The sequence below is a fragment of the Cyclopterus lumpus genome, chromosome 22, assembly GCF_009769545.1.
Source record: "Cyclopterus lumpus isolate fCycLum1 chromosome 22, fCycLum1.pri, whole genome shotgun sequence".
NCBI lineage: Eukaryota > Metazoa > Chordata > Actinopteri > Perciformes > Cyclopteridae > Cyclopterus > Cyclopterus lumpus.
In genome coordinates, this window is record NC_046987.1 from 14,327,828 (window position 1) to 14,380,830 (window position 53,003).

The 53,003-nt window shown below is 39.5% G+C and overlaps 1 protein-coding gene across 1 annotated transcript; it reads left to right on the forward strand.

Moving 5' to 3' along the window:
* The first annotated feature begins 19,094 nt into the window (after window positions 1-19,094).
* On the forward strand, window positions 19,095-43,629 carry LOC117725348 (uncharacterized protein C14orf132). The gene is made up of 2 exons (XM_034525461.1): window positions 19,095-19,418; window positions 41,303-43,629. The coding sequence occupies exons 1-2, from the start codon at window positions 19,392-19,394 to the stop codon at window positions 41,537-41,539; spliced, it is 264 nt and encodes an 87-aa protein (XP_034381352.1). The 5' UTR covers window positions 19,095-19,391; the 3' UTR covers window positions 41,540-43,629.
* The last annotated feature ends 9,374 nt before the right edge of the window (window positions 43,630-53,003 follow it).

Consider the following 53,003-nt stretch of genomic DNA (forward strand, 5'->3'; position numbering starts at 1 on the left):
ATACCAGTTCTGTATTTAGTCTACTTTGGGGAAAGTTTTAGCTTATTAAAACACATAATAACAGCATTCATTATGATATTGACATGTTATTAATATTTACGAGTGTAGTCCTCCTTTCTATAGGGTGCCCTTTATAAAGGGTTTATAAGTTGTAGCGACTTCATTGATGATCAAAATATTATATACTATTGCTTAATAGATCACATATAAGATCTATCCAGGTTGCCTGTATGTTTAATTATTTGTTCACCCCTAAGGTTGTTCTTAAATAGCTCAACTGAATTAAGGATTAGTTAATATTAAAGAATTGCGTTTAGTTAAAACCTATATGAACCCTTAATAAAAGGTGCTTTATAGATAATTATACTAATAACAAATCCGGAAGCTTTCAGCTCTTCATCCAGTTCATTCATAACAAAATATATGAGGGATCAAGAGATTGTTTTAAACTCACATTGGTGTATGCAGTATGATGCTTTTATAACAGTGAAAACCGGCTTAAATTGCCTAAAGAAAAAGACAGAATTCCACACTATAGTGCAGATCAAAATGGCAGTGGCTGATGTAAGCCATACTTGAAGAACGAGTAACACTTCTCCTACAAAGGGATGAATTACATAAGAAAGTGAATCATATTCTGACAGTAAGTACAGTGAGCATCCTGCATTGAATATGTCGAAACCCAAATCAAAAGATTTGTCTTGAAGTTTCTGTGCAGGGCAGCAAGAGGGATAACAAGACTTATATCCTCACCACAGTGAGCCACAGCACAGCATGCTCACCAGCCAAAGTTAAGGTAAAAAAAACCAGTACATTTTGATAACCTAATTTGAAAAACTTAAACTGTAAAGAAATAAAATTAGGCCTAAACAATAGATGCAACTGTAAAAATACACAACAAACAGACAAAATATGTATACATGGTCACAAACTAACAGTTTGAATGACATGTCAAACAACACTATATTGAGTTACAGCATGACTAATGATCGTGAATCACCTTTATCAGCGCTTGCAATAAAGGAATAAAGGAATCCTCTCGTCAGGTGGGTGAGCAGCAGCAGTCCAGTGCAGCTTTGGCACACAGTCATATTTTAATGGGGTCACAATCATCACAGTCGTTGTCTTTAAATTGGACTTGAGTACCTTCCTCTGTCAGGCTGAGAACACAGAGCTGGACTGTTGCTTTGTTTGACATTAAACGGCGGCGTAAGGACAGGCGGCGGATACAGCAGACAAAACAAGCATGCAGATGACTGCCAAGGAACAGGAGGGGATGTCTTCATTTGTAATGTCACAGCTCAAAAGACAGGTCTGTTCTACGGAGGAGGGAAGAGAGAAGGAAAGAGGACACACACTGCCCTCTGCTGATGAATACTGAGAGAGTCAAGATGCATTTCAAATGATCATTTTATTGCATTCCATATATATATATATATATATATTATTTTTTAGGATTGATCAATACACAGTTTAATCAATACAGTATAATAGTTATTCATCCAATACAGTGAAGGCTACACAATTAGTATACAATAAATGGAAAAGAAACGCCTTTTTTATTTAGAGCTAAAGTCATAAAAACTGCCATTTGCCATTGTGTTGTTTTTAGATTGTTTTTCATTTATAGACTGCTTGCATTAAATTGGAAAGTAAAGTGCTTGTGTTTCTGATATTTTGTCAGTAAATATGAGTTCATCCCCACATTTCACTGTGGTCTGTTCTAACATGCGACCCCACCAAAGACTGTCAGCTGGTGACATCTAGCTGAAGCAGGAGGTACAAAGAGTATCCAGGCAAACAGAAAGAAGATTATGACAAGACCCCAATACTGTGATATTTATTTCTGCTCGGGTTGTTGCCAGCTTATTTCACAGGTTATATATATTCTGTTAAGAGCTTTACAAGTGTGACTTTGCGACTGATCTGTATTCACTCTGTTGCAAATGGTGTCCCCTCCACACGGCCATTGACATTCAACAGGGTGATTTAAACAGACAGTGCTGTATTTAGGACACAATCTCATCTCTGACTCTGTATTCTACTATTATAGTTCAGGCAGGGATTTGAATTATTATTTTTTTAATCACACAACCAAACTTCAATGACAGCTCCTCTCCACTGGGATGTGGCATCATGCTGAGGACCCCCCCCCCCCCCCCCCCCCCCCCCCCCTCCCCTCCCCCCCAGTTGTCCATTGTCACGGGCGATCATGTCAAGACACCAGCTTACTCAACCCCCCCTGCTGAATTCATCTTGCAGGTAATCCGTTTTTTTTTTCATCCACAATCAGGAATCCAACCACTTAAAAAACATGCACAGAAACAAGACACAACGAGCTTGAAAATAACCTCTACTGCAACAGCTGATTATTCATTTAATTGATTGTGTGAGTCACACAATGTTGTCACAAAATGAAGGGGCAAAGACATGTAAAGCTAAGCCCTTAAACACACCGAAGTCTAACACACGTGTCCAAACATCATTTAACAGGCAATTCCCTATTTAATACCACATAATGCTTTGCAGGGTAACAATGAAAAGAGAGGCATGAAACATTAGTTTATGAGATTTAACATTACTGACAGTAAATATGTCTTCAATACAGACTTTGTAACACCAGACCAATTTCTTAAGGAGTCTACAAACTGACATGACCTTGGAATTGTCCCACCTGCTCTTTAAATGTCTGGTCCAACATGAAATACGACCTTTGGAGACGGTAATTTTCAAATGCCTGTTCCTTTGACTCCTTTGAGAGGAGACAATTATTCCATTAGCTTGGTGCCGAGGATGTGTCACCTTCTGGGGATGAACGGCTAATGTATTACATCTTCTTGTACACATGAATAATTCATAATCGTTAATTGCACTATTGCAGGACCTCATCCAACCCTCAAAAAGAAACCTTATTATTACACGTTTAATCTTGGAAATTTTTTAATAAAAAGCAGTTGTAAAACCTCACAGGCACAACAGAGCACAGTAGAGTCTGGGTCCCTTTAAAGATGTGATCATTTGTGAGATCTTTTCCATTTTGGAGACTTCTTTGAAAAAAGAAAGAGAGCAAAGCGCTGTTCAATTATGTTTTTTGTTTTAAAATCGCCACACATTTCGTGTCCATTAATCAGTTTGATGTTTTTTGAGTTTCTCTCGATGGTAATTGTCAAACTAGCAATGCGCTTGTTCTGGTTAATCTAGGCAAAACTTTGTTTCTCTACTAGATGATTAGAGGAGCATATCAACACGTTTATGAAGACAAATCATTTGTTTTGCTTTTCTGAGGCCTCAACCTGGATTTCATCTTCACAAACATTCCCATTTGCTATTTCCTGTTCCAAAAAGACATCGAGCTCTGTTTACAGCAGAAGGGTCCTCATGAGGACAGCTCAGAATCTGCTTCCACTAAAATAAAGTTGAGAGATGTGTCAGGATCTATGTTTTGTGTTTCCTGTTTTATTTTGAAGTCCTTGTCTCTTGTGTCCTCTGTTTCCCTGCACTTCCTGTCCCCGTGATTGTCTGCCATGTCCCTGATTGTTTCCTCCTGTCTTTCCCCTTTGTCAGTCCGTCCTGTTATGATCACCATAGATCACAGGGGTTGAGTTAGTCCATTGGATTTTTGCTGCAAGCAATAAAGTTGCCTTTTGTTCCCTATTTGTTGGCGTTTGGGTCCTATTCTTGCCGCTACTCCCGTGACAGGATGAGCTCAAGCGTTCAAGCTAATTCAAAAGGCAATAAAGTAGATATTTTACTGCAGATGCAATTTTTTACGTTTTGATTTTAAGATTTTATTTTCTACTTTGCTGATTTAAAAAAATAAAATCAGATTTTAAGATTTTCTTTTCTACTTTGCTGATTTAAAAAAAAGAAAATCAGATTTTAAGATTTTCTTTTCTACTTTGCTGATTTTTTTTTTTTAATTTAATTTAATTTTCTACGTTGCTGATTTTAAAAAAGAAAATCAGTTTAAAACGTTCAGAAAAAAGCCCAAAATTATGAGTCTGGATTATTTTAAATTCCAATGATGCCGGATACCAAATAGTGCTGATTAAATCAGTGACAATAAAAATAATATTGTGTGTAATGGTATAATTGCACTGATCTTTTAAGTTTACTGGATGTTGTTGAGAGATTAATCAGTTGACAAGGTGGCTGCACTTTGTAATGTGTTGGAGATTTTAAGAGGTTTGTTTTTGTCTGTTATTACGTAAACACCCTTTGTCCAATCAGCTAAATAAAGCGACCGTATTTGAAATGATAGCATGATGTATGAGCTCAGAATGACATTGTTTATCCTATAATGTGTCTCACACTGCACATCTTCCTTGCTTGAGGGAATGGCAGGGGATGTGTGTGTGTGTGCGTGTGTGTGTGTGTATATATAGACAGGGTCGTTGACCTTTTCAGAAAGCTATCATTTAATAAACCCCGACAGCCTTTTAGAGACCACTTACCATTCATCTGGTCTACAAGATTAGGCCTTCCAGTGAAACTACACAGTGATCGAATCATTGTCCCCAGACGGCACGGTGATAGCAAGAAAACACTAAATCAATATTTCAGTAGTAGGGATTCATATTTTGGGAAATTCTGGCAGCAACAGACTTAAATCTATCTGTTTTTTTACCTGGTTAACTATGCAGGGTTAGTTAAGCGTATGCCTCATAAGAAGTGGACTATATTCTGTATTTGACAAGGGGTGGGGTTCATTCTGGACAAGACACTCTGACAGGGCTATCGCACATGAGCTGTGTCCCATTTCAGAGCCTGTACCTCTACCTCCTCTACAAGTGAGACGACAGAGATCAAAACCACTGGGGAATTTAGACAGACCGCCACTTGCAAGTCATTCCACATTTAGGATACAAAGTTGCATTATGGTGAGTGTAGAGTCCACTACTGGGAGCTTGACTCATACGAGGAACTATTAAAGTTACTACAAGGAGTTTGTAACTGTTCATTAAACAGTCTCAATGGTAATACTGATGCTTATATATAATCTACATAAGCAAAGGAGAACATCAGCGAGAAGATGGGCCATTTCAACATTTTCATTTTGTAATGCTTGTCACTAGATATTTGAGATATCAGACAAAACACTTGGGGGACTCTATATGTTCACATGTTCACAGGCAAATGTTGGCAGCAAGTAGTACAATAGCTAATTAAAAGGTCCAAGCAGGAATTTGTGGTCAATTCTTTTTAGTTATGGCTGATACTGGGGCAAGATCAGCGAAGAGAAGAAAGAAAGAAGTTACCTAATAAGACAAATAAAAGCTAAACAAGGAACTGATGGGGCGAAAACAAGAGTCAACCAATGGTCGGTCCTTCAACAGATCGAGAGACTTGAAAGGCTTTAAAACTGTTCCTGAACTCCTCTGTTAGTGATCTTCTCTTTGTCTCTGTAGCGCAGCTGCTAAATTGAATGACCCACCTGGTATAAGAACTCTACATTTTACAGTGTAGATTGGCCAATGTAGATTTGAAAGTGTTTTGGCTGACTCTGCTTTTTGACCCGTTTTCAGATGAGTTCAGCTGGAGAGAGGCAGCTCGAGGCTCCAGCTGCAGCATGCAGGATATGGCCGGCAGGGACCCTCCAGAATCTGAGCTGCCGACAGCAAGCATCAACCGGTGGTGCCTTCACTCTTCACAAACTGCCCTCCGATGCCTACAGAGATGGAATTATTCTACTGTGATGAACGTGAGCGTAGGCACTTTTCATTGGATGCTGTCGACGACGACGACAACCCAGAGAGAGATGGCCGTGTGTGCGTTACTCTGCATGAAAGTGTTTCTCCTCCATGTGGCAGGTGTGTGCTGGAAGGAAACCTTCTTCATAATCCTGAAGATGAACTGGAAAAGACAACCAAGACCAGCAGGTGATTTTGGCTGTTAAGGTTTGAAACAAGGGTCTTCTTGCCATAATAAGGAAACAGTGCTGCAAAAAAATGAACACCAGTCCAACAGACTTCCAGCATTTGGAAAAAGAAACTGAGGTTCAGGAAGAAAAAAAAAATCCTCCAAAAATAGTCAAAGTACATTTCAGTGCAACACGACAAGACCGATTTAACATGACTAACCAACTTCCACTAAACACACACACGCACACAAACGTCTGCACATACACGCCAGTGAGACAGGTTCACTGTGAGTGCTTGGCCACATTCATCCGGTGACACGTTTCATGCACCGCTGCAGCCAACACGAGAAGTGCATACCAGAAACAGGTCGACAAGGATAAAACCAAGAGCACGCAACCGCTCCTTTCGTCTGAGCCAGCCTCTCACCCACCGGGCCTAATGTTTGTCATATTAAATATGAAGCAATTACACAGGCTTGCACAAGTCACATTGCTTCTCAATCTCGCTTTTGAGAGAGAAAATAAAATTCCTCTCCTCTCCCATGTTTTCCCCTGCTTGAAGGAATTCAATATTCAACAACATCTCCGGCTGTAATCAGACGTCCACACTCCCCACTTCTCCTCAGAGCGGCTTTTGCGGCACGTTGATAGCGAGATGAGGGATAAATTGATGAAGTTACATTTGGATGAATAAATTAGTGTTCCAGAATACATTTACATGTAGATGAGATTACAGCCCCGACATACAAGCTCATTACTGGCCTCTGCGGCTGCGCCCAGACGTCATCACCCAATTGCATCCTAACTCACTCAGCCGGGTCAATGCTGTGACTGTGAGAACAATACATACAGTAACAGGCTGATGGATGTGCTATATCAGAGGGAGGCAGCACGGAGGAAACACCAGCCACACATTATGAAAGCAGAGTTTTAGTTAGTCCATCAAAAGGACCCCGGGGTGCTGATAAATGTCTCAAAATTGAGGTTGAAGGATTCTTAATTAAATGCTAAACAGCACATGTTCTGCCCACAAACATCATCGGAAGAAAATCCTCTAACAATTCACACACTGACCCCTAAGCTCTTTCCTTCATTCGTCTATGAATGAAGCATTGGACCTTGGAGGGCCTTTTATGTCTACAAATAAACCATATTGTTTATATGCGATCATAAAGAAATATCAATCAGGGGTTGTAGTTTAATCTGGCTCTAGGTGCAACAAGGAGACTGTGTTAACACCAAACATCATCTAAAAATGTTTCCACAAACAGTAAAGTGCATGAATACTTCTATTCCACCACATTTCAGAGGGAATATTTTTACGAAAATCCATGAAAATAACGTTTTATCTCATTGTTTAGCCGTCTGGCAAACAACGTTGGTTCTAAACAACCGCTCTCATTGTTTTTGGACACAGGAAGCTGTTTCCAGCAAAAAAGCTCTAAAAACCCACATTACACAACCGGCTCGCCACTAAACAGCAATGAGACAGTCAGCGACTAGCTGGTGGAGAATTTACCAGGTGAAAAGCCAGATATTTCCTCCAGTAGTCGAGAGAGAGCAAAATAGCTCAAAAAGCAGTGAATATTGGACTTCAGGTTTCCAGGAAAAAAAAACTGCTAATGATGTGCCTAATGATGTGCTTGATGTGTAAGTAAGTGCAAGCTTCTAAATTAAAATGGTCAAATTAAATGACCACATTCAATTCTTTAGTCTTTGCCATTTGGCAGAGTCCTCCCGGACAACAACAGGAGGCTTGCAGGTGCACAGTATCAAAGCGACAGAGCTGAAATGGCCTGCAGCTTTAAGTGAAAGTGAGAAGCCAGGCACACACAGAAAGTGAAAAAAACAACAGTGCGGAAAGGTAAAGGTGGCCCTACAGGGAAATCTGCCCAAGAGGAGGCTCAAGAGGAGGATACGACCCCTGTCAACAGTGAACCGAGGATTCACACAGGCATGCACATGAGCACACACACACATTCAAGTTGCAGCATTAAAGAAAGCCTGACATCAACTGAAAACATGTTATTTTCCAGCTACCAAATAGGAATTATGACATGATAATGATGCATGGTGCTCAAAACAAAGCAAGACGCTATAGAGTTGACCCATGTACACACTTTCAAGGGCACAACCCCGGGAGTGGGCACATCAGCACCTGTCACTTCTTGTCTCCAGATGTTACATAGATGCCTTGTGACATTCTGCACGGCCAATATATCGCTCAGAACAAAGCCATAACCTCCTGCTTCCCCATTCAACCATGGTATATTCAGGCAGCAATCTGAATATGGTAAGCCTGAGGAGTGAATGGTTAAGTCGCGGGCATGCTGGTGGCAGTACAGCAGGGTATTGTGGATACGTGTCGGCAGGTACCCGTTATAGCTCTGAGAAATGTCTGCTCTTATGGTTTACAGCAGGAAATATGGACAAAGCCGCGCTGGCGAGTACCTCGTGGTTGCCTGCTGATGGACAGGCCGTGCTACTTGTATTAAATCCCAGAGGATAAGTGTGACTCGATGCTATAAACTGCCCTGTCTTGCTGGGGATAAGGACTTGTAGCAAGAGAAAGACAAAAAAACACTGTTTTTATCAACACTTTGTTGAGAGGAAAAAACAGAAGTAAGACTTGTTTTCTTTAAAAACACCCATTTTATCATTAGTTCAGAGCCGCAGTGGACATTTGATACATTTTTAGAAGGCAGCACACTTCTGATATTCATGTTAAAGAACATGAGTATTGAGTAACATTGAATGCTCTCTTTATATGTTATTGTGTCAATGTGATATATTGCATATATCTTTGTGGAAAAAAAGGTTATTATTTATCAATGCATGCATTCAACAATGTTACATTAAAGTTCCCAGGCTTTACTTTCTTCATTGTTTTTCAAGTTTTCTGTGCGACATCCCTCAAAAGTGTGGTGATGTTTTTATCCTTTTTTCCTTGAGAGAAAAAGTCCTGCAAATAGCTGATTGAGTTGGATTTAAAATGACCGTGTAATCATCGAGCATGGACACAAGTTATTCAACCCAGAAAGCAGCAGATTCTCAAGACTCATATCATCCCATTTATTGTAAACAGGAATAAGTCAGGTGAGCTAATTTCATCATATTTACGTTATGGTTCATGGATTCTTTAATCCTACTGTCACAATGATTTAGAGTGAAGCCAAATCCTTAGACTAAAGGGACAAAACTAGGTGGCATGAGAGCTTTTATTTATCTGGAGGCAATTGAATCAAAGGAAGTTAAGATAATGTAAGGTTTTTGATTAATGATGTGAGTCAGTAATTGCCTTTGTGGAGTTTTACTTTTACCTCATCTTCACTATATAAACTGTTAGATGGTAGATTTGCTTGTAGATTGTCTTAATCAAGCAAATCATTTCACTCCATCGATTGAAGGCATTAACTTTATTATTGTAACAAAGGTTTCACATGGGATTACAAGTATTTTGGAAATGATGATATACGCAGTATGATCTACTATTTACAGAAGTTTATATTAAATTAAACCATTAACCACTGAACACTGTGCTTTGACATTTATCTGCAGCCTCTAAAAATCTTTCTTTTATAAAACGACCTTGATTAGGTTGCAGAGAAATACAAGAAATTGATACCAAAATGGACCTCCAATCAAAAAATAGCACGCAACATTTAGCAGATTTGATCAGAGATATGAATCACTGTCCTTGAATGCAATTTGTGTTTCAGTAAGAGCTTTGACCTGGGTGTGTTGTGAGAGTGCTTTCCTACAGGTCACAAGGGAAGCTCATAACCGCGATGTTAGCAATGACATACCAAAGCAAGGCAAACTCAGCGGAGAGTAAAATCGTAATAATACATTGACAGCAGGCGGTCGAGGAGCTGCTGTCAGTCAGTCAGTCAGCGTCAGAGAACAAGTGTCCGCTTTGAATCACAGGCAGCGACACGACATGTTCTCAAACAAAGTCCCACAGATGCTATACAAACATTTTGTATTGCAAGACACATTCCTGACAAATGTATGAGTGGTTCACTCCAAACATCTCTATTTTCCCCACCATTTGTGGTTGTGTGTTTTTGTATTTGTGCTTTTGTCCAACAGTGTCGTCTAGCTTGGGTCCTAATGTTCTGTGAGAGTTTCCCCTGGCCGTCACTCTGTTGAATACTTAATTAGTCATACAGTGTCATAAACAAATCTTTGTGCAATAATCCGGTACCTTTATATTCTAAATTATATATCTGATTATATTATTCTGAGAGAAAGGTGTTAACCCTTGTGTGGTGTTCTAAACCACCTGCTTACATTTAAAAAAAAAAAAAAGCTATACAGTACAAACGTTATATGTCCTTGACGTGAGACATTTAGTACTTTTTAATTTTACTACCAACAAGCTAGTGTTTTTTTTTTGTTTTTTTTAATCACTACCTCTCACAGTAAGATTAATAATATACTGCTCTAAAATGGCACAATGAGCCATGTATGTGCATTTTACAACATGCTGGCATAAATGCAACACGGTCTTCATACACAGGTTATTAGTCCAAACAGCAAACAATACCAGGCATGGAAAAGGCACAGGTCCAAAAACCAGGAGACGGAGCAAAACGGTCCAAATACCAACATGTTTCACGAGGAAAGCAGGAAAGGGATGAACAAAAGGCAAAGAAAAGGAAGACAGAAAACCAGGGAGTATATCCACAAGAAGGAAAAATGGCTGTTCAGGAGTAGGTGAGTGATTGAGAGCTGGTGTGGACAATCATGGAGGTGGGGAAACACACAAGGGCAGAAACCAGAACAAAAGATTAGGTTAGAAACTCTGAATAAAACCAAATATAATGTGCACAAACATCAGGAAGTTATATTTTCGTTTTGATCTGATGGCATGAAGATCTCGAGAAGAGCTGAGACCACGTGTACCCTGATCAAATGTCATCTATTGTGTTTGCGGCTAATACCAAATGTGAAGTATTTACATGTTCAGTAAGTTCTGTATTGATTTGAAATGCCAATCATGTCCTCGGTCAATTTGACCTGCTTGGTGAGTAGCATTGATGGGTCCAAAAAGTCAGTACCACACAAGGGTAGTCATCTTTAGGGGGTGTAGTTTGTTGTATGTTTTTCTTTGATTAGATCAAAGAGTAGTGGGCTCTTTTACGGTGTTCCCAGACCCCTTTTTCAATGCCTTTACTGTATATTTCATAGGAGAGAAAACCTGTGAGAGAGAGGGGGGAGGCTGACATGCCACAATGATCCAATGCCAAATTCCCACGCGAGACATTCCAGCTACATGACATCTGAGCCACCTGAGCCTCCAAGGTGCCTCCGTGGTCCGATGCTACTCTCATTTCACACCAAAACATGTTCACGCAAGTACTAACATTCACAGATTGAGGGAATACCGTAAAGATCAGGATGGTTTGCCCTGCATTTGTTGCTTTAAAAGTCAAACATGTGCACAGAGCGGCCTTGTGCATCCAGATACGACAGACCTTCTGAACAGGCCGCGTCAGTGCATGCAACCAAACCTGTTGCAAAAACTTGTTTTCATAATTTGTTTTGGTCCACTTCGGTTTAAATGTATTATCACAAAATCAATCAGTGCCAGGAAGAGAAGGGAAATGACAAGAGGACATTTGAAAGTCAATTTTATTTAGAGTGGAGGGCGGGGGTGAGTTGAGCCTCGGGCCAAGATGAATATCACAGACAAACATTACCAACATTATTCAGGTGATCAAGGAAGAAGATTATGGCGAGTTCTTTCCATTTATGTAGGATGAGTGAGAGCCAGGTCCCAAAGAAATTATTAAATAAATTAGTTTTGCTGTGTCACATGCTTTTCCCGTGGGTGAAGACGTCATGAGCCTTATATTAAATGAAGGCAGATACCTTTGAGAGTGTATTAAATATTGCTCCAGTGGAGGAAAAAAAACTGATATTATCGGAATAGCACTAAAAAGATCAAAATCAAAAAGAAACCATTGGTCTAAAGGATGTGTTGATAGTTGTTCATATTGTGTGTGCTATCACTTTGACGATAAATATTGATCATAACCCGACATTTATTCATGATAAGTCACACTTTATTGATCCCCGGATCTCGCTGCATTGGACCCATTTAAACACTTTATTTTTTACAATTTAGCAGCATTCAAGTGCTCAAATTAGTATATTATTACATGGGAAGGGGGATTAATGAATATCAAGGGGTGTGATGAAAGGATGCAGGGAGTGAGACTTGTTCCTGTGGTTCCTCTAATAAAAGAGAGGAGAGGAAGCAGAGGAGGAGACATCTATGGAAGAGTGAATTAGAGTGAGGCACAGCCTTTGTTCCTGAACCTACATTATAATGAGTTAACGTGGTCAAAACCAGAGCACCCAAAGGAAACCCACCCAGATGTTGTGAAATCAGGCAAACTCACAGGGAAAGATTTCCCTCTCTATCCACTGAGCCACTGTGCTGCCCAAGGCAGTCATACCTGAGCTATGAATATAACGCACAGCAACATGTGAGTAGAAGCTTTAAAGTGTGGAATGATATATTTGCCACAGGCTGTTTCTTCAGATACTCTACACTCTTTGTTTATGATATAAATACCCATAGGCCTGTTAGTCACAACTACAGGGACCGGACAAATTATACTGCTACACGATCGCCAGCGAAGCGTGCTCGGCATCTTCAGGTCCTTCGTGATGAGGTAATGTTGACAGTTCGAGCACGTGGTAGCACTTTTATGTGCACCGATTGGTCCGCTACCTGTCACCTCAGGGTTTTACAACTCATCACACCCACAGTGTGGGACTGTCAAGTCATTCTCTGCCTACTTTTATCACTCAGCTACTGTTGGGCCAATAAAGGCTGAATCTTTGATAAGAGATATGATCATCGCCTTCAAGTGAATGCCAGTAACTCTGCTCAGAATGTGACAGAATAGGAACAGACGGACAGATCAGAAACCGAGCTGTAAGAATGAACGTTTTTAGTAAGAGAAAATTGATTTCATTTTCATGGATGCTCCAAACACTTTCAGACCAGCTTCTGTTGGGATAAATATGATATACACAACCCATAATTCCTATGTGTCCGTGTCCAGCTGTCATTATACATGTGGGACCATGGTTATACATGTGGACCTTGATGTTGCAGCAGCAAAAGGAGTGTTTCTGGCAGGACTGATGCAATGAGAGCTGAAGAGTGAATGGACAGAGGTCAAACCACTGTGCGGATTTCTCCTCCATCTCAAGTGAACGCACACACTTGCGCTCACAGTTAGCTGCTCCACCATCACTAAATCGAGTGCTATACAGCAGAATATGTACTGTAGCTATTAGCCCTTAGCGTCAACTTTTAATTACCTTGTAAAGTATGACGTTGGGAGAGATTTGTTCCCCCAAAAACATAAGAGGGGCTCCAGCAACTGAATTTATATCATAAAATGTTCCATTTAAAAACGCTATTGTGTTATGTTACATACACAAGTAACGATATCCTGGTCACAGATACATGTTGAAAGTTGGAGAATTACCTCCGGGAATCCGTTTAGTAAAAGTGGAGAAACTCTCTTGCTCTCATCAGGTGGAGATTGGCAGCTGGTTCTTTTGATGTGACTGGTAATCTCCCCCGTGCCTGAGCAGTTCCCTGGAAGCATTACAGCAAAACAAAGCAGCAGTGGCCCACAGGGAGCAAGGCTCATGGTGTTACGCAGATTAATGTTCTTTCAAAGTGGGAAAAGGGCACAAAGTGTCCGCTCTCTTGGGACTCTACATACGACCTGTGTATTTTTATTTGTGTCAACAAATATCACATACGTACCAAAACCAACAATGTACTATATGTATTTACTCCTTTTAATTCACATCTACAGTAGGAACCAAATGATTTGGAGCTGAGTGCCGCAGACGGGATTGGGAAGTGGGAAAGTATTGAGGAAAGAACTTACGCAATATTTGCTTCTGGTCTTTTAATTAGAATTTTAAACCAACAGGACTTTCAAACACTCGACCGGTTGTTTGTGTCCCAAAGTGTGATTGGGAAGTTATGTGCGAGCAACAAACTCCTCGTTTGGGTGTGTGGGCGGGTCCAAAAACATCGGATCAGAAGTCAACCTTTTCTTCCGTATTGTAGCTCCACTTCCTGAGGTTTTTTTATTCAAACCATGATCCTTTTCCAAAACCTAACCAACTACTTTCCTGTGAAGTCTGAAGAGGCTTTGAAAAACATGAAACAAAAATGAACATGAGTTGGTAGACATTTGAAGAGAAAGCACAAAAAAAAAGCCTTTTCTGAACATATTGGAATTATTGTAACATTTGTATGAAAAAAGAAAAAAGGCTGAATGCAATCTACATAGTAGCTTGAGGTAACATACAGCATGATACAGATACAGGAGAAATATGCTCTGACTTGTGAGTGCATGATGCAAACACACTCTCTTTCACTGTGGGCATTGAGAAATGTGCTTTATCACATCTGACCGGTCTATAACAGCCTCTGTCAGAGAGGACCATGGACCGTGATATGGTTGAAAAGCATTAATTTAGCCAGAGCAGATGTGGTGTGCAGATGCACAGATAAGCTTCTCCATTCATACGATTGGTTGATGAAAATCAAACAGACTTGGATGAGTGGAAACACAATGAAAAAAGGCATCATGATCATAGAAGACTCTGATCACATACAATTAAAAAACTAAGCAATTTATAAGCTATCAGTTCCTGACGGAAAGTCTGGAATATGACCTCTCATGTGAGAAATGCTGAGAGGAACGCGGTTTGGCAACGGCATCCCTGCTTTACTCATGGTCAAACACACACATGATGAATGTTGATATATTTAGCTGAGTATTAATTATGAATCCCCTGCCTTGTTGGCTATGCATTAGTTGAGGGGAGCAAACTAAGACATACTGTACGGTGAGTGCATACAGTACATGAAAAGTGTCTGTGTGTGTCGCATGATGTGTGCAGACGTGTGGGAGGAGCATGGATTCACTAACGTCTTCTGTGAGGGTGGTTGGTCTCATTATATATTGTTTCCCTCGTGGTTTTGGCTCAAAATCCCTTCATTTGATGCTTGATACGTTTCTTTTTGATTGATTACGCATAGATGTTCACCTGCAGTAATGCTATTCATAGGTTCTGACATGCAGCTGTCGCAGACAAAATTACAAAAGTCTCCCAAGATTAATCAAAGAGCATAACCGATCTTCCATGAATCCACGAGTACACATGCACACAGGGTATACATAAATACATAAAATCACAGAAATGGAAACACACATTCTGGGCAATGCAGGCCTGTGTGACAGACCACATCAGTCACACCATAGGCATTCATAAATGGTGAGCAGGGCAGCCTAGTAGGTGGCATGACATTATTCCAACTCATTGCCATCAACCTAGAATATTGTAACATGACAAGACCCAGTTTGATGCTTCTTAATAATCTATTTTTACCCCACTTAGACCTCTGTGAATCGGGGTCAGTGAATGCCCAGTGGCATGTCCATCACAAAATAAAAGAGGCTGCGGAACAGAGACGGAGAACCAAGAAGATACACATCAGATTAAACTGAATGCAATTTTCTTCCATTCAAAGCACAGATAAAGTTGATGTTGCAATATGTTGATTCATCCAGTCAACATGAACACAGATCTGATCAAATTAGCCCTAATTGGCAATGTGAACAGGTGAGACAAACCTGATCAACATTTATTCAGATCAAGTAGCTGATTTCATTTAATTTCAATACCCTAACATATCTTAATTAAGATAATTAGGTGCTTATAAGCTGTAACATCAGGTCATTCCCATCTCTCATTTGACACATTAAAGCAGTTTATGAAGCAGGGTCAAGACCCCCAAAATCAATCAAGGTTATGAGAATACCAGTTTGTATGGAGACCGAGACCAAAACCAAGACCAAATAATAAATAAAAGCATTACAAATGTGCACTTTATGTAGGAATGCTCTTGTGTTTCCTATGAGCAATCACAGTAATGGTGTTAAATAAATCAGACGATGCAATTACAAGTTAATGATATTTTCGCAGTTGTGATCTTGACCAGTCCTGAGATAATAACCATGATCCTCTTTGTCTGTGACTGAGACAAGACCCAGTAAATATGTGGTGGACTACCAGACAAGACATAACGGTCTCAAAAATCACATATTTATTTGTCATAACTATGACTCTAATACATCTCATATAAAATATTTCATGAACCAAAGAGTCTGGAAAGATACTTCCCATCATCTACGCATTAGGACCACTTGATTTTCCTTTAAGTACTGTTAAGTACTGAAAACTACAAGTTTGGCTCAATAATCAGGGTTCAAGTTATGATTTGAAGAAAACATAACTGTAACTCCAACATGCATTACACCAGTCTTGGATCATTAAATCAATCTAATTTATATGACTAATGTTGCCAGTAAACTCAATTCCCGAGATATTTCTGCAACTAATAATGCACAGCATCAGTGGGGAATATGAATATGTGCTGCTTTGCTAACTGAATCACTGAGTCACTGGAGTGTATCCACCATCTCACAATCCTCAAATTGACATAATATTATGGAGAATACAGCATTTGAATTCCTTGTCTGCTGAAACCTAAATGCCTGTTTTTCAGAGCACGGCTTATCAAAGTGTGTTGCTATCATTTTCACTGTGTGTAGCACATGATGACATTACAGCTCTACTGCAGCTTCCACACAGCCCGGTGGGGAAATACTTCAAGCCTTCAACAGCCGTACTTAATCTTGTTTTCAAATATGGGAAATGCACATGCCTATCTGTTGTTCCAATAAAAATTGAAAAAGCGTCACAAACTTTGCTTTCTAAGAGGTTCAGTTTACTTTCATTTCATTTCACACAACTTTCTGCTTTTGGCACTGATAGATACAGTCAATAAAACCCTATAAATAATGAAACATGCCACTCTCCATTTCACCCACACAACATATAAACATGTTTGTTAATCCTGTGAGTTTCCTGCTGGTGAAAAGGAGATCTATCCCTGTTTTTGAAGGCCTCAACAATTTCCCTATCGGACTGTCTTTAATCTGTTTGAGAAGCTGCAACGCAGCAGTAAGTTTATTGAGGTCGTGCGATGCATGATTTTAAATGGTGGGAACAACATTTTAATAAGTTCTTGGTTGAACAACATTGGACCTAAGGGCTAATTTATGCTAACTGATTGCTTAAAAACAAAGCATGCAACTGTGAAAGTATCACTCCCAGGAATTACTGTAATAACCCAGGAAGGAATTTACATAGTGTTTTCATTTAAAAATGGCAAGCCACTTAAAACATCACCCATAAAGATCAACACAAATGTACTGATCTACGAGAAACTAGACATTGCAATAAAGTAGTTCCGTGTGAGTGCCGTCTCTTTAATAACGTTCATGTGCAGGAGGGATTATTTACGCTCTATTAGACACGAATCCACTGCAATACAGAAGTTGATATAGAAACCGTAAAACTTCTTCTCAGAAGCTGGATGTGAGGCTGTGAACTGGAGTGAAGGGAAATCCCGCACACTGGACTGGATGTTGTGTGTATACGCCTGCTCAGCAAAAAAAGCCGACATGTGGATGGCATCTTAACTGCTGATCTAGGACATCTGCTTCATCCCCTCCATGACAGAGGTTATGGAAAACTATCAAAAACACAACATGGTATCAAGCTCAGGATGTTCACATAAGGCAGTGCCCATCAGTATTTCCCCCCTTACTCTAGGGACAATCACTTCAACTGTTTGTTTTTTTCTGAAAGGACATATCTTTGTTAATGTTTGAGAAAAAATCATTAAGTTTAAGATTAGAAGGGAACACATACTGTGTCTGTGATACTTGACCCAAACAAAATTGAAGTGCAAGCTGTCTGGACTCTTTGAAATGGCTTTGTATTTAGATTATGATGTTACTCATCCAAGGAATACATTTAAGCATTCACAGTGAAGGCCAGGTCACTATTAAATGAATCACTCTTCATACTGTAAGGGCTTGTTAATTGGCTTTTTGAAGAGACTTTCCAATGAATAATAGCAGCATCCTTTATTCTAGAGGCCTGTCTAGTTGAAGAATGTGTCATTAGTCATAGGTCAAAGGGTTTTCAAGCCTCTGGAAGGGCTCTGGAGAAAGAAAGCAAGTACACATGCTCGCAGCATTGACATCTGTTCATCTACAGATTCAATTAAACTTTTAATATCACAATCACACACCTGTTGGGTTCCTGGATCCTTTAGAGACACACTAGGTTTATTTCTGCATGTTACACTACATTAGTTTAGGTCAGGGACTGATGTTGGGTAATAAGCCCTTCTCTCTGTTAGTGTCATAAGTAAAGTAACCTGATATCAAGAGGCCTTTCTTTATACACCACCATATAACAATACCACACAAAAATATGTTACACTGGCAGAAGAAGTGTATTGTCAATAAGGAAGTTTGGGATTTTTCTTGTGATTTATTAGTCATTCGCAAGCAAGCAAAGAAACCCCCCAAAACAAACAAAGAAAAGAAACTGGCTTATTTGACCCCTTCAGGTGCATGCTGGCCCCGTACCTTAAACAAGAGGTGCCTAAAGGAAGGTGCTGTCCAGTTTTTGAAAAATAAATAAAAAATCTCTAAATAAAGTACGCAAAACAAAAAAATTAACAGTTATTACGCGGAGCAACCTTTTCTTACCGGGATAACAAAAATAAAAAAACAAAGAACCCATTTTTCAAGTTGCCACTCGATTTCCCAATAGAAAACCAACATTAGCCAGAAATTAAATATGTACATGCTCTATTAATATGACATGAACATAGATTAAAATCTTTTATAATCAGTTAAATTATACATTCTATTATTTTATATTTTAAATATTATAAATATATATACATTGATTGTTTTGTGTCAAAACAAGCCAGGTCATTTTCAAGAAGGGTATACTGAAAAGAAACTGATGCACTGTGACTTGAATGTAATGATAACACATTGAGGCACAAACTGGTTCCAGCCGCCAACCCAAGAGAAAGAGGCCCAGGTCAAAAGTACCCAAGTGTATACAGCTAGATGTACACCTCACATACATGAAGTGTCCATCCCAATAGGAAGATATTCATAATAATAATAACACAAACAGTGGTATGATGAGAGAGAGAGAGAGAGAGAGAGAGAGAGAGAGAGAGAGAGAGAGAGAGAGAGAGAGAGAGAGACAGTACATGTGACAGTCCAGCTCCAAAGCCGCCTCCTCTGCCTCCCTCGCCTGCAGCCACATCTCTTCATTTCTCCGTCTGCTCAGCTTCTCCTCCTGCTTCTCTGTTGGCCACATACATCTCTTCATTTCCTCCTCCTCCTCCTCCCTTCTCCCTTTTATTGTGACTCTTCATCTTCGACATGTTTCTCACGTGAGGTCCGCTAACTTGCAGAGAGCACTGTGGATGCCGAGTTGAGAAAGAAGAAGAAGGCTTAGTCGGGGAATAAGGAAAGAAACTACGCACGTTTGCATCTTTCATTGAGTGCCTTGGATTGAACGCAGCAGCAATATGGATCTGTCATTCATGGCTGCGCAGGTGAGATATCTTTCCTCCAACGTGCTCGTCCGAACTTTTTATTACATTTGTCCATTTATTTCATGGGCGTGGCCGGTCAACAAGTGCATGTGGCGATTTTGACAATTTGACATTTTCCATACGTCAGAACTCTAATAATCTAGACGTGTTGCTGCTTTAAAGGAAAATCCATTCCATATCGATAATGGGACTTCGTGGCGTCTTATTTCTCCCCCTACTGGATCATTCTAGTGGTCTTTTAGTAAATAGTTGATAGTCATCCTTTTTAAGTATATAGTATGGCTTTAGGAAGGTTATGTCCGACATGGACATGCTGTACTTTTGTGTGATTTTGTGTCAGAATCCAATGCAGGATCTCGTGACCAAAAAAACATTGTTAACACTTATAAGTTACTTATCATTATATTTAATTTTAATTTTGTTGTATTTTATTTACATTAGTTTGATTGCACCAATATGGCATAGTTGTGCTTTGCATATTAATAATTGTTTATATCAATTGATTTGGGCTTCATAAACATAACATGTGTTATTGAGCATCTGTTTTGGACATGTGGGTTGTTTCCATTAGAAGCTTCTATTGCAGTCTACTATTCCCTCCGCTCTCCCAGTGTCTGGCTGCGTATGGTTTGTCTGGTGTGCCATCTACTTTGCCATTTTATGCACAACTGCCATTGAGAAGGTTCAGAGAATTAATGGCTGTTCTGCAGGGCCAAATGCTCTCACATCTTTTTTAATCTGGTACCCCTAAATATAAAAAGCGCATTGCTATCCTTTAAGTCAAACGAGTGAAAACCTATGGTGAGTAATATAATACATATTCAATGTTACGATGGTGAAACGATGTCTTCCAGGACCTTTTGTGGTCTAGTGCTCTTAGAAACTTTGTTTGGGTGCACAGGAGCCAGGTGTAGTGACATGAACACAGTGATGGAGGCAGACCACTGTCAGCCTTTATGTGGGCAGTCACTTACTCATATGCACAACTGGGAACAGTGTTTTGAAACCACTCAGCTGGAGCCAGTGTAGTTTCTTCTGCACTGATGAGGATGCACAGCAGCGAGCTAAACAAACCGTCAGTAATGGTGGAAGACAAGGAGCTGACCTTTGATGTTTTGCACTCAAGCTATTGTGCAACGCTGAAAACCGTATTGTCCAACACATGTAATGATATAGGCATTACAAATAAACAAAAATAGATCAAATGTATTGTACAAAATTATTTGTTCAGTAATGGGGCAACTAAATTACCACTAGTGAAAGATCAATGCAACACGTGTAATTAATTTACATCGATTCATTAATATTTAATCTATAAAATGAAATTGTGAAAAGTGCTCAGAGCAGATGGTGACCAAACAAAAACTCCCCACTAATGCCCTACTTTGTTTTAACAAAAAATGACTTCAGCAATTACAAGAATAACTAAATGTGCCTGTAGTGAAACAGGCAGACTGAGCATATATATGTGTCTGTCTATGCACTTGGCACCGAATCAGCGTGTTTGATTCACGTGCACTGAAATGGAAGCATATCTGTGCCTTGAGACGTGTGAGCAGCAGATGTCAACAAGGTGTTCAGTGTGAATCGGCCGTCTTGGTGGCAGGTGACAACCATTTAGCAAGTCAGAACTCAAATGAGGTTTTGCTTCCAGTTCCCTATGACCCCATCACATCTTACTTATTTCTAGCTGCTCCTCCAGTTTTTTTTTTCCAGGACTCCATATCTCCTCTTCAAGAATGCATCTAAAAGCTAATGGCTAATTTGACTGAGGTGAAATGTATTCCAGTGCCCTGAGTCACTCGTAATGGTGACTGTGAATGAAGTCAGGCAAATGTCCCTGGAGATTTCAACATTGACTTCACAACGGAGGATCTTTTGGCCATTCATCTCAGCGTCGCTCTGTCGCCTGCAAATCACTTAGTCTCTAAAAGATGACGGATGCTGCCATAGCTGTTCTCTCCTAAAGACGGGGAACGTTTTAAAAGAAGTCTAACTCAGAGGACCTGGTTAGTGAGGATGAAGAATGAGGAGGTCAGAGGATGTACTGGTTGTTATTGTTGCACTCTATTTTAAGACAACACATTCAACTCTAGTTATATATCTTTCTGAATTTATTTTCCTTAAGAAACTAAGCTTGGCATTCAGCAAAAACACCCTTCAAGATAAGGACATGCATCTTGTGTGCACCACGATTGGCCATTCATTGTTCTGCTGCATTTGCCACTCGTTCTTTCTGCTTAAAATAATTTGGTACGATATCACAAAAGCATGCTTAATACCTCTCTGCACAACAATGTGTATGCTTTTGTATTTGGTGAATGATTTGCATTTGGCAGCAATGCCTGACTGGTTTGAATGAAAAAGAGCATACTTCATTAGGCTGAAAGTGGTGGCATCCTCAAGCATTGCAAAACATGGATTAATAGGTGACAATCACAGTGATGCTTTTGAATACTGAGCTGAGGGGCAATGAGGCAATTTGTTCTGTCTGTTTTTAAATAGCCTGAATTGAGGAATGCAGGAATAATTTCCCTCAGCTCCTTTGAAATGGATATTGAGATTTATTTTTTGAACTTTCACTCACTTAAACATTTGTTTTTCCAGACCAACTAGTGTGATTGTTAATCACACGGTGTACATCTTTGCACCTTGAGTAGGGTGTTGCTGTCGAAATGATTACAATGACAGATGTTAAGGCATAGGAAAATGAGGCGGGGTGTTCGCTGGTTACAAACTGATGTTGGGGTCAAGTTTGATGTGTTGAAGACTCCGGAGCCATCCTGGGCATCTTGCCAGTCTCAGAGATGCTTCAGCTGATCTGATCTGCCACACAGGGAAGCAGAAGCCTTACGGCTCTGTCTATCCAGTACACAGTGACCCCTGGCCTTTTACTCAGTTTTACATGTATTCACGTGCATGCACGTCACACCAAAAAAAAGATTGTATTATTGTGACATTTGATCCCCATGTGTAAGAAGAGAAAGGCACAGAAAGAAATGCCAACACAGAGCTCTGCACGTGTATTTACTTTACGTTACTTTCATGTCTGGACCGTTGACTCTTTAATGGGACACAATTGGTCTGTTTCCATACTATAGTCTCGCCGCAGAGGATTTGTCTTTTCATGACAGACCTTTTTCATCAGCATTTCTCATTACTCAATTACTTATTCAGTGAAGCTGTGGCTCTGAGTCATTCTACCTGATAGGGGTTGTCAATCTCAGTCGTCTTAGAAAGGACCGATGGAATGGAAAGGATGATGATGGAGCCGCAACACAAACACAGCCATCTGTATTTACCCACAGCACCAGGACCTGGAACAGACAGGAGAGGCAAATACGCTTCACATTGGTGCCATGATCGCACAATACAATAAGTACTAGGAAGTCATTTCAATCAGAGTAGATGATTTTAAAGTTAGTAGATGTGTTTAGCTGGATTGTACTGATGCAGTCTGCTCCACACTCTCATGCAGTCTACAAATGTAGGTTACAACCAGAATGTATTTGTCGTTTGCAATATCATTTTCAACGGCTACTTCGATTATAAGATCATAATAAAACAATTGGACCAAATGAACTGTCATATAAGTGACATGATCGTAGAAAGACTGGCTGACAGCGTGGCAAGAAGACTTGTTTGTGCACCACTGCCCCGCTGATAAGAAGCCAGATATGGAAATGCAAGTTTAATAGTTCACAGATGAGATTATTTTCCTATTAGACACGTTGCAAAATAGCAGCCGCCACAAGGCCTATATCAAGACCATCTTAGTGCTCAATTGCATAAAGAATTCAATTACATAATCATGTTATCTCACTGTGCCTTCTTCACAACCAGGCTCTCCTGTTTAAAGAATAAATCTCCTGGTCTCTAAGTGGAGGCTTATAATAATGGCAGACCATCCTTTTCATCTCTGGGAGTTCCTTTCCCCTCTGGTGTTCAGTTTGCCCTTTCAGCAATTGGTTTTATATTGTGAAAACCTGTGACAGCCCCGGTTCTCAGCTGCCTTCCTCTTTTATGACCCTTCAGTGTTGTAATCAGGTTGAAAAAACAACCGTTACCTTAAACCAATTCGTAAAAGCCGAATGCACAAGGATAATCAATGCTTTAAATAAATGGAAGCAGGCAAATCTGTCTTTGTTGGGTCTGTTTTCTATTTTTAGTAGCTTCCCAGGGAATAGCTGTTTGACGATTAAATGCCTTTTTATTTTAGTGTTGTTCATGCTTTATTTTTTAACCATTACATTTTATTCCTATATGTCGTTCAGATAAATCAAACTAAAATCTGCACAATAATGTTAAAAATCAACCCACAGTTAGTGTGAATTGTAGTTTTCTACATCTGTAATATGAATATGTGACTTCACACAGCCAGCAGGAGCGTTCAAAGACATAAATGGACTGCGAAAGGCCAGTATCTAATGTTAACAAGTAAACCCTTTTAATGAGGAGAATGTACTGAAGCCTTCAAGTGATGAAGATGTAAGCCTGCTTTTCACAGCAGGGGCAACTTCGTGGTTTACTCTCACTTGATGGATTTACTGCATTTAGAGAGAGAACACACACTGGAGGCAGGAGCATTTAGAACAAACACTACTTTGGTTGGAGGTTTGCTTTGGAAGACTGTTTTTTACGTCATCCTCCCTATAATCAAAACTAAAACTTAGTAGTGGAGAAAGTCGAGTTGAACAAACAGCCCCAAGTTCAATCTCTTCCTGTTGAAAGGAGAAATGGGAACGCTCTCATTGGAAACAATTGACTAACCACCAGGACGCTGCAGGTCTCTATTTCTGTGTTGAAGGAGGCGCCAAACAGCCTGTAAACAAATGGACTGTTTAACCCTCTCGCCCGGGCAGAGATTGTCCAACCATAACATACAACAGTAACTAGGCACAGCAGGACTATCAAGCTCTGGATTTCTCTGAAATATGAAGCAGACATGTGATAAGAACAAAACTGAAAATAAAGAAGGTTTGGATGATAGTTCATTTTATTATTTATTTATTTGTGTCTTGTTATTGGATTTGGAGAAGTTGACACTCCAAACAGCCAAACTCATTATCCGAGATAGCGTTACATTTGCCAAACAATGCCTCTTTTTTTATCTTTTAGTACAATATAATCTATGGAGCCAAGTGGATATTTATCATCTCTTCACAGGGTTATTGTTTTAAAATGAGTCCGTTGGAAACATTACAATGTCAGTCAGACACATTGTTTTCAGCCAACTCACTGAGTTAATGTAAGCATACACCAAGGGAAGGTAACCTTACGGACCTGGGAGCTGAACCAATGGCACACTAACGACAACTGTGCAGGAGAGTCTTTTGGAAATGTTTAAGTTCCCTCTCATCCGCATGTTTCACAGTCTTGTTACGGACTGTTTTTTAGGGAAGTTTAATTTATTTTTCATAAGGATGGCAGCATTCTGTATAGTGCTCATGTATAATTGCAATGTCGTAATTATGGGAGAAAAATGAAAATGTAGATGTGGCGTTGTAATTAAACTTAATGTACCATAATGATGAAATGCCACACATATTAAAAACGTTGAAAATGTCACCTCATATCAAAAGGTTGCCGACCCCTGGCTTAGAACGAGGGAAAAGGCCCCGCTAATGCCTCACAAGGAATAACAATCCTGTCCGGGGCTCTCAGAGATTTGGTCCGAGTACACTGGAGCACATATATTTAACACATTTTATGAGAGGATTAATGTTTTGATGGCAGACACATCAGGTGTTAGCTTAGCTTACTAGCTGTAGCCTTTTGTCCTTTCAGCCTGAAAAATGTAACAATCTCTGGCTGGAAATAAGAACCAAGCTTTTTTTGTCCGCATCTCTCTGAAATCAAACAACCCTATCTTCAAAAATAAATTCTTGAGGGGTGACGCTGCTGCCGTTTTCATTGTGTCGTGCAAGAACAAAGAACCTGACAGCCGTAACAACCGCAATTAAGGGCAAGGCTTACCGATATGCAGCTACCGGTTAGATTGGGGGCTACTTGACAGAATACAGGGATGAAGATAATGGGGCTCAGCTGCCACATTACTCTGTAGTAATGTCCCAGTGTCTTCATGCTATATTTGCTTACAACATGTTTGCACTGCAGACACACACTCTCCCATCTTTTTTGCACCTGAAATGAGTGATGGCATATTGAATGAAGTCCTGGGGAGAAAGAAAGGGAGACTTAATGGACTGTGACAGCCAAGTATGAAGTAATAACATCTTTCCCTGATAGACCCCCCCCTCCCCCAACTGCATGATGCTTCCCATATAACCGTGGCTCTGATTGTCAGCAAGTATGAATTATGTATTTTCATCTAATTTATTTTTAACTCATCCTGAGATCATTTCGAAGAAGCTTTATCCCTATATTGATATGTTGAGGAATTAAACTGAGCTATGTTTTAAGGTTAAACTTTGATGGATATTGACTCATCCTGTTCATCTTTTATTTTTACATTGAAGTGCACATACAATTCAGCTCACAAGTGGTTCTTTTAATGAAATGATGGGAGTTAAACAGTGTGCTGCTGCTTCGCTTTAGTGAAGGCTGGCACAAAGCTGAATGGCAGCAGCTGATTACACACCATCAAGGAGGAAGCAGAGACAAATGATCCCTGTTAAATATCACCACAGCTGCTGTAATTCATTGAGCTCATTATGCATGTTTTTAATCATTAGCATCCCTAGCATAAAGTAATAAAACCATATATGATCATGGGGTGAGTCTCCAGAACAGCTTTTTCAGTTTTCCAGAAGAAGTTTCATCCCTGGGTGCAATTTCAGTAAATAATCCCTGTAACTACAGAACAGAGAGTGGATAACTATTTCTTGTTGATTTGAACACAAATTCATCAGACATAATTTAAAGAGGGGCTTTCAGATTGTTTTGTTCTCGTGCAGTTTTTCCACAATTTATGTCAGTTTTCCCCATTCAGCTTTAAAACCTAGTGGTTTTAAACAATGCATCTGTAATAACACCAACAGCAAACCCTGCTTTTGATTTGATCCATTTCACTGGGTTTACCTTTGAGTCTGACCTTGGGCTTTGTTCAAAGAAAGCTCCCCTGAAACTAATGGCAATGTTCGGACAGGCCTTTTTTCTCCTTCCTTTCCTCTCACTCACTTGTTCAATTTGCAAAGAAGCTGAGGTTATATAACATAATGTACCTGCACTCCGCAAGAAATACTGTTGCCCTTAGAGGAACATCTTAAGTTCAAGGCAGACATTAAGGTTTCAATGACAGTGTCAGCATGGAGCCACAGCTCGTGAAACAATCCGACTATCTACACAGCATCTCTTTATCTTGGATTATGTAACACCGTTCCTATGAGGACTCGCTGTATTTCAGTCTCATAGCTAATTTGTATTCATCTGATTATTAGGCCACAAATGGACAAGTTTAAATTTCCCTGCTGATGAACTCCTCAAAACGTAAATTACACCTGTCCTCTGTGCTGAAGTCTAATGTGTTGCTGCCGATATTTTACACCATCTAATTTACAGTAGCTATTTCTGTCATACTTGCCTCGCGTAATGCTCCAAAGCTCTTAATATTTTTTATATGAAACAAAACTGACTGCTACCTTCTCATTTCGGGCGCATGCAACTTTAATAGCCAGATGATCAATCAGGCACTTACAGTCAGTTGTATTACGTATGGAAATCATTTGGAATGCCCACTGGTATGCATGAGTGGTGGAGAAGTACACTAACTTAGATTTTTCTTAAAATGTTGAATTTTTTATGGTGCTTACAAGGAGTTGTGAATCAATTCTCAGCTAGAGCTTGATGCTTCGGTGTGTTTTGAGCTAAATAGGCCTCACATAATATTTTCACCATAGTTTCAGTCCTACCAATGCACCAATCTTAGGTATGCATATGGTTGATTTTGTGTTTCACTGTTCTACCCCGAAGTTATTTACAAAACATTACTTTATGAGGGATTTGCCATAATTTCAGGCATTTTGTGAGTGAGTGAATGAGTATCGAGCTTCTCCCTGATGCAGCTTGTGGTCCAGCGCAACACTCTGGTGTGCAGTACATCCCATATGCAATTGGGCTTACGGCTACTCTGTACGCATTACACTACCCTCAGGGTCGATGTTGTGTGGGATGGGATTACCATTTGCCCACTCGAGTGTAAAAAAACAACAACATTGAAACACTTGATTCATTTAGAAGCAAATGATATTGTTTATTGCTGCAATTACTAATCAAAGACTGAACACATTGTAATTCGTGAATTTCACACCTGAGTCTTGGCTTTTATGTGATGCCAACAGCTTACACACAAACACACACATATGTACAGGCGATGCTCTGTCTCCTGACACCCACCTCATTTCTACCAGTGATATATTGCATATCCATCCCAGAGTGTGAAATACACAAGACATCTATTTATTTATAGCTGTGATTTGTGGACAGAAGGCCCTAAACAATGAATGCAGCGCCCTTGTGTGTTTGTGCATGTAAAGACATGTTATCATATGATCATATCATATATCTTTGCCAAGGAATAATCCACATATGATTTTGCTGTTGCGCACATGTGATTTGTTACGTCATCCATAAACTACCAAATACGTTCCTCCTTAATGCCTCACACTGTACATGCACACACATGCATAAATACACGGACACATACACAAACTGTGAAAATCAGATTAATTCAAGACTGAGAGCAAGCAGAGTTAGGGAGCACATGCTGAACTGTTACAGTATTTGAAAACACTAACTAGGCCAACATGGCACCCGCGTGACAAATTCATCATGCACCCCCTCCTCCTCCTCCTCCCACGGGAAAAATACATACAGCAACCATTCATAAATGCTGATGCCAACCTGCAGCGGTATATACAGTACTGTTGCAGCTACACCAGTGCAAGCTGTAAATTGCTAATTCCATTTTACAGCAGCTGATGAGAATATACACACTGAAGAAACAAAAGTGACGATTTTGGCATCAACAAAAACTATGCAAGGACATTTTCCTCTTCGTATCCTGAACATCTCTTATTTTTGCTTCAGATGTTCTTAGTCAGATTCAGGAAACTATCTTAATTGGACAAACAAAATGTCACCTGTTAATGAGGAGAGGCGCTGTGGTGAGATGTGGTCCTTATAAGGCTGTCTGTTCCCAAAGAGTAAAACAAATAAGAAATGAACATGCAGAGCTCCAATTTCTGTTTAGCAGACGACTGCTAAATAATATGTGCATGAATAACATAGTATGAGAGGAGGTCATGTGACAGATTTTAGAAGAGAGAGAACACTATAGTCTAACATAGGTTACGTTACACTGTTTGTGTGATGATATTGGACAGCGACCTGCGTAAAGACCCTGAGGCAGCTGTCAGAGTGAGAGAATTGTTCTAACCACTACTGAAATGTACAAGTGTATGTGCCGAAACAAGGCAATAAAAAGTATGCAATATGGTAAACAGAATAATATTAAGTTTGTCCTAGATCTTATTTAATTTCTTTATCATATTTAAACTTAAATTTAAATGTTGCTCATGACACATACAACAGTACATACTGTATGTACAGAGTGCAGTGAAAGAGTATTTAGACTGAATGAACTTTATCTATTTGTATGTAGGCTAAAGATAAATGGCCAGTAAAAAAGAACGTACACTGGCGTATTACAACTGAACCAAGAAGAGTTGACATGACTCACAGCCTGGTCTCACAGAAATCACGTGGTGGAGTCCTTAATGTGTTCAAATTCTGTGTCGGCTGCACAAAAACAGTGCCAGTGGTGAGTCAGGATCCTCTCTCTCCGTGGTGGACACACTTTAATTAAATTAAAAAGGCATCTACGTGACTATGCAAGGACAGAGCTAGTGGCAGAATATTAAACAGTGAGAAAGACTACGGGGGGTAGATTGGTCAACCGAACACAGGACTTTCTACGAGACCATTGTTCAAGACCAGCGTTTGTGTCATAAAGTGTTGTTGTTGTGAATTGACGAGTTTGTGACATTTCTACCTAACTACATAGAAAAAATGGTCAAATCCGTGCCCATGCACACAAATCAACTTCCATGAGACTTAACATTCACTGACAGGTGATGTCAACCTGCATCAACTTTTTAGTATGCATACTAACGTTTGAGTATACTTAATACTTTTTTTTTTTTTTTTTTTGTGAAAAAACATTTATCACCAAAATCTGCTTGGAATTAGTATGGGAGTGGGATACAGCTTCAACAGAAGGGATAATTAATCAGGTTTCTCATGAACTTGCAGAGAGGAACAGAACAAGGGGGAAATAATTGTAAGGGAATTTGTAAATAGAGTGAAAAAAACAAAACAATACAGGGATAAAGGCCCCGAGGGAATTGAAAGTGTTATGCTTCATTTTTATTTGACAGGAAGAGTAAAGTTTCTGAGGGTTCTGCAGCAATAGTTGAGGTTGACGCACCCACTGTGCACAACAAGAAAAACTGCACGGTGTTTGATTGGCTGATCAGAAAAGTTGTCGGCTTTTCATTAATAAAAAACGTACAGTACATTTATTCTGGTGATTTATTCCACTCACACAAACAGGATTAAAGAGAAGTTAGTGGAGAAAGTTTGCTGATGCTGCTTAATGAGTGCTGTCACTTTGCAGGTCGACTAAAAGTCTGCTCTGTGTTTGTATCTAAGTGTAAAATCCTACTCGACACCAAGTGTAAAATCATCATTCAGGTAATTTATTCTTGCAAGAAGTTGAAACCACGCACAAGTCATATTTCCAAGTTGCTGCTCCAAGATCCATCTCTGAGCCTCTGTCATTTATACAGTGTGACAGACAGTAACAGGAGTGGATTTGGTCCGAACCGGCACAAAGCAATTTCTTATCTTCTCCAGAAAAAGGCCTCCGTTGTCTTTGGGAAGGGGCTCCAGATAAGAGATGAGTTCTCCTCTCTTAGATGTGACTTATGATCAACTCTTTATCAGTGAAGAATGCTGACCAGTGTTTGGACTCCCTGGTGCCCCCCTCCCTCCCAGCAAGACCTTCAGACCATGACAGTTCAACATCCTGTGATGTGTAAGGTCACAGTCCTGCTGAAATAGTTATTTTTCCAACACTAAGTTTGTGTTTTTAGAATTTAGTCAAAATTGGCCAATAATACGCACTGAACGGACTCAGAACACAAAGCACATAATGATGTCTATATAGTACAGGATGTGTGCATGTTTTCAATGCATGATGTATGTGCAAGATGGAGTGAGAGAAGGTGGAGACACATGGCAGAGGAGGTCTTATGATAGTGACATCACACCGTGGTAATGGTAAGACTGGGAACAGACTCAACCCGGGGCTGGTAAGGAGCAGAACCTCTATGTGCTGATGCCAAACCCAGTTGTCGCCAGAGAGACAACATGAAAGGGTCTCATCAGTAACAGCAGTAACTCTGTAGCTAAAAAGAAACCAGGGCGAGTACAATCATTGTTATGGCCCATCAAACTGCTCTGAGGAAAGTTAGTGAGCAGAAGTTGGACTTTAGTTGTTGACAATTCAATTAAATTCAATTCAGTTTATTTTGTATAGCCCAATATCACAAATTACAAATTTGCCTCAGAGGGCTTTACAATCTGTACACATACGACATCCCTGTCCCAGGACCTCACATCGAATCAGGAAAAACTCCCCAAAAATAACCTTTGACAGGAAAAAAAAGGGAAGAAACCTTCAGGAGAGCAACAGAGGAGGATCCCTCTCCCCGGATGGACAGAAGCAATAGATGTCATGTGTACAGAATGAACAGCATTTACAAAGTTACATAAACACATTACATGAATATGACAATGTATGAATGGAACTCCAATCCATAAGAAGATCATAGCTGAGAAAGAGATATACTGTGGGGGCTGTTTTATTGGTTTATTGCCAATTACGTTTGCACATACAAGGGATTTGGCTTGGTGATTGGTGCATAACAATTAACACAGTATAAGACATAATTAAAAAATAAAATGTGAAAACGTATTTTTAATTTTTAATTAAGAGTATGTTAAAATGAGTCTGTTGTGAAGTGTGAAGGGTATAATTAAAGTGAATAGTTGTGCAGGGATATGTAAATGTCTAAATGTCCTGGAGAGGAGTCAGTGGGTGTCCGGGGCTCAGTTGATGAGCCCAAGTGCAGACGGGAAGAAACAGTTTTTTTGTGTGAGGTATTGGTCCTAATGGACCATTCTGTAGAGTTATAGAAATTGAATAGTGTGAGAAGTTACGATAGATGCAATTCAGAAAGGAAAGGTGCTACACTTCTTTAAGAGATGACTTTTTTGCCTACATGAGATGAGGGCGAGTGGGAAAAGTGGTGGCCAGTCATAACAAGGTCGGACCACAACAAGCTAAAGAGACGCTAGACAACAACGTGAGGTCTGGGAATCAGAACCGTGACCTGGACACTTAAAGGTTGGAGAGGAGCAGAGATCTCTCCTGGGCTCATACCGCCATTCTGTTCATTTTGATGATAGCATTCTGTCTGTGTCGTTATTACAATTCAGCTGTGAGGAAGACGCACTTTAATCTTACTTTTAGCTCTGTAGTATTAATAGAGCTAAGTGTATTACATCCTTCAAACAGTAGCTTTCTTCTTTGCAAACACTAAACCAAAGGACGTGCATAACAGTGAGATACTGAAAATAGTCTGCAGAGCAAATTTAAATATTTGCACTATAAAGCACTGATAGATATAATCACCCATTGCTTGGATTGGGACCTACAAGCAGGAGGCATATCATTGTGCTGACACTTTGATGCTGTTACATGTATGTGTCTATACTGTATGAGACACAGATTGCAGATTTAAAATATTGTATGAATACAGTGATCGAGATTTAGAATAGAAACTTTGTAGTTCAATAGCAAAAACACGATTTAGTTGATGGTTGAGCTAAAATGAGAGCTCTTCATTTCCCATAGGGGTGTTTCTGCTTGCTCTGGTTAGTAAGAGGAGGTGCAAAGCAGGGCCAACCCTGCTGCATCTCACCCTGAGCAAAGTCTTACATGAGTGGAGATTCAATTAAGGAGTCGACGCCACCAGCAGATGCAAAAGAGAGCATGGGGATCTTTTTTTTAACCCACTCAGGCAGCTTTCTTACACAACTTGTGAAAAGCTCCTCAGATAGACTACCGCCCTCAAGGTTTAATAATGACAATGATTTGACTGATTTTATTACAGGAAAAATCTTCTGCAATCAAAAGATGCGTAGTTAGATCTCTTTTTAACAGGCCTTTTCGTCTTGTTTTATATTTTTTACATTTTGGACAATCTACAGAGAGACTTGTTTGCGTCAACTCTGCCCTCATTATTTCCAGTGCAAAGCAATGCTACACACGTTACTATATTTAACCATGACAAGTTAAAGAACACTGCAACCATTTGCAGCGGAAAATCTGAAATCTGTTTAGTTTCCCAGCTTGCTTTCAGAGATGATTTTCTCACTTCAATGCATTCTTTTTGACTGATTTGTTACAGTGTCAGTGATAGCTTAAAGATGAGAAATCATTCACACTAACCTCTGATGCCATATATTATTATGTTTCATTCTGTGCGATCTAAAGAATCTCTAGGATTCAGTAACATTGAGTGTCTTCTACAGCAGTGGTTCACTACGGTTGAATATTCAACACATTATGTCAAAACTCAGCCCATGGTTGAACAAAGAGTAGAGCCTTGACATTGAGCCTATGTGCATTTTAATTAAGAGTGAATAAACAAAAGACAAACCGGAGACGTCCAAACAAAAGGGTTGTAAGCCAGGAGACAAACAGACCACACGAGTACATTATGTCATGTTATGTGTCACCAGCAGGTGAGCTGAATGTCCATGAGGAACATCAACTCCACCCTCAGGCTCTCCACAGAGTGGGGGGGCATGACAATTGACTGAATTACATCCACATTTTGCACCCAAGCCAAACACACATGGCATGTGTGTTTTGAGTCTAATAATTATTTGCATCTTGGTTCATTGATATTCTGTTTGTAAATTAATTTCAGGATATTATTCGAATGTTTTAGAATTCTGGAAATAATGTCAATATTTCACAAACTTCACAAAGATTTTCAGCCTCCCATGTGACTGGATTTAAGAAACGAGTCACTTAAATTGTTTATCGCTGAAATATTACAGACCCTCCTCACCATTACTATAATATTATTTACGGTACAGATTAAGATTGGACATAAAATTGCTCAGATAATGAAGAGAGCATCTTTATAATGAATGAAGGCAGATATGGTTGTTTTGTACACACATAATACAGATCCATTATTTTCAAGATGGTGAATCAGAAAACAGAGTTCAGTATAAAACTGCAGTTATGTTGTGAAAACCTGACTATTCCATTAATAAAATCAGTTTTCTTACCAGCCATGAACATGCAAGATCTAACATGTGACTCTACTGGGTGTGTTTTAATTGTAATTGCTCACGATGTAAAATACATGAGCTCTGCATGGGGATGTTGAAGTGGTGTGTGACATTGCACAGCAATAAATCTCTTTTGCTATAGCATGACGTGTTCTTTGGTGTAAACTGTACCATAGAACACATGCTGCTACACATTATCCAGTGTATGCATATTTAAAATATCTGCTACAATAAATAATAAATGGCCCCCGGGCTTTGGTGAAAAACATTTTTTTCTGTCGATTTTGAAAAGTATCGCAAAATGAAGGTGTGAATGGTTAATGAATCAAGTTCAAAATATATCGAAATGAAACAGCAATGCATTTTAGTGCAGGGATTTGGCAGTGCGAGAGAAGCTATTTCATGATTTATCAACCTGTTAACCCCATAGTTTATTTTACAAATGATGATGCCTCAGGAGATGTGTTGCATATCTTTGATTCTCTTGTAGTATGTTCATGTATTCAGAAAGTTTATGTTAAAAAGCCTGAATGACCTTTCTCCTGATTGTAGAATGAGCAGATTTACATCAGTATAATCCTGAAGCTTAGAGAGGTATTCACCACAATAGTCATTTAAATAATTGAAATGTATGGAAATATGATACTGTATCTGTGATCTGAGCTTCTTAATTCCTTGCTTTGGAGAGAAAACGTTGATGCATGTGCAAGGAATAAAGATTAAAATCTTGACTCCTCAACTTTCCAGCTCCACTTATTCCTCGCCCTCCTCCTGTCTGTCTGTCTGTGTTGTGTTTGAGACGCTGCTGACAGTTGTTTGTTTTCAGGATTTCTGTCTTTATTCCTGTGTGAATTGAGTCTTTAAAGCTCGGGGCGTCACAGAGCAAAGCATTACAGACTCAGACATACACATGTCAAGAGTGACACGCTCGGACAATAGAAACTTTAGCTTTGCAGACACACACACAGCCTCAGTCCCTTTCACTGCTGCTTGTCACTTGACATTCCTGTGATCATCTGGCGCTGCTTCTCTGCTCTCGCCTGGCAGGAACAAGAAATCACTCTTTGTTTGTGGTGGTTTGGTTTCATATCAAATCTTGAGTCATCGCGCTAATTGGTGGCATATATCAGTGAGTCTCAGCTTCAGAGGTGAACATGCATTATTTCCCCCACAAGAAATATTATTTATTATTATTTTTCCTATTTGATGTACTGCTTCGAGGGCCGATAATGGAACAAAAAAATAAAAGAATCACATTGAGGTCAGGTACACCATTGAGAAAAGAAGCATGAAGATGTTACATTTATCATTCATTATATCCAAAAAGTATAATAAACGTTCCCCTGTGCTTCTCAATTTCCACCGAGCTGACAGATTGACATGTGTTTTAAGCAAGGATCACTTGGGCTACACTTGTTCGACTGAAATATAAGATTTATTGAAGAATGCTGCTGGGCTGCTGGGACAGGGAGAATCAATGAAAGCACAGCTGTAAATCTGACCAGAAAGAAGCAGGCCTTAAACTACAGATCTCACCACTCCTGTGCGGGTAAACAAGTCTCCTTAAAACCTCTGTAAATCTTCCACCAGATTTATGGCAACACTAGCTGTATAGTATGGTACAGACCAAATCTATTGTTTTCACAGTGTCGCCGCTATTGTGTAAAAAGAGTGGCTATACTTTATTTACTTCAAACCAATTAATGTACCACATATGGGATTAATCAGATTTTTGTTGTTTCTTTAACCAGATTTTCTTTTTATCCCCGGTCTTTGAGATTATGTAGGGCAGTAAAGGAAACACCAGAAAAAGCATCAACTAGTATGCATCAATTTTTCAAAAAGCAGTGATTTCTTAACTCCCAAGTCCACACATGAATTAAACATGAGAGATTGTGTTCAGTGGTTCTCTTACAACACCACTGTGATACCACAGCCCTTAACGGCAGGAGTTTTAAAATATTATATAGTTTCTCCCTGCAGGGACATTTCTACCTGACTAGAAATCATTATTGTCATTTTACCAAAATAAGATTGTTGGTATTATCATGCAGTAAATAGTTTTCAATGTGCATTAATGGACCAGATTTCATTTGAATCTACATGGTGACACATACCTGTGGTAGCAGGGTGGTGAGTTGAGGAAGTGAGAAGCTCGTCAGACCAACAAGTCAATTACGTGAGTGTGTGTGTGTGTGTGTGTGTGTGTGTGTGTGTGTGTGTGTGTGTGTGTGTGTGTGTGTGTGTGTGTTTAATACAATATTATCACAGTACTGAGTGATTGCTTTTACATTTACTCATGAGTGCGATTGTATGTGCTGTCTTTGCAACATTATTGCTGTGCATATTGTTGGGACAGTGGCATTAAAAAGGTTGGAAAAAAAGCATTATACAAGGAAAGCCATGCCATTACAAAATATGACAGAGACAGTACAGATCTGAACTCAAGCATGCATGCAAATAAAAATAGGTGTAAATAAAATATACTGCCTCACATGTATTTGAAAACTTACAATCATGGTGTAGTTCAGAAGTACGTCCTTTTCACAGCACTGCAGCAGTGATTATGAATGTGTTCCAACTTGCATGAGTCACAGTGAATGTCCCACTCTGTGAAACCACTGATATCCCTGGACAGATAAGTCTGAACAGCAGCGACGATGAAACAGATATTGCATAAACCTTTAGGCATGAATATGACTAGTGCTGTGAGGACTAACATATTGCCTTTGAGAGTGAAATCCTCTCTGAACAGGGCAAGTACTGTCTTTCATTTGATTTATAGGGAACTTATTTATATAACATCTGTGGGTTTTGTTTATTTCAAAACCAAGAATAAATCCACATTTGCAGTTGGTACCATACGCCACTCTCTCTCTCTTAAAGTGCAATATTGTGTGCCCTTGGGTCTGACAGTAATCTGTTTTTACATCTGTGTGTGATTTTAAAACCAAAATCTGAATAAAATCCATAGAAAACCAAAGATGACATCATATGGAGACATAGCCCACAATAATACACCTCGAAGCGGTCAATAGAGCAGAGACAGCTGTGACAGTTGGAAAAATCGACAGCTGTGTGTTTTCCCTGATTGACGAATTATGTCAAACACAAAGTTCCTTCTTTGCATAGCAAGGGTCCGCCTCTCCGTGCCTGTCTTCTCCGGTACAATTTGTTCTCTCGAGAACACCTCGAAGTTTCTTCTCCACAAGGACACAAGTATCGATTTTGAGTGCAGAAAAACAAGTTGTTCGCTTTGATTCTGTCTCGACAGCCAATGCTTAAGTGCTCTTGTGGGTAGGTATATGTTTTGGTTTCCCCACTACCCAAAGACATTTATTTGGGCTTTGCTTGTTTGTTCCAAAGCCATTTCGCTGAGCACTTACTGGTGGCCATATCCCACAGGAGGCAATTACAGTCCATTCTATTTCACAATTACTGTGATCACCCGTGTGGCACAGCTCGACGAAAAATAAACAGCATCCACAGCTGGGACGAATAAATCAAAGCTGTGAGAGCAGAGCAGGTGGAATTGTACATTAAACGGAGCTTCACTGCATCGTCTTCCATAGATTGGGGTTTTCCTGTGTGGTGTAGGCATCACTCAGAGCCAAGGAGGTGTGAAATATGCTAGTCAGGAGATTTCTCTGGTGTTGGTTAATGGAAGACAGCTGTTTTCCTTATGCTACATACAATTGAATGAAAAAGTTGTTTATTTTTAATCCCATTCATTTCACTCATCGCCTGCAATATCAAATCAAACATGTAAATGTCAGATTGTAGTTTTAAAGGATCCAACAACAAAAAACGTTTTTTCGCTCAATAGCTTTAATTTGAATGAATTTCTTCCTCTGGAGAAATCGCTTTCGAAGATTACTATCAGTGTTTGTGGTAATGGTACCTTCTTCCTTCACAATTAAGTGATGTAAGTCACCGTATGGTAAATGGACTGTACTTGTATGGCGCTTTTCTCATCTTCACTTAAAGCTCTTCAACACTACTTGTCTCCATTCACCCATTCACACACTAATGGGTGGGGGGGTACCATGCAATGGTGCCACCTGCCCATCAGGACTAACTGACATTCATACACCGTAGGCACAGATACGGGAGCAATTTGGGGTTAAGTGTCTTGCTCTAGGACACATCAATATGGGCTAGCAGAGCCAGGGATTGAACCACCGATCCTCTAATTGAAGAACGACCCTGCTCACCACTGAGCCACAGTGGCCCACTGGCATGAACATAATCCCACCACTTTCTAAATGTTTTATAATTCCCCATCTCTGTTCAGCCGCATGATGTGGTCAGGAGGCTCAATTCAAACTGGAATGTAAGACCAACTTGTGTGTTCTGTGTGGATTAGCTTGTCGAAGCCATTCAGACACGACTTTACCGCTACGATGAAAATGTGTGTACGCTTTCCAAGAAACTTTGGTCAGTAGAATACTTTATTACTGAAGTAATCCTTGTATGTCAACGAGCATCCTGTCAGCAATGCTTGGGGTATGACCTTCATGGAATGCATGAGTACTCAGATGCTTTGGGATGCTCCTTACCAAGGTCTCTATTCCCCCTCTTTCCCATTAACACTTAACCGCTTGCTCCGCAATATCCACATGGGAGATGTGAGTGAAGTCCATTGAAAAATTATGATATCCTACTGACACCATCTCTGCCAAAAATAGAGTGAAATCAAATATTTAGATTCAGTCTCACTACTGGAATATGTTTACACACACTCCCAGTATCCACTTTATTTTATATGGCAGGCTTCCCCCATTTATGAAAACAGCTCACTCCTGTGGACAATGAGTTACTTATAAATAAGACATTTAAATATAAAGAATGCAGACAGGGTTGAGAGCTTCAGTTATTGTCTGAGTGAATGTTAGATTAAGATAGATGCAGCTTTGAATGCAGGATAAGGTTGTCGACATTGTGGTGTCTCCAGATCACAGTGTGGTGAGATTTTGATCAATTAGAAATAAAATCAACAGCATGTTGATGAGTTCCTTAGACTCTAAATAACCTTCTAAGACAACATTTAAATGACAGAACATTGAATTAATCGTTTAGTTCAATGTAACACTAAATTAATGTCAATACTTCTTCGAGTTGGTCAAATGCAAATTTCCTCAGGAGTTTAGGACTGTAGGGAAGTTTAAAATAAAATAGTTTAAAAATGTTAATGAACACCTCTTGAGCTCGAGCGCTACCTGGGGCATTACAACAAACACTAAATAAGAATGTTAAACATATAGCAAAATATTCATCCTCCATACCCACATAATTGGAAGAGGCTGGGCCTAAAGCTCATCATAACCATTTTTAACTAAACTAAACATGATAAACACTAAACACAAAGCAACTAAGTCAGCATACACACGCTAATCTTGCCTGTACGCATAGTGCTGATAGCGATATTGCTACTTAATGCTACCCACACTAACATGTCATTATAAGACTCCACAGATTACAACAGTATAAGTCTGATTACTCTACAACCACAACTCTCTGAACTAGCAGCAACAAATTGAAAAACAATCACTAACCATTAAGTATGTCTTAACTGTTGAGTTTTGTGATCAAACATTGTGTTGGACGGTGAATCAATGCTGCTAATTGCTACTCCAATGCCCATCTTGAACTTCATTCAATACAGGCATACGTTGGTAAAATAGACCAATGGATTATGGTTTTCTGAGATTTTCCATCTTAATTTACATATACCTGGGATTATAAATGCAGATAATTACACCTCTGCAGACATCTCAAAAGTGGTACCTTTACTATGATACCAAGAGCAGGGGTCTGAGTCAGAAGCCTATAGGATTTAAGAGGTGATCAGTTACTGATGATTTGATATATTAGTTATTGTGCATATACAGGTACCCAGCCATGATAAACCTGGTATGAACTGGTATCTGACCCAAGAAACATTTAAAAAAATGTGTGGTTTGGCATCAGTGTGCCGACTCTTTTCATTGAAATAGCCTACCATCTACATGGGATATACATATTATTATTTTATATAAATCTGCTCATAATAAAGAAATGTTTAAATGGATGAAAAGTGCATAATGTTGTAGCAGGAGGAATCAGCAGTTACTGGGTGGGGGGCAGGGAAACCCAGGTTGCTGGACTTCATTATGTGAACAGCAAGTGCACCACAGGATGTGTCATACCATTATTCACCACCAGGGGCCAATGAGCGATGAGCCGCAGAATGCTCGCTAAACAGTGTTTTCCCCTGTGTGAGGGAAGACCTGAAGTATGTGTGTGTGCTAACATCTTAGTGTGTACATGAGAGAAGGGGGGGGGGGGCAAGCAAGACAGAATTTGTGTGTTCATTCCGACAAGGTATTTTTAGCATTGTTTTTCAACATCTTGTTTTCCAGTCTGAGCGTAGTGCGGGTCTCTCAATCATAACACACACGCATACACACACACACACACACACACACACACACATAAAATACTCTCACACAACACACACACGCATACACGTAAAATACTCAACACACACAAAAGCATACAGTTGCTTGAATGGCTAACCTACACAGGGTGCCAAATGTCCCAAGCAATAAATAAGTTTCACTTGCCACATCTGAAATATTAATTCCATCTTAATCAAGCACTGCTTCCTGCCACACACACACACACCTACACTCACACAAACGCACACGCACACACACACACACAGATGTGACCCTGCATGCCTTGTGGGAAACCTTGTAACCATTAATGGTGTTGTGATGCAGCTACCTCTCATTTCTTTTAATATAGCACTCAGACTTGCTATTGCACTACTGCAGACAACAATCTGCCGTGCTATGATTGTCAGGAAAGGGAAGACGTGTACTCCCTGCACTAGGACTGTAAAGTGTTTTATTTATTTATTATTATTTAAATGGTTGCTCTTTTTTTAGCAAACCAACGCAGTGAAAAAAAAAGGATTTATCATGTTAGCGGTTTTATGATTGGTTTTATTCTTGCTAAATGCTAACTTCAGCATTATGCATTATGCTAACACACTGATGTTTAGCAGGTATAATGTTTACAATGTTCCCACATTGGGATTTCTTTTTTTTACGTAGTTGGTCATGACCCAATTAAAGTACTGGAAACATGGAAAACTGGATCTGATGATGTTTCAAAGCTCTCTCCGTAGGCCTACTACAAGGAGCAACATCCCGAAGAAGAAATACTGAATCCTTGATGTTGTGCGCCTAAAAGTAGTCCAATTTTAATATAGTCTAAAAGTACAAGAATCAGGATCATTAATAGCCTGCCACCACTTTACATTCTTAACTGTGGGATGTTAGACACCCCCTACACCCACAATCTCCTTGAAAAAATACATACGGCCCTAATAGCCAGTCATTGGAAAAATAAAACCTGAAACCATGAAAAACCAGATGTGTAATGTCTTACTTTGCCAATTACAAAATGTAAACCTTTCTTTACTTTCTCTTCTCCCCTCCTAGATCCCAGTCATGACGGGAGCCTTCATGGACTCCTCGCCCAACGACGACTACAGCGGCGAGCACTCGCTCTTCAACTCCTCGGCCAGTGTCCACGCCGCTGCCTGTGCCGCATCGGTAAACGGCCAGCAGGATGAGTCGCAGTCCATGTCTAGCGATGCCATCTGGCTATGGATTGCCATCATTGCCACCATTGGAAACATTGTGGTGGTTGGGATTGTCTACGCCTTCACTTTCTGATGAATATATGCTTACAAAGACAAACACGCACATACACATCCTCAGTTTTGTGGAACTCTGGACCCCTGAGCGAGGCAACGCTTTGTAGACAGACACTTTCTTTCTCTCTCTTTCTCTCTCTCTCTCACGCTCTCTTTCACTTTCTCTCTTGCACTTGGCTTTTGGATCAGTTTGAGCCCCTAAGGGTATGGAAGTTGTGATACTAGAAAATGACATATAGACTGCTATATTTCTTTATCAGAGGGGAAGACCGTGACTTGGCTGCATTTGTCAGCACAAAGCGTTTTTTGGATGCTTCAACTAGCAGTTTGAAAAGTAGCGTTTGTTCCTGACAGCTCTTTAGTTAAAAACAGAAACATCAGACCTGCGCTCTCAACCAAGAATCAAAGGAACATGTTTTTTGTCTTTTCAGCTAAGTTTGTTTCCATGTCTCTCCTTAGGCAACACCTTCATTATAACACAGGGATGAGAATGGAGATTAAATGGGGCTTAAGATCCAGGTTAATCCAGGCCATCTTAAACATCCTCTAGATAGCTGCTTAACAATTTAGGGCACTGCTGTTTCATTATGCGGCTGAACAGAGATGGAAACAGATTTTAAAACATTTAGAAAGTGGTAGGATTATGTTCATGCCAGGCAGCCCCGAGGCCCTGAACGTTGGAGCTCATTTAAGGACTAGGTTGTGGATGAAACACGCTGTGGATAAATATCATCAGTGTATATAGCATCTAAACTATTTTACTGACAGGAAATCGAAAACTAATATGTTTAAAATCTCCTAAAAATGGTTTCTGGAATGCTAACTTAAATATACTCAATCAATGACTTCATGATTAGATAAATGGTGTCAAACTAAGTCAGCCCCTTTTGAAATGGATGTTCTTATTGTCAAATACTTACAGTAATATTCACCAGGGATTTTAAGAAAATCAAATTGCATCTTTATGGTCTGGTGAGTCATGTTAAGGTATTATATACAGATGTTAATAGAATACAATTAAAAGCACAAATTAAATTCCAAGATGACGTAGCTTACTTTACTGACTGCACCTGATTATTTTTTGTAGTTTGTTTGTTTTCAGTACAGCTTGTAAAAGTATTTCTTATCACTCAGAATTAAAAACAACAGGGCAGATTGGTAAATGTATGTGTTCAAAAGTAATTTAACACTGACCAGATACGTAATGAACTTTGTGATAAATGTATAGCAATGTGAGGAGGGAGAGGATGCCTCATTTTGAAATGAAATGTAGTCATATATCAAGATGTCTAAATGTGCCACTGTTTAGTACATTTGCTTTGTGTTACTGGGGAATTCTGGAGGCAGCTGTCTCCATGGCAACTAATCCTTGTCCTAATTGGATTCAACAACTTTACTCTGCAGCTCAAGAATCAACCTGCAGCCACTAATGCAATGCATGCTCTTTATTCTGAGCATTTAAAAATTGCTTGCACACAAAGAAAATCACAGCAAATATTGTACTGCATTAACACAAATATGACATCTGGAAACTAGTGTTGTTCTTTTACTTTGTTAATTAATTGTGCTTTGCTAACACTGTTTTATTTACATTTTGTTTTATGAATGCAAGGAAAATTACCATAGACCTATCATAGGAGCATTATTAATAATATAACATACTAATTTAGTTTTTCTGAATGTGAAGTCAGTGAATAATTTTATTTTGTATTGAAAAACTTATTGATCTATATGTTTAGAGAGAGAGAGAGAGAGAGAGAGAAATTGAAAGAGGGTACTTTTTTTAGCAAATGTATTTCTTCTGGGATTTCGGAGTTAATCAATCATTATGCTTTAGGTTAAAAGATATGAACCTCTCTTGTAAACACAATACTGTACACGTTCAAATGTCCATACACTGCGGATTACAATACTTGCTTACTGTATCAACTGTAGCCTACCAATGTAGTCTTATTAGGACTTCTGCAAAGTTCAAAGAAGGACTTTTCAAGACGGTTATTTTTATTAAATGGTTGGTGTAGAAATACTGTATTTAGACATGTTGTAAACCACATACACAATGCTCCTTTTGTAAAGACATATGCTGCTAATAAAATTTCTGTAATAATGCATTTGAGTTTTTCTCTGTTGACAAAAGAGGCACAGAAACAGTTCATCTGGACCTTAAGTGACAAGCGAAGGAGGATTTACTAAATGCAAATCCTTTGGCTTTGTTCAAAGTGCTTCGTCACGTGAGAAGGTATTTTAGCTCCATCTCTTCTCTGCCTGAATCACCTGCCGCTGCTCTTGTTGAAGCCAACCCACTGAAAGACAGCACTAGTTGCTGCTAAGCCATCAGGTGAGGTTGATGTGCACCTTAGATGACACCATCTGTCATTTTGACACAGGCACAAATTGTTGAGAAACCACCTGTATTGAATCCTGTGTGGACCCCTGCTCCCCGCTATCTATCTCTGTCTTCATGTTTGTTTTGCTGAACCAACAGAAAGAAGTTAATCAAACCAAGTTAAAAGTATGCAAGATGATGCATGAGGGTGTTTCTGGATACAGTTGATATCCTTTCATTGGATGTTCTTATGTGCAAACATCAGCATCATAACATGTTCACCAAGGTATAATGTTTACACAAGATAAAAAAGTTATGGGGTCACCAAAGTATTGACAATTTATCCAGAAGTGAACATGAATGTTTCTACCAAACTTTCAGGGAATCCATAGATGATCCATATTTGACCTGTTGATGGCAACAGAAAGAAAGTCAGGTGATCACCAAAGTCATGAGGCTTCACTAAATGGATAAGCTATCTGTGCTAAATTGTATGGCAATCCATTCCATAATTGAGACATTTCACAACAAATGTCAACCTGCTGGGACGAAGAGTCAGGGGATCATTAGGATTCATCCTCGGGGAGATGAATGTTTGTACAAAATATTATGGCAATCAATCAGTACTGCAGTTCTTGAGATACTTCAGTCTGGACCAAAGTGTTCAACTGAAAAACCTCAATTTGGTAATACAATGTAAGATGGTTATCTACTCAGCAAAATATATAAATATATATATATATATTTTTTTTTAAACATTTGTCCAGTAAGTATGAGATCCACTGCAATCCAAAATGACTGGATGAATGATAAAGTAAGCTAACTTTTCTATCATTACTCTACAACGTTACTAAAATCCACAGCATCACACCTGATTAACTGTAACAGATCTATCCTGAGTGGCTTACACACAGAAGTTAGTGCTTGCAAATCCCTGTCACCCTGGGGAAAAGTGATGTCAAAAGTATTTAGAGAGCACATTCATAACTCCATGAAACTGCTCTACTCTTCCTTTACCTTACAGACTGGATCAACCCTGTTGATGCTGAAAAATCAGCTTCCTTCAAATTCGCCTCGGGAAGCTCTGATCCCCAGAGGAGAGGAGCTAGAGCTGTAAGTCGGCTGCAACAACCTTCGCGTTGCTTCTCTTGTTGTGCTTTTCCTCTTTATCGCATCAAGCGAATCAATTGTGGCAAGAAAAAGAATGTCTCAGTGTGTCGCCACAGCCGACATCTCCGAGAGGCGAGGAGTCACAAAACATCCCTCAGACAAAGCAGGGTAAAATAGATGACCATTGAACTTGCCTGGTTTTATCTATGATAATGCATAGTAATCATTAGACTTTCAGGTGATGGTTTGTGAGAAATCCACAGTGGCTAAGACTTAATGTATATGGTCTATGCGAGAAGAGACTGGCCTTGCCTGTGAATAAAAGATAATGTCGTTAAATTAAAGCCAGGATGAGGTTAATCGGTCTGAAAGTATGAGGAGAGGTGAAACAGGAGAATGTAAGGAGAGGTGGTCTTCTCCTCCTCGGTTGCCCTCTCGTCTCACAGGATGTACCACTTCAGCCCAACTCCTGCCCAGTCGAGAGTCACAGCTTGGTGATGAGGTGCCGGGGATGCTAATATATGCCAAGCCGCTTAGACACATTTTGTCAAACTGTCACTTCAGAGACATTTGAGAACGTACAGTATGGGTCTATGTTTAACAAAGGCTTTGCAATCTATACATCTATATAACGTGTCTCGTAAATATGCCCATAACAGCAAAGTGGTATATGTGACAAAACATTGCAAAAACAAGGCGAGAGAGGATGTCTATTACGTCGTGCAAGTGTCTGTGCTGACACTATATGAGGGTGTGCGTAAAACTGGAGCTCTCCAGTATCATCTTTCAGTACGGGGCTCCAACACACACTTCTCAGTCAGTGAAGACAGAACGTGCTGGAATGAAGAACGCAAATACACAACAGTATTGGTTCTTTTTGTTCTCATTAGTTCTTATTTTACAATAATGTCTCACTGATTATTATATGATTGGACCATTTGGGACAATCAATCACTCAACTATCTCATGAGAGGACTGGCACATAATCATCATTCATTTAAAACCCCAAAACAAGACCGTAAAGCAGTTTCATGCCTGGATGGTTGGTTCAACATGTTCTGGGTGTCTCTCTCTCTCTCTCTCTCTCTCTCTCTCTCTCTCTCTCTCTCTCTCTCTCTCTCTCTCTCTCTCTCTCTCTCTCTCTCTCTCACGCTCTCTCGCTCTCCTCACTCAACCCTATAACCTCCAGCTGCATAAACAGCGCCCACTAGTGGCCGTATCAGATCATACACTTAACATAACCAGATACTAAATGTGAACACAAGATGATAGTTAGCAATTCAATATCACACTAAACGTATGCTTGTATATGTACAATTATGTTTTAAACTTGTGTATTTGCATAATTATGTTTACATCACACAATTTCCCTCCTACACTTTTTCAAAATAGGGGTATCCCTACTAGATATTGGGGTTACAGTTAAGTGTTTATGTTTTATGAAAATGTGACTGCAGACCATCTATGATCAATAAAGTGTTGCTGGAGTTCTGACCTGTCAGCATTATTTCCCTTCTCCACGCGCCTTGTAAGGAGGCGGTGTTAATCCTACTCTGAATGTTGTATCGCTACACACAACATCATACTTTCTATAGATTACTTACTATATGATAAGAGTTGACAGAGTGCACAAAACACCAAGCCTGAATAGACCAAAAGTTGGTTTGGTCTATTCAGGCTTAAATTGAGAGCTTTCTAACGTTTGCACCTCAACACATGCATGAGACACAGAATTATGTTTGGGTAATGATGTTGCCGCCAGCAGTCAGTCAACAAGAGAAGGGTTGTGTTGTGCAGCAGGAACCTGAGGTCAAAAGTTGAATGGCTGTCGCCAGGGGAATGAGCTCATTGCAGCAGACCACAATAGAGGATAATGGAGATGCATTAGGATGCTTCAGGTAAATTAATTTGGCTTTCTGACTCATAGGATTAGGTTGTTATCAGAATCAGTAATGGACTATTGATCCCAGTGTTTCCGGCTTGTGGTCAGATTCGAGCTTGTCTGAGGTTGAATAGTCAAAGAATTACCTCCTAACGTCTATTCCTGACCACTTTTCCTTGACCTCTGAGGAAAACGTCACAGGGTCAAAGAAAGATGGGAAGGAAAATTCTTGAGGAGTTAGATAAAAAAGACAACCACGGTGTTTAGAGAATCCAACTCCACTTTCATTAACTCCGTAGTTATGATGCGACAGCAGGTGGACGTTCGTGACGTCGGTCTGCAGCGGTGAAACTACAATGTTCAGGAGATGGACTACAAAGAAACGCAGAGAACAAAGCTACTTAACTGTCTCATTGTTCGGTTTCAAACATGCTGACAATGTCTCATACGTTCTCCCACTAACAATGTCTCATATCCCTTTTTGTTGTTACGGTTTATATGCAGATTGTAATATGATCATAAGAATATGCAGACAATAGTTCTTGAAAGTGTTGACTTGATAGTGTTTTATTGTAATGTGACAATATAGTTGATTCAAAAGATGATAATCAAAAACACGACTCAGACTGAAGAGCTCGTCCAGTTTAACCCTTTCATCACAGCTTCTGTAACAAAGAATGAGAGCTGAGGCTGCAGTACAACGACAAAGAGAGCAGATCAATACGTGAGTTTGATCAGTTTGATGAGTTTATAGACGTTTTTAGCACTCACAATACAATTTACATGTGTTTGTCGGTCATATTCGTTTGTTCTTGTGAACGGCCGAATGGTGCCGAAAAGTGACGAAATTTTACCACCACAATGTATTGTGGGGCAGAATTATCTCCTTTCCTTTCGTAAAGGAAGGTCCAGTGTTTCCTATGCTAAAGGAGCTAATAAAGGAAGCATTGAAGCACCTTTCCTTAGCATTTAGAGAATTCGAACAGCTCTTATCATGGCGGCCACTTCAACACTTCCAGGTCATTTCACTCAGTTAGGAACCTTCCTCAGCAAAAAGGACTATTGTTTCCGTCAGATCAACAGCCTGCCTCCACTCCACAAAACAGGCACTGATATGACTGATATGAGATATGAGAGCGTAACATGAATCATACTGTGTTTGCATCACCTGTAATCGACTCTGACGTTGGAATGAAAGATGCTTCTGAGGATAACGGCTTTAGCGCACCACCAGGATGGAGTTTTATTCTTTGGACCGATAACGACGTGAATTAGTGACAGGTGTCGTCACACTATCAGAGACGTCACAGAGATTTTACCAACTGACTTTGAATACCTGTTGGTAACATACAAGAGGGAAGAACGGGTAGAGAGGAAATTATTTTAGGTGGGCTGCTACCATGGCAACAGCAGGCTGTAATGGTTTTTGACAGCACCTTTGGCTTGTGGCAGCCATTCCTGGACCTAGATTTTGTTTGTTTCTGTCTTGGGTTTTCTTCATTCCACTTTTCTTTCCCCCCGCACAAAGACACTCTCTAATGATACTACTCATTACAGATGCTAGTCAATACATCTAATAACATCTGATGAGGAGCTCACGGAGCAGCACCTTCACCTCTGGCAGAACGGTTAAACAAGATAATAACCCCTGTGAGCATCCTGTAGGAATGGATACGGAGTAGTTAACTGATGAAGTGCATCCTCAATAAGATTACATTAGTTAATATCTCTCATAATTGAAAGCTTACCCACTGATTAATTGGTATTTATGAGGACACAAGATGCAGGCAAAATGTTAATAAATTCATATAATCCACCTCTGCATGAAGCTTTCCATTCTACCTCCCATTGCATTGGATTGTATTGTGTGCCATGTGCAACAGGGAACAGAGAGTCTTTAATGCAATCCCGGGGGCTCTACCACCCACTGGCGCTGCTGCAGCCTCGGTGAAAAGGCTTCATTACTGGTACTCCATGATGGGAGCTCAGCGTCACCCGTCATCCAACAGGCAGGAGCCCTATTCTTTTTATTTTGTATCGCTGGGTCTCTCTCTCTCTCTCTCATTAGGTGAGAAGAGAGACAAGGTATATCTCTCTGCTTGTCACCTCGAAAACATCCTTAGAAAGAGAAGGCATTTTTTGAGGAAGCTGCCCTTTCAAAAAGATGGATACAGCGTTGCCCACCTGTGCCCTGAGCTAAATCTTGAAAATATTAAATTATTTATTTTTCTTATATAACCCTCAGTTTTATCAAGGAAGTTGATATTGAGCAGAGCCATGGCGGGAGATTCAAAGCGTTGCCTAGCAACAGCAACGGCAGCAAATGCTGACTGTCTGTAAAAAACAATTTGAAAACGTTTGATCTGCTGGAGGCATTGGAGGAAAGGTCAGAGGATAACCAAAATCACTAGTATTTATTCTCAAGGCGTCATGGATATCTATGCCAAATTTAATAGCAATCCAATCGATTGCTGATTAGACATTTTACTCCAAAATGTCAAACTTGTATGGTAGAGTTAAAGTCAGGGGTCCCTAAATAAGCAGGATTTATCCTTTAGGGATCATGAGTGTCCATGTAATACTTAGTACTATTGAATAATACCTGGAGTGCAATTACAACCAGCACAGCTGTTCTTATGCTAAAGGCTACAATGCAACACTTGCAAGTCACAGGCCAACCCCATCAATTATTCATCATCTAGCAGATATGACGTTCGATCTATAAGTGAAGGTAACATGAAATATACGACTCAGAGAGTACCACAGGAGTCCTGGGAATAAGACGCCGATTCCTCAGCAGACAACCGCCACAGCTCTGTCTCTACACCGAATATGATTGGATATCAGCATGCAGAACATGCAGCTGTCACCATGGAGACTGACATGTATCACTCCGGTTGCCTGCGCACCCATTGGCAGACACAGGTTGAGTCTCACTTACTCGGTTGCTGGCCAAAATTAAAGTGGAAACCACTCGGGGGCTAATGGGGGATACCTTGAACCAGAGAGCAAGACAGGCAAAGAGACAGACAGACAGATGCACTGGCTGACAGCAAATGGCAAGATGATTGAGAAGAGCAGCAATGCAAGAGAATGGGGAGAAAAAGGATCGGGATTAACAGTGGAAACCTCTGTCTCTTCCTCTGTGTTGTGATGAATGTGTGACAAGTGTTATGTCAGAGCGGAGATTGATTGATGCTGATTGTTGTCATCTCTAGCTCACTCTGAAACATCGCTTACTGTTATTGGCAATTTCTTTATCTGCCATGTTGTTAAAGTACACAAGTATTATAATCAAAATAAAGGATCAAAAGTTGTATTGTGAAGAGTGGTCCATGTTAGTAGTGGAAAGTAATCAAGAAAAGTACAAGTTTCAGGTGCTTTTTACATTACATTTCATTTAGCTGACGCTTTTATCCAAAGCGACTTACAATAATTTTTACATTCATACACCATAGACACAGCTACAGGGAGCAATTCAGGGTTACGTGTTTTGCTCAAGGACACATCAACTAGGGCAGGGATTGAACCGCCAACCCCTTGATCATATAGATCATAGTTCAATTGGGATAACTCACTCGTTTTTACTTCTATTCTTTTCAAATATTTTTACTTTAACCCTCCTGTTAAGTTTGTTTCTTAAGTACGGCAATGACGTTCCCGGGTCAATGTGTTGAATCATCCAAAAGTTGTCAGAAACCAAAAAATCCTAATAAATATAGTTTGTACCTCATCCCTAACACCATTACATCAGTTTGTAGTGGAATAGAGTTAGTCACCCCTCCATAGATCATAGTTCAATTGGGATAACTATTTTGTAGGTACATTGGAAAAATCTAGATATAAACTGCATTAGTCTACCATAACATGTATTCTTTCCTAAATTGTATTTGCATTTTGAAACTTTCTTTTTGTTTATGGGGTGGTGTAGATACATAGAGATGAGACACCTGTGCTGTTCAGGGTCATATTGACCCGCTCACTCAAAATCAAGCCAAATGAGTCATAAGGATTTGTATTGAAAGTGTATTTATAGTGTTAAGATACATAAATTATATTATAAAAGATGACCAAAGGCCAGCGCACAGTCATTCTCTCTAATGTTGGTAGGACTTCTAAGCAACCCTTTTGGATGTTTCGCCCCTCCCCTGCTAAGTGTGGGCACAGTTTTACGGGAAAAAAAATGTTCTCGTCAAAATAGTATCCGCATTTCTCACACAGGTGGGGTAGTTAGAAAGAGAGTGTGTGTGCGTCTGAGATTGGGATGAAATAGGGTGTGTGTCACTCTCAGTCAGTCTATTAGAAATCCTATAGTACCATATTTATTAGGAGAGCCATGAAAGAAACCCTTACATTAGTGTTCCCGGTCCAATAAAGGTGTATTTAGGGGGAAAGTGAGAAGATAAGAAACATTGTTTGGTCTGTAAAGTGTGGTTCACATGGGGTGATGGGAACATAAGAACAGGATAGAGATGGTTTGTGTGAGTGTGTGTGTGCGTGTGTGTGTGTGTGTGTGTGTGTGTGTGTGAGAGAGAGAGAGAAATGTGGTGAAACATGGTGGGAGGGAGTAAGAAAGACTGTCTCACATTTTCAAAGAAAGAAAAGGTCTAAACTTGACACTTCTGACCTCTTATAGCCTCCACTTTCACTGCCGGGTCAAGTTGACCCGAACATCATCTCTGTAATATAAACCTGCAGGGGGAGGGTTGCAAATACATTATATTTATTTAATTATTTTTTTTACGTTGATTACACTAAATAAGGTAAGCAGAATATGTTTTATTTGACCCACATTATTATTAACAGGAGGGTTAAGTATAAAGTAGCAGAGAACTTCTGTACTTACATACTGCATGTTTCAGATTTTAGACGGGTCAGATAAGGTTTATTTTTGGTCAAAAACATCAAATTCACATGCCAAACCAAACAATTTAATTATATAATATATATATTTCACATATTTTTATGTGTGTTTTCAAAACAGAAGAAGGAGGACCAGCTGCCCTCTCACTTTTTCTATTTTGTTTTTTGAATTAGCAGGGCTCAGAACACTTATATAATATAATATAATTCATCCAGTAGAGGGCTCCATATCAATTACTTTTTTTCAGATACAATAGTATTCCAAGATAAAGAGGGTAAACAGTACATGCATTATATATTGTTTACTGTATAATCAGAACCAACTTTAGGGGCAGTTTAGGGCAATTTAACTAGTTCTAATGCTGTAATTCAATTTAACATTGAGTGATAAGTTACACATATGTATACAGTATGCTCAGACATTTGTCTTATCTTTATATAACAATATCTACTGTGTATACATACAAATCATAATTTAAATGATATTAATACTAATATCATTGTATTCCAGATACACTGCATTTATATTGTCTAATTACATGAATAAGACACAACTTAATTCCTTAAATTAAGATTAAAAGAGTGAACGTCTGAAACAAAATGTGTCTTTACATTATTCTTTCATTACATCAGTAAAACGGTCTTATTGTTTAAGATGTTTCAGGGATATATATATATATATATATATATATATATATATATATATATATATATAGAGAGAGAGAGAGAGAGAGAGAGAGAGAGAGAGAGAGAGGGGAGACAAGTTAGTGATATGCAGTAACAATCCTCTCAGTAAGCTTCACCATACTGTCAACAGTCATTCAGTGAAACAAGCAGTCGTCTCCTTTGTCCCTCTGAGGCGAACTAACATGTGTCGTCTGCCAGTCGACATCAGAGTAAAAAGACAACATCTGACTGGCTAAGACAAGACAAGATTGTCTGCCTGTCTGTTTGAATTGCACAACATTTCAGTTTCAATTGAGCAGACTTTCCTTTATTGCTTGAAAATCTCAAGTTGATTATTGTGTCATACACTATGGACTTGATTGCAGATGTTTTTTTTAGAAAATGTTGAACGTTGGAGTGTGTAGCAAAGTGATTTGCTAAGGTGGCTAAGGCAAATTCAAACTTGCAGGAATTGGTCAGATGCATTTGGGAACATTCTGTTATTTCTCAACAAAGTGGACACTCACTTCGAAGGTATGTAGTTCAATGAAATCATTTGAAGTCATAACCACGATTAGCCAATCCACGAGCCTCTGGATGATCAAATATTAATTCCTTCTAGTTGCCTCTCCTAAA

Bases quoted from the DNA above. Each gene is read 5' to 3' on its own strand.
- LOC117725348 (XM_034525461.1), top strand. From the start codon at position 19,392: ATGGATCTGTCATTCATGGCTGCGCAG. The intron at 19,419-41,302 runs GTGAGATATCTT...CTCCCCTCCTAG, and splicing joins TGTCATTCATGGCTGCGCAG to ATCCCAGTCATGACGGGAGC.